Source organism: Lithobates pipiens, unplaced genomic scaffold (assembly GCF_037356315.1).
Source record: "Lithobates pipiens isolate NorthernLeopardFrog02 unplaced genomic scaffold, aLitPip1_a1.2 Scaffold_27, whole genome shotgun sequence".
NCBI lineage: Eukaryota > Metazoa > Chordata > Amphibia > Anura > Ranidae > Lithobates > Lithobates pipiens.
Genome location: NW_027507788.1, coordinates 133,943,583 through 134,015,671, shown reverse-complemented (window position 1 = coordinate 134,015,671; position 72,089 = coordinate 133,943,583). Strand labels below are relative to the sequence as shown.

General features: G+C 44.5%; 1 protein-coding gene across 1 annotated transcript; it reads right to left on the bottom strand.

Moving 5' to 3' along the window:
* Positions 1-13,365: 13,365 nt before the first annotated feature.
* Positions 13,366-62,463, bottom strand: LOC143934137 (lysoplasmalogenase TMEM86A-like). Its single transcript, XM_077457497.1, has 3 exons — positions 62,310-62,463; positions 34,984-35,242; positions 13,366-14,007 (listed from the first exon to the last, which is right to left on the bottom strand). Exons 1-3 carry the CDS (start codon positions 62,358-62,360, stop codon positions 13,586-13,588), a joined length of 732 nt encoding a protein of 243 aa, XP_077313623.1. The 5' UTR covers positions 62,361-62,463; the 3' UTR covers positions 13,366-13,585.
* Positions 62,464-72,089: the final 9,626 nt, after the last annotated feature.

Here is a 72,089-nt window from a genome sequence, read left to right as displayed (position 1 = left end):
TATCCAGGTGGCCCATATACTAGGACATTTTTCATATCTTTCATTGCACTTTGCCATCCATTCCTCCGCTACCATGATATAATTAACCGGTCAAATCCAGTCAGATCTTCCAGGAACATGAGGTGACTTCCAATGTACTGGAATCAAGTGCCTTGCAGCATTTAAAAGATGGGGCAAAACCAATTTAAGGTATACACTAATGCCGCGTACACACGTAGCCGACTATCCGGCGGACTTAGTCTGGTGGACTTCCCGCCGGACTGTCCGTCCGACTTTCCGAACGGGTTACTTGCCTACACACGGTACTTTTTCAGAGGACTAATACGGCGAACTAACAGCCTACTGTTGATGAAGACAAGGGCCTCTTCCCGACATCCCTGGCCGTTGGTTGTCGGGAAGTTTTTTTTTTAAACTGACATTTTATTGGATTTCCAATTTTCATCAAAGATACAGGGAAATTAAAAGATACAATAAGTAATAAGAGGTTGTCACATGCAGAGTTACTCATCGTGGTATGTGGTACTTAACAAACTATCCGCCTATACAACAATTCACCTGCATAGACACGTAGTCCCGGCTACAGAGGCCAGTGGGTTATGTAACAGGAACGTGGAAAGAAAATCAGAAACTAAAATATTACATAACCACCTAGGCATATTTGAGGCGAGAATCAAGACCTGAGTAATACCGCTGATCCAAACATTAATTGATTATGTGACCTAGATTTACAGGGAAGGGGGGATGAGGGGAGAGTGGAAAAAGTAGGTAAGGACAACACCCGTTCGGCGAATTCCGAACATTATGGGCCGTTCACGCCAAATTCGCGTGGCGCTCACGGCCCACAATGCACTGCGTCATCGCAGTGCATTGCTGGCTCATGATTGGCCAAGCATGCACTGTGACCCTGCATGCTTGGCCAATCACAGCGCCAGCAGCGAGGAGAGCCATGATTGGCCATAGGCAGGATTGCCTGTGGCCAATCATAGCTCAGGCTGTGTAGTACACGCCCCACACTATATAAGGCCGCCAGCGCGGCGGCCTTGTGTAGTGTGTTGGCGTCTGAAGCAGTTAGTGGGTGTTCTGTGTACCTTCAACACAGTATACACCGATCGTTATCGGCCGATTTTCGATCTTGCTCTTCTGTAGTGGTTGTTGTCTGTGTGCTCTGACCGCAGTATACACCGCTATATTCACCTCACCTATATAGCTAGTGATCTATCTTTGCTATCTTTTATAATAGAGCTTGCAGTCAGTAGTGTTAGGAGCTTGTGCGTGCTGTCTGCATGCTCTGTACCCTGTACACACCGCTATATCCACCTACATAGCTCTTCTCTATTTGAGCCCACTTGCCATCTGCAGGAGTTATTGGAAGTTGTGTGTGCCTCCAGCACAGCACAGTATACATCTGTATATACCCCTTTATCTCTGGTGTTCTATAAAAAAAGGCATCTGCAGGAGTTATTGGGTGTTTTGTGCCTCCAGCACAATATACACCTGTAACTACCCTTTATTGCTGTTCTCTAATAGAGCCATCTGCAGGGCTTAGTGGGTGTTGTGTGACTCCATTACAGTATACCCCTTTATCTCTGGTGTTCTATAATAAAGGCATCTGCAGGAGTTAGTGGGTGTTGTGTGCCTCCAGCACAATATACACTACCCAACTGCTGTTTTACCCAACTCCCTTCAGGCCATTACCATGTCTGGAAGGCCAGCAAGGAGAGGCAGACAGGCGCGAGCCGATAAAAGAGGGCAAGCAGGCTCTGTGTCTAGAGACAACAATGCTGGTCGTGGACGCGGTGCATTGTCATCAGCACGTGGCCATGGGACACGCTTGTCCTTCTTTTCGGCAGCTGGACATGTTGAACCGCAACATGCCAATGACTTGGTAGAGTGGATGACCAAGCCCTCTTCATCCTCCTCATCCTCTCTCACCCAGTCTCAGGGTACTAGCAAAGCAGCTGCCAACGCATCGCCTTCCCTCGTCTCAATGTCATCATCAGTGACTCCTTCCCTAGACCCACCACGTCCTCCTGAGGAGTCTCCTGAACTCTTTGAGCACAGTGTTGGGTACATTCTCCAGGAGGATGGCCAGTGTTTTATAGCCTCCGATGATGACACTCAGCTAGAGGAAGGCAGTAGCGTGAATGCAGAGAGAGGGGATGCTCAAGAAGGACAGCAATCTGGCAGTCATGTTCCACAAGCTGCAGCATATTGCCAGGTTGCTACAGCGATGAAGAGGGAGGGGATGATGAGGGCACTGACTCCACGTGGGTGCCTGGTAGGAGAGAGGAGGAGGAGGAGGAGGAAGCACATGTCCAACGAGGCCGGATGCCCTCCGGGGGCCAGCTCAGGGGCAGCACACCGACTGAATCACACCGCAGAGCTCCGCCTGTGCAGGGTGCTGCCTCTGCGCGTTATTCTAAAAGTTCTTTGGTGTGGGCCTTTTTTGAGACGAGTGCATCAGATCGCACTGCTGCTATTTGCAACATATGTCTCAAGCGTATCTCGCGTGGCCAAAACATCAGCCGCTTGGGCACCACATGCTTGACCAGACATATGTTGACCTGCCATGCAGCTCGTTGGCAAGCGTACCTCAAAGACCCACACCAAAGAACAAAGCGGACCTCTCCTTGCTCCTCATCAGCTGGCATCTCCAACCCCACTAGACCTTCAGTCCTCTCTGAAACCTGCTCTGAGAGGAATGAAGGTGTAGAATTAGGTGTGTCACAGCCAAGTGCTTCCGGGCACTCTGCTAGCAGTACACCCACGTCCGATTATAGCAGGCAAATGTCCCCGCCCCAGCTGCTGGACTGGCGAAAGAAGTTCACTCCCAGCTACGTAGGCGTTCCAGGGACTACGCAAGTACACAGGCAAAACGATGCCATGCCGTGCTTGCACTGGTTTGTTTGGGGGACAGGAGCCACACTGGGGCGGATGTTTTGTCAGCTCTGCAGGGGCAGGCCGAGAGGTGGTTGACGCCACGTCAGCTTAAGCCAGGAATGGTGGTTTGCGACAATGGCACCAACCTCCTCTCCGCCCTCCGACAGGGACAACTGACCCATGTGCCCTGTGTAGCTCACGTCCTTAACCTGGTGGTGCAGCAGTTCTTGGGCAGGTACCCCGGCTTACAGGATGTCCTGAAGCAGGCCAGGAAAGTCTGTGTGCATTTCCGCCGATCATTTAATGCCTGTGCTCGGCTGGCTGAGCTCCAAAAGGAGTTGAACCTGCCCAAGAATCGCCTTATATGTGACATTCCCACCAGGTGGAACTCAACGTTGGCCATGCTGCAGCGGCTGCACACGCAGCAGAGGGCCATCAATGAGTACCTGTGCAACTAAGGCACCAGGACAGGGTCAGGGGAGCTTGGTTTTTTCTCACCACGCCAGTGGGGCATGATCAGGGATGCATGCAATGTCCTGTCACCATTTGAGGAGGCCACTAGGATGGTGAGCAGTGACAGTGCATGCATCAGTGACACTGTACCTCTTGTCCACCTCTTGGAGCATACGCTGCGTGGAATAATGGACAGGGCACTTAAGGCAGAACAGAGGCAGGAAGAGGAGGACTTCCTTGCCTCTCAAGGCCCCCTTTATCCAGACAGTGTTCCTGCTGTGCCACCCATCACACAGGAAGAGGATGAGGAGGAGGAAGAGGAGGAGGAGGATGATTGTGTCAGCATGGATGTGGAGGCTGGCACTCAGCATCAGCAGCAGCAGTCTTGTAGGGATGATTTACAGTCCCAAGAAACACGTGGACTTGTACGTGGCTGGGAGGAGGTAGCTGCGGATCATGTTGCCCTTAGTGACCCAGAGGACTCCGGACCGAATGCCTCAGCTAACCTACGCTGCATGGCCTCCCTGATCCTGCAAAGCCTGCGGAAGGATCCTCGTATTCTTCGGATCAAGGAGCGGGACCATTACTGGCTGGCCACTCTCCTTGATCCACGGTACAAGGGTAAGGTTGCCGACCTTATCTTGCCATCACAGAGGGAGCAGAGGATGAGACATCTCCGGGAGGCCTTGCAGAAAGGTCTGTGCAACGCGTTCCCAGAGACTGGGAGGTTACAAACTCCTGGTCCTGGACAACGTGTTGCTGAGGCATCGGTCAGAAGGAGCGGTGGAGAAGGTGGCCGTCTGACTGATGCTTTCAGACAATTTTTTAGTCCGCAGCCCCAAGGTATGATCGGTTCCAGCAACCATCGCCAGCGTCTGATTTACATGGTGCCGGAATACCTAGGGGCAAGGTCAGACTTGGACACCTTTCCCACCGGAAATCCTCTGGCTTACTGGGTCTTGAGGATGGATCACTGGCCAGAGCTTGCACAGTATGCAATTGAGCTACTGGCCTGTCCTGCATCCAGCGTTCTTTCGGAACGCACCTTCAGTGCTGCTGGTGGCTTTGTTACCGATCACAGGGTGCGCCTGTCCACCGAATGAGTTGATCGACTGACCTTCATCAAGATGAATCAGTCTTGGATCACCCACAGCTACCAAGCACCTGAAGCTGATGTAACCGAATAATTTTTTTTGAAATATCACATCCCTTCAAGACTGCCTATGCTGATGCTGAGTGACTGTCCTGTTATGTTGATTGTCTATCCTCTTCCTCCTCCGCTGATATGTTGGAAGAACATTTCTGGCTCTGGGTGATGCCATCAGCCCAATTTTTCTGCCCCTGTTTAACAGGGGCGTTTAATTAAAATTTTTGATGCAATGCTTTGCAGCAGGGCTAATTCCTGCAATAAAACTAGAGTATATGGGAGAGGTTGCAGTTTGGTGGCACCAGCACCAGTGCCTAAGGCCCAATTTTTTCTGCCCTGTTTAACAGGGGCGTTTAATTACAATTTTTGATGCAATGCTTTGCAGCAGGGCTAATTCCTGCAATAAAACTAGAGTATATGGGAGAGGTTGCAGTGTGGTGGCACCAGCACCAGTGCCTAAGGCCCAATTTTTCTGCCCCTGTTCAACAGGGACGTTTAATTACAATTTTTGATGCAATGCTTTGCAGCAGGGCTAATTCCTGCAATAAAACAAGAGTATATGGGAGAGGTTGCAGTGTCGTGGCACCAGCACCAGTGCCTAAGGCCCAATTTTTCTGCCCCTGTTTAACAGAGACATGTAATTACAATTCTTGATATAATATTTCACAGGAGGGCCCGTTCCTGTGCCCACCCAGAGTAACTGTGAAGACTTATAGTGTTGTGGCACCAGCACCACAACCACCAAAGGTCAATTTTTCTACCACTTTTCAACATGGCATGTAATTACAATTCTTGATATAATCGTTCACAGCAGGGCGCTCCAGTGCCCACCAAGAGTCACTTTGAGGGCTTACAATGTTGTGGCAAAACCAACACCTTGTTCTGCCATTTCTGCAGAGCATATAGGGCAGGCCCCTACTTTCAAACATCCAACTTACAAACATCTCCTACTTGCAAACGGAAGGAGACAACAGCAAGTGAGATGAAAAAAGATGGACGACAAAACAAATTATACAGGGGTGATAACCCTTCCCTATGTTTTCCAAAAATCTTAAAAATTGTTTTTTTGACTGGAGCTACACTTTAAAAATGTACCAGTTGAAAATTACAAACAGATTCAACTTAACACAACAAACCTACACAGTCCCTGTCTTGTTTGCACCGCCTGTATACTGCTGTTCTGAGTATATAGGGCCTGGGGGCTACACGCATTTCCTTTTTTTAATATGGGTACTGGGTTCTCCTTAATATGCGTACAAGACCCAAAGGGGCTGGTAATAGGCAGGGAGGGCTACCCATGCCATTTTTCTCAATGATTTTCAACCATATTGCAGGAACCAGATATAACATTAAAACCGCAAGCAGTTTTAAATGGTGTTATTTCCGTTTAATGTCATTTTGTGCAGGGACTGTTCTAAACACGGGAAACACGTGGCACTTCACAGGCATACTACAGACACCCCCCAGGCACCATATTTAAAGGAATATTTCACTTTTTTTTTTCACTTTAATCGTCATTAAAATCAGTGCTCCCGCCAAAACGGCCATTTTTTAAAACATTTTAGGCATTGACCCATGTCCCCTGGGGCAGGAGCCAGGTCCCCAAACCCTTTTTAGGACAGTATCTTGCATATTAGCCGTTAAAATTAGCACTTTTAATTTCGAACGTTCGAGTCCCATAGACTTCAATGGGGTTCTAAAGTTCGTACGAATTTGGGGTCCGTTCGAAAGTTCTGGTGCGAACCGAACCGGGGGGTGTTCGGCTCATCCCTACACCTGAGTTTGGGAGCCTCCATCCTGTCCCATAATTCCCATATTCTGTTATGTTTGTCAAAAGTATTATTTAGGGAGGCTGTCATATCCATTTGATGTCCCTAATTCTGGTATGCAGTTCGACCAGTGAGGGGGGGTTCCCTTTTTTTCCATTTTAGAGCTATTAAGCATCGCCCGGCCGTCAGCACTTGGGCTAGGAGTTTTTTGGAGAATCTTGAGAATGAGGTAGAATGAGGTAGGAGGGAGGCCCAATAGGAACATTTTAGGATCCAATGGTATGTGTACCTCAAAAACGGCTTGTAATAAGGATTGAACTGTTTCCCAATAAGGGATGATCTGTGGGCAAGTCCAGTAGATATGATACACGCCAGCAGTGAGAGTCGGCTGATGGCTATATAGAGTGAAGCAGTTCCGGGGTTTGATACCAGTGAAGCATTACCTTGTATTGGTTTTCTTTGTATAGGGTACATATGGAGCTCTTAGATGCCCGTGACCAAATAAGCTGCCATGTCTTCAAAGGTATGACCTCCCCCAGATCCCGCTCCCATTTATCCATATAAGTATGCCACGGTTCCACCGGTGACATGTCCGCTATCAAAATTTGGTAGGTGCACAATTTCATACCCTTAGGGGACGAGCCCTCCAAGCAAATTTTTTCGAATTCAGTTAAAGGGGAGAATTGTAGGTTTGGCGTGAAAGACTGTGCAAAGTGGTAGATTTGTAGGTAGCTAAAGAAAGCTTGTCTAGGCAGATCAAAAGTACCTATCAGTTCTTGGAATGACCTTAGCGTTCTGGTCCTAATGTCTACCAACTGGCCGTATCGGAACAAGGCCCTATTGATCCAGTGTTGGGACATCTGTAACGTTAGGCTGTCTGGGACGTTGTGGGTAAACAAAAGGGAGGTGGCCAGGGATGATGTGGAAGTAAGCGGGTATACTGTTTTGGCACGTTGCCACAATGTACGTATGAGCACCATTGGTCTAAGCAGTTGGGACCCACCGAGACTAACATCCGTAATTTGAGTCCATCAGATATAGGCATGGAGTGTGCACCAGGTTGCTATTGGACGTAATTGGGCTGCCAAATAATATTTGGCTATGTTGGGGAAGGCGAGTCCCCCTTGGTTCTGGGGGGGGGGGGGGCGTATAGTATTTGTCTGGCGATCCGATGCCTCTTGTTCCAAGAACTTTATTAGATCCCCCTGAAGTGTCCTGAGGTGGGTTGTTGGGATTGGGATGGGGAGTGTCTCATAGAGATAAAGGAGTCTGGGGAGGATCGCCACTTGATTCTTTTTTTATTTGCATTAACATTTTCAGGGCAAGCTTCTAAGGTCCAAGCAGTACAGTTGAATATTTTCAAGTAAACAAAAGATAAAATCCATTCACTCTTTTCCTTGTCTAGCCATTAATCCTTTGCCATTGGGTGCACCTTAGATCATTTCAAATAAGAGACTCCATGCTGTCATCCAGAGGCTGATAATTACCATAAGGCACTACCAAGCCTCAATATTAAAGGCTAATACCTTTTTTCTTATATTAAGCAAAAAGAGGGGTTTGGGACTTTAAATGAGGTGTGTGGGATCACACATCTCCATCCCTATCTATATGCAAGAAAAAGAGGGTTTGGGACTTTAAATGAGGTAGGTCTAGCATGGCTAAAAGATGAGTCAGCGTAAGAAGACATGTTTTATTCAATACGTTTTTAACAATATTTTATACCTTCATGTGTTCATTCTACCTGATTTACTCACTTTTACAGTACTGGAGCCCAAATGGTTTTCTTTTTGATCACTTGTTCTCTGGAGATCATGATGTGCATCTGGCTTTCCTGTGGGCCCCTTCCTCAGCTCCCGGGATGAACATTTTAAGCAGCCACTAGTTTTCATGTTCACATGGTTTAGCCTTAATTGACATATCAGTACTTAATGGGATGAGTTATTTACGAAAGGCAAATCCACTTTGCACTGCAAGTGCACTTGTTGGTGCAATCGCTATAAATCTAAGGGGTAGATCTGAAATGAGTGGAAACTCTGCTGATTTTATCATCCAATCATGTGCAAGCGAAAATGCTGTTTTTTTTTCCTTGCATGTCCCCTTCGGATCTACAGCAACTTTAATTCCAAGTTTACTTTGAGTGCACTTTCAAGTGCACTTGCACTGCAAAGTGGATTTTCCTTTAGTAAATAACTCCCATAGTCTCCAACATGTTTGGGTGTAACATTGGATGTGGTAGGAAACCATTAAACGCACATTGGGCCAATTTTGATGCACCATTTTCTTTTTAAATGGGTTTATTTCATCCACTCCTAAGTTGCCCCACCATGTTGCTTTTCAAGCAATTCCTAATGAGGGACAACTGTCTTATACCTCAATATGTCATCTCTAAGTTGCTATGATTGTTTTTATGAATATCTGGTTAATAATATGTGATTAATATCCTTGTTTACCATGCATGTACTTATTTTGCTATGTCATGTTTTTTAATGTATTGAATAAAACATGTCTTCTTACTTTGACTCATCTTTAACTGTACTAGACCTACCCCATTTAAAGTCCCAACCCTTCTTTTTCTTGCATTTGTTCTTATACTGTTTCTCTGGCAACCATCATCATTGACCATTTATGGTTGGAGGCAGCAAGAGTATTGTAGGGGAAGGAGGAACAGTTGATATTGAGAGAAAGAGGGAAAAACTCACTAGAGATAAGTTGCTGATAAATATGCTTATACTTGGCCTCAGATTAATGGCCCCCGAACAGGACGTAAACTAAACAATTTTTTGCAACCCAAGACAAAATAAGACAAAGGATAAAGGTAATGAATCTGATTCATATAATGCCTCTTACCTTTCACAGAATTCACGTACCTCTGACTGTAGATGGTTCAGAACACACACAACTAGAAAGACAGCAAACTGGCGATGGGTATCAAACTGGCACTGGTAAGAAATGGTTAATAGATGACAGAAACTCTTCACCGGTAAACACCCCTGACGCACAAGGTACAGTAGTTCCCGAATAGTTATGACTAACACTGGGACTGGTGGTGGTAACCAAACGGAAAATACATCTACATCACTTTCTCTACTGACCACTACTCCAAGCACTACTAAAGCCTTAGATCAGGGGTGGCCAACCCGCGGCTCTCGAGCCGCATGCGGCTCTTTGATCGGTTTCCTGCGGCTCTTGCGTTCGGGCTGGTTCGGGCTGTTTCATTGCGGTGACAGGCAGCCCGAGTCTCTGCACTCCTCCGCTCCTCCCACACATCAACAGCCAATCAGCATGTAGTGTCCCCAGCCCGCCACATTTGAATACATAGGCGCTGGAGTGAGGCTGAAGGGGGGCAGAGGAAGGAGAAACACGCTGTATCTGAAGCCGATGAGATACAAAAAGGTATGGCCACAAGTGTGCAGGTTACTGATCTGTCCTCCCTTCTCCCTCTGTCTTGCTCTGTACTTTTTTTTTTTTTTTTTAATAACAGTTTCACCTGAACACTGATAAGATCTGCTCAGCACATTCTCTGTCTGTTGATAGTGTGACACACTGCTGGCTGTTAACCATTTCAGCTTCTTTTCACTTATTTATCCAGAGCTCTGTGTGTGCTGCATGCTTTCTGTGATGTTTTTTGGAAAAATTTACTGCTAGTTCAGGCTAGAAGACCCATTAACTGTTTATTGTTATCCTGACCAGTTCACTGTTTGTAAGACAATTTGTATTTTGGAAATTAGATGAGCTGCTGTCTTCTGTCACATGGATGTACTTTCAAAGGAAGATTACTGACCTGTGGTCTCTGTAGTGTTAAAACAGTGTGTGACATTTACAATAAATCCAGCTGAGCAAAAGTATGTGTGTATGAGGAAGGGATGGGGTGATGTTCATGTGTGCCCATGCGTATGATGTGGCTCTTTGTGGTAACTCGGTAAAAAATGTGGCTCTTGGTCTTCGTCTGGTTGGCCACCCCTGCCTTAGATGTACACTCCCAATCATCAGTTTTGCACAAATTATTGCTACTACTCCTCGTCCACAAAGCACATCAGCCGCAAGTGCAATCACAAAAAGCAAGGAATAAGAAACAGTGACTTATCCATGATTTTTTAAATAAAAATAGAGAAGGTATTGGAAATAACCAATATACCCCTTGACCCCTCTAACTCTCTAACTCAACCAGCACAACCCAAGCAAAATTTGAAGTTATCAACTTGTCCTCCAATTTAATGACACTATTTTTCAAGCCCACGCAGATGGCATATTAACAAAGACATCTATGAGGGCATTCAGGTATCAAACCTTAGAATTGCTACGTTTTATGCCCTACCAAAAACACATAAAAATATAACTAACCTTCCTGGTAGGCCTATTATATCAGGGATTGGATCTCAAATCGAATGGGCAAGTGAATTTGTAGACTAATACCTACACACCCATGTAAATACACTACCCTCCTCCACATGGTTGCCTCATTGTTTCTATTGACATTGAGGCCCTTTATTCATCCATTCCCCACAAGTTAGGTGTGGAAACCATTCAAAGATTTCTTACTTAGAGAACATATCCACTAAACCAGTTTTGAAGCTTTTAACACACATTTTGACACCTAATGTCTTCTCCTTTGATGGGTCCCACTTCCTCCAGGTACAGGGGGTTTCTATGGACACTCCCAATAGCCAGTACCTGCAACTCAGGAGAAACTGTTCTGATGACCAAACGTTTCAATATGAGGTGGATCTCCTGCGTGGCAGATTACTGGATAGTAGGGATGGGTGAACGGTTTGGCCTGAGCGTAAGTTGGGGCCGAACGTTCACTGTTCGGACATTCGACGAACAGCCCCCCTGAACCGACCACAATGCATTGCGATGCTGAACAATACATTGCAAGCCCTAATTGGCTGAAGCAGGGAAAGATTCAGCCAATCAGGGCACAAAGCACTGTCAGAGTTATGAATGGACACTGTCATCATGACTTTATGCAATCATGGCAAACAATAGGATGCCATTAAGTTAACACGGCTGTACTATGGGTAGGTTACCCATGACATATCCTGGACTTCAGGTACAGAACATTGCATAGTGACTGGGAACTAAAGAGCATGTTGGCTTATATTCATGTGATGAGAAGAATATCCCTGAACATGTGAACAGTAATACACACTTCCTACTAGCTGTTCAATACAACAAATGAAAGAATGCAGAGGATAGATGAAAAGCACTACCCCCCCCCCCCCCCCCCGCTGCAGAGCCACGCACACACACACTACTAAAGTCTGTGCCCCCCACTCCCCCCTTACCAGTGACATTTCCTGAGTCCCGATGCATCCTGACCTCAGGTTGTTGCGTTGTTGTCACTGAAGGGCGAAAGCTGGGAGGCGAGGCACTTGGATGTGGAGCAGGGAGTAAAAAGCTACCTCCTCCTCCTCTGCCTGGGATGGTCCTGGCAAATACTTTTCTCGGACAAAGGGCAGTGGTGGACTGGAGCAGGCAGGTCTTGTTTAAAAACACTGGGGTTAATCCAGCCCCAATGCTACCTCTATAGCTGTGGCTATAGCATCCCTGACAGCAGGCGGCGGAGTGATATTCAGCTGTCAGGGATGCAGTAGATGGAATTTTAGAAGTATCATCGGAAAATGCGGCCTATTGCCTGCTCACTCCGCGTTCAGTGTCTGCACTCACAGGAGTTATACAGCCAAATACAAAACAAATACAAAACAGTCCCATTCACATAGTCGCAGCATTCCCATTGTCCATCCGCAGAGGTGCCAGAATGGAGATCCTGCCAGCAAAAATGCCCTGAGCTGTGCCTGGGCATTAGGGACACCCCGTGCGCACGCCTATGAACCAATGTAATAGTTGATAAAGGGTATGAGATTTGAGCTGGTTAACAATGTAAAGACCTATTTGGCTTTCTTTTTGTAGTGTGCACTTAGTAGTTCCATGTACTAATTTTCTGCATCAACCATTTACACTCGTGTTCTTCTTCCTAAGAGGATACTAAAGACAACCAAAGTACCCCAGCATTTTGTAATACAATTTTCCAAGGGTCTTCTGGCAGTCAGGTGATATCATTGATCCTTCCTTTCATCCTGCACCTGTGGACAGGTCTTAGATCTGCATGAATGATACTCATGGTGTATGATCCATGTTCAGCTACACCATTAAACCAAATTGTATCTGCTGTAGGAGTGGACCTTCTGTAGGTAATTATTGCAATGAAACTTTATGATCTTTCTCACTTTTCCCTAAAGCTAGAGTTTTGTATTAAAGCTACAGTTTGGTAAAAATATGTAAATGCCCATAGCCTGGTCACAAGGAAAAATAACTAGCGTTGCAGTGGATTTTACTGCCCTGCAAGTTTGCTCTTCATTTCTCAGCTAGAGTTGATTTCAGAGCTGTAGCTCCCCAAAAATGGCACCACACAATTTGATTATACCAGTCTGTGAAAAAACAAGATGCTTCCCAGTGTAGCTCTGCAGGTTAGGAAGCAAACAAGCAAGCTAACCTCTTTCTTCAGTACAAATGTTTTGGAAGGAGAACGCCCATCAATTTTTTTAAAGCAGCCATTACTTTTTTAAGCTCCCTGCACACTAGTGTTTTTTTTTATGCTAAAAAAGACTGGAAAAAATGCTGGATAAAAAAACTCAAGTAATAGCTTTTTGTAGTAGCGTTTAGGAGAGTCAGCATTTTATTAGCATTTTTGCAGTTAAAGGGAAAAAAAGCTAAAATAATTTCTATTAGTAGCGTTTAAGAGCACTTTGCAGCATTTCTGCTGGAAAAATGCTACAAGAAACTCAACAAAAACATTTTTTTTTCTGTTCCTAGATGCTGAAGCTCAAAAAATGCAAATAGCCTAAAGTAGTGTGCATGGGCACATCGGATAACACTATTTAGCTTCTAGGAGCAGAATACAAAATAAAAAATAACAGCTTCCAGGAGCTTAAAAAAAAACACTAGTGTGGATGGAGCTTTACATCCCTAATGATAAAATGCATTTTTTATTGTCTTCCACTACAACATCACATGGACCTTTTAGCAAAGTAAGCTACATCTTACATTTTATTTTTGTACAATAATAGTTTTATTAATTTTATTATAGTACATTGTCAAATGGAGCAAATACAAAGATAAATATGGATATATTTATTAAAGCAATTCATTTTCAATGTGCAATAATCCAACCAAATTTCCATTTTGAACAGAAAAAAACATAACTTTTTGGTTACTGTCAGTTGTTGCAAGTTGCATTTTCTCCTTTACTTTTATACACCTAATAGTATAGTTATCTCTTTCAGCAAATACTGAAAAATGTATTTCAAGTGTTTTTACAAACCCCTGAGTGTTTATATTATCTGGACTTCCACAGATAATCATCTTGAGTTGGTCTAATTACTGATAGGGAGATTAGCATTTGGGCTTCGTAGTATGTTGACATAACAATAGCTCTCGCATTGGAAAATGGGAAACAGAATTTGTCAACTGCAAGGACACAGTCAGAGATCATGAATGATATGGCACCTAATGCAGCAGACATATTTGCCCAGGAAAAATCATGGGATACCAGCTTGGACAGCGCCCGCCATGCCATAGTACTGATCAACATCGAGTAGCCGGCCACCATATAAATAAAAGGTCCACTTAAATAGGAGACAGTCAAAGAGTAAAAGGTGGCACAAAAGACAGCGAAGATGATGAAGATACGAATATTTAAAGGATGGAAGCCAAAGGCAATTGTGTACAAGATATGGGCCAATCCAAACATCACCATTCCTGAAAAAGAACAAAGCGTGTTATAAATAAAAAAGGCTTTCAGATTCTTGCTTCTGTAATCACATTGGAACTATGCTGAAAGGCCGAAACAAGAAATACAGGGACAATCATGTCTGTCATATATTTGTAACATAACCAGTTTATGTACCTTTATAGGAATAAAAAAAAATGCAAATCCCTAATTTAGCTATGACCTTTTCTTGCAATAGAGTGCAACGGTTTACACCTCAAATAATTGCTCATAAACCAGTGGCAGTGCCCCATCCTCCTATTGTCTGCATTTTAGATACATAAATAACAAGCATACTTGTCATACAGCTATCCTTTTAAATATCAGAGACTCTCTGCCAGTACCCTTTCCAATCCTTACAGTTATCTGACCCAAATCTGCTTCCTGCTCAGTGGCACACAGCCTTTTTAAAACTATCCCAACATGGATCTATTTGGATCTGTTCAACCTGCTCATGCACACCACAGTCTCCTGTTTTTAAATTGTGACAGCAGGTGCGGGGAGAGGATCCCCTGCTGTACCAATATGGGGGGGGGGGGTCGAGGGGAGAGGTGGCAGCAGCTAGAACATGTTACATGTTCACCCTAACTACTGGTGAACATGTAACATGTTGCAAAAGGTAAACGTATCCTTTCAGCCCAACTTCAGCAACATATTTTTATTTGTGAATAGAATGGGAAAGGGTTAGAACGTCTAAAAAGTGGAGTTATTACACGTCCTGAAATCAGTTATGGGAATACCAGGGGTTACATAGTTGATAAGGTTAAATAAAGACAACGGTTGATCCAGTTCAACTAGTGAGAGAGAGAGAGAGAGAGAGAACAAGAGAGAGGGAAAACAAGAGAGCGAGAGAACAAGAGAGAGGGAAAACAAGAGAGAGGGAAAACAAGAGAGAGGGAGAACAAGAGAGAAAACGAGAGAGAGAAAACAAGAGAGAGAACTAGAGAGAGAGAGAGAGAGAGCGCATGATAGAGAGAACTAGAGAGAACGAGAGAAAGAGAGAACAAGTGAGAGAGAATGAGAGAACGAGAGAGAGAAAGTCATAACAGTGTCCTAAAGAACTATTTTAGGGACTTGGGAGATAAAGTGAGGAAAAGGACCTTCAAGGTAGTATGCTCAGGAATACTACTGGTACATCGAACCCCACTAGAAAGGCAGAGGGAGATAGGGAAGTAAAAAAGTGCCTGAATAGCTGGTGTAGTAAGGAGGGGTTTGGGTTCCTGGAGGACTGGGCCGACTTCTCAGTCGATAACCAGTACTATAGAAGGGATGGAATGAGGAGAGTGCAGATCAGCTGGGAAGAAAGATGGCCAAAAAGTTAGAGGGGTTTTTAAACTAGGCGATGGGAGGAGAGGGTCCAGAGGTAGAAATAGTGAGCGCAGAATATATTCCAGAGGGTAATATTGGGGGCATTAGTGGTAGGTGGTAGGATGACCAAAGCACATAAACCCAAGGTAAGTATAGTAGTAAGACCTAGTTGCAATCTCGCAACACCCAATAAGAGGACAATTTGCAACCGGTCTAAACTATGTAGCATGTTCACCAATGCCAGGAGCCTGGTTGTCAGGAAAGGGTCCGTCAGCTGGTAAGATCCATAATTTGGCATGCAGTACTGAGGTCTACCAGCAGGTGAGACTTTCCCTGCTGGTGTTATGTCACCATTGGGCCGCAGTACTAGTGTCCACCAGCGGATGGATCCTGGCAGTAGGGAACAGGCAACACTTCCTGCACTCAGGTGTTACTTGAGGACAATTAATGCAGTCTTATAAATACCCGGCAAGCCCACACATGCTTGCCTTGGTATCTTTCTCCCTGGATCCCGACCTTGAGCATGCTATCCTGACCCCGAGCCTGCTATCCTGACCTTGAGCCTGTATCTGACCCCATCCTGGACCTGTCCCTCCTGTTTGCCTTGGATCTCTGCTCTACAGCCCATCCATCCATCTGTCCTCGCCTTGTCCTGTTGGTTTCCCATCCTTACCCATCTGCTGACCCCCTGTGTATGACCTCGACCTGGCTTTTGTTACAATTCTGGTATTCCCCAATATTTGTATATATCATTGTTGTTTGGGCCATGATGATTTTTCTCCCCCTTTCAGTATTAATCAGGTCACATCACTGGTATGGCTTCTGGAAGATGATTCCCCTTACTTTTTTGAGCATTACACAGCCTGTTCCCGACAGATGATAGTAGAATGTGTTGATTCTGTACAATCCCTTGTCAGACAGGCAGTATGTAACCCGCAGTTTGTACAACCACTACTTTTAGCATGGTCTGGTATTTTGCAATCAGCCACAGCCAGCCCACAACAATCCATCTCTGCTACCAAATACCTACCTGCCCAAGAGTCTCTTCCTCCATCACCTATGGCAACCTCAGTTTCAGCCCAATACACTCTACTCCCCACCAAATATCAATACCCTGTTTATTCCTGCCCCACATATCCTGCCTTTAATCCAACTGCCTCTTTCCCGTTGCCTACTATCCCTCAAGAACTTTCCCCAGCCACTGTTACCTCTTCCCTGCGATATTCCAACCCTTCTCTCCAGTCTGCTTCATCCCCTACCTATAGATCTGCAGCTACCTACAGGACTTCAGTAGCTAAATCTAAAAAGAAATGGAAGTTCTTTCCTATCCATTTGATCCTGCCAGTAACGCAACCTGCCTCCACACCAACCAACCTGCTCCAGTCTGCCTGCATGCCAGCTGAACCTGATCACCCACCTGATTCTGCCAAATATCTGCCTGCTATCCAGCCAGTGTCTCCGCCTGAAGTTCCTGTGCCCCAGTCGGATGTGCCTGATGTCCCAGTGCCTGCTGTCCAGCCTGACGTCCCAGTGCCTGCTGTCCAGCCTGACGTCCCAGTGCCTGCTGTCCAGCCTGATCTTCCAGCCTTCCAGTCTGATGTCCCGCTGCTGTCCCTCCAGTCTGATGTCCCAGCCTTCCAGTCTGATGCCTTCCAGTCTGATGTCCTGGCCTTCCAGTCTAATGCCTTCCAGTCTGATGTCCCGGCCTTCTAGTCTGATGCCTTCCAGTCTGATGTCCCGGCCTTCCAGTCTGATGCCTTCCAGTCTGATGTCCCGGCCTTCCAGTTCGATGCCTTCCAGTCTGATGCCTTGGCCTTCCAGTCCGATGCCTTCCAGCCTGATGTGCTGCTGCCTGCCTTCCAGCCTGATGAGCTGCTGCCTGCCTTCCGGTCCGATGCGCCAGCTTCCCGGTCCGATGTTTTCCTGTCTGCTGTCCAGCCTGAGGTGCCTGTGCCCGCTGTCCAGCCTGAAGCTCCTGTGCCCGTGGTCCAGCTTGAAGCTCCTGTGCCGGCTGCCCAGCCTGAAGTGCCTGTTGCCCAGTTCAAGGTGACTGCTGCCCAGTCCGACAACCCAGACCCTGCCGATGACCTGGAGCCCTCTGCTTTGATGCCCTGCCTGAAGAGCCTGTTGCACAGCTTGATATACCCCCATCCAGTGTTCTGTTTGATGCCATAGACTATGGACAATTTCAGCCAATTGGAGCGTCCGGAGGCCGCTCCTTTGAGGGGGGGTACTGTCAGGAAAGGCTCCGTCCGCTGGTAAGATCCATCATTTGGCATCGTTTGTAACTGTCAGGAGAGACTTTCCCTGCTGATGTTATGTCACCATTGGGCCGCAGTACTAGCGTCCACTAGCGGGTGGATCCTGGCAGTAGGGAGCAGACAACACTTCCTGCACTCAGGTGTTACTTGAGGACAATTAATGCAGCCCACACATGCTTGCCTTGGTATCTTTCTCCCTGGATCCTGACCTTGAGCCTATATCTGACCCCATCCTGGACCTGTCCCTCCTGTTTGCCTTGGATCCCTGCTCTACAGCCCATCCATCTGTCCTCGCCCTGTCCTGTTGGTTCCCCATCCTTACCCATCTGCTGACCCCCTTCCTGTGTATGACCTCGGCCTGGCTTTTGTTACGATTCTGGTATTCCCCAATATTTGTATATATCATTGTTGTTTGTGGTTTTGGGTTGGTTGTGCATTATTATATTCACTTACTTTTCACCTATGTAAATAAACACCATTATTTTTCACTTACATGTGTTTCTGGTTTCCTCTGTGCAGTCCACACAGTTCTGGTCTTATCTGATACGTGACACTGGTGGACAAAATGGGTGAACTATAGATACTGTTGTACGAGGAGGATTTGGATTTTGTGGGAATTTCAGAGACCTGGTTCAACAGCTCTCATGATTGGCTGGCAAACATTCAAGGGTATACCCTTTATCTCAAGGATAAAGAGGGTCACATCTCCTATCACAATTTGGATTAGCAGCAAGTGTTATAATGGGGGAATTTAATTATCCAGACATAGACTGGGCAGATGGAACCACACATTCATCTAAGGCTCGCCAGTTCCTAAATGTCTTGCAGGACAATTTTATGGGTCAGATGGCAGATGCACCAACTAGAAATAAAGCATTACTGGATCAACTGATTACCAACAATACAGACCTGATAACGGATGTGGAAATACCGGGGAATTTAGTTAACAGCGGTTACAGATGAATTGGCTTCAGTATAAATCACACAAATAGGAAACATAAGGGGAATACAAAGACACTGAATTTCAAAATTCAAAGCCAACTTCCCTAAACTACAATTCTTCCTAGAAGGCATACATTATGGATAAAATCTTAGGAACAAAAAACACGGAGGAGAGATGGGTTTGCTTTAAGAGCATACTAAATAAGATAGAACATGAAAGACACATTGTGGAGGAGAGCAAAAAAAAAATCCCAAGAAATTCTTTAAGTACGTAAACAGTAAAAAAGGGAGGACAAACAATATTGGCAACCCATAAAGAGGGAGGAAGGACATCTGGTTACAAAGGATGGGGAGATGGCAAAGGTATTGAATTTATTCTTCTCCTCAGTCTTCATGAGGGAATCGGGGGGCTTCAGTAACCAAAACTGCAGTGTTTGTCCTCATGACACATCAAGGAAGGATGTACTGGAAATGGAGCGAGTACAAAGAAGGGCAACAAAGCTCATAAAGGGTCTGGAGGACCTTAGTTATGAGGAAAGGTTGCAAGCACTGAACTTGTTCTCTTTGGAGAAGAGACGCTTGAGAGGGGATATGATTTCAATATACAAATACCGTACTGGTGACCCCACAATAGGGATAAAACTTTTTTGCAGAAGGGAGTTTAACAAGATTCGTGGCCACTCATTAAAATTAGAAGAAAAGAGGTTTAACCTTAAACTACGTAGAGGGTTCTTAACTGTAAGAGCGGCAAGGATGTGGAATTCCCTTCCACAGGCAGTGGACTCAGCAGGGGGCATCGATAGTTTAAAAAAAAAATTAGATAAGCACCTGAAACTGCAACATACAGGGATATACAATGTAATACTGACATATAATCACACACATAGGTTGGACTTGATGGACTTATGTCTTTTATCAAGCTCACATACTATGTAACTATAACAGAAAAATAAATAAAAATAAAAAAAGAGCATAACATGGAATTTATGCATAAATGGAGTACCCAAGAGTAAACATGAGCAGAACCATGAACTCCAGAATAAAAGTTGGATGGCCACAGGTAAACAACAGGAAAGGCACTCACCACCATGAAAAAAAACATACAGTATGTTCATTCATAGTAATGTGTGACATCCCATTTGAAGTTTAAACCATTAGGCATTCTCGTTTGAAGTTTAAATCAAGAAAACATCTCTTTTGGCCCAGGTTCACACTGACAGTGGGATTGAAATCGTGCGAGTTCAGCTGATTTCATTCTGACATGTCTATCCGACTTCGGGGCGATTTCAGACACATCTGTGTGGGTTGCTGCACAGATGTCTACACAAATCGCACCCCGAAGTTGCCAAAATTAGTACAGATTCAGCCAGTGCCATTGCCAGAAATTGCCGCCATTTTCATTTATTCATACTTACAATCTTGTTTAAATACATTTTTCTTGTGACTGGTCTTTTCTTACCATGCCTTCACCTATGCACTTGCATTTAGGGATGCATATTTCCACGCATTTATGTTTCTCCTCCTGCTTGTTGCATTCGTGTTTGGCTGGTTTGTTTGAAATTTTTTTAGATTATAATATATATATATATATCTATATATATATATTATATATCTAGATATATATACACTTACACACACACAGCGGGTAAAATAAGTATTTTTCTAGGTAAATATAAGGTGCTATTGACATGGCATTTTTACCACATGCCATTCAATTCATACACACAAAGAAACCAAAACAAATAAGTTCAGAAATTAAGTTATGTGTAATAAAATGGAATGACACAGGGAAAGGGTATTGAAACGCTAACAAAAATGTATTTAATACTTGGTGCAAAATCCTTTGTTGGTAATGACAGCTTCAAGACCCCTCCCTGTATGGAGAAACTAGTCGCATGCGATGCTCAGGTGTAATTTTGGCCCATTCTTCCACACAACTTCCACAGTCTTCAAATCTTAAAGGTTCTGTGGGCCTCTTCTATGAACTCTGATCTTTAAAGAGGAAGTAAACCCTGATGAGTTTACTTCCTCTTTCATTCCCTGCAAAGGCAAAGCATAATGGACTACTATGCATCGCATAGTAGTCCATTATGTGTCACTTACCTGACACAGGAGCCAGCGAAGTCGCCGCTGTCCCCTGTAGTCCGCCGCATCCATCTTCTCGGTGGGTCTCGCAGCTCCGCCGCTGTCATTCGGCGAAGCCGCGATGACGTCACTCCCGCGCATGCGCACAGGAGCCGACACGCGCGGCAGCTCCATCATTGAGAATGCCGCGCTCAGTGCGCCTGCACGCCGCTGTCTACGGCGCATGTGCCGTAGACAGCGGTGCCTGTTTTCGGGCAAATATCTCCTAAACCATATAGGTTTAGGAGATATTTCTTGGACCTACAGGTAAGCCTTAACCACTTGCAGACCGGACCAATTTGCTGGTCAAAGACCAGACCCCTTTTTGCGATTCGGCACTGCGTCGCTTTAACTGACAATTGCGCGGTTGTGCGACGTGGCTCCCAAACAAAATTGACGTCCTTTTTTTCCCACAAATAGAGCTTTCTTTTGGTGGTATTTGATCACCCCTGCGGTTTTTATTTTTTGCGCTATAACCAAAAATAGAGCGACAATTTTGAAAAAAACGCATTATTTTTTACTTTTTGTTATAATAAATATCCCCCAAAAATATATAAAAAAACATTTTTTTCCCTCAGTTTAGGCCGATACGTATTCTTCTACATATTTGTGGTAAAAAAAATCGCAATAAGCGATTATTGATTGGTTTGCACAAAAGTTATAGCTTTTACAAAATAGGGATAGTTTTATAGCATTTTTATTAATAATTTTTTATAATTTTTTTTTTACTAGTAATGGCGGCGATCAGCGATTTTTATTGTGACTGCAACATTGTGGGGGACCCATCGGACATTTTTGACACATTTTTGGGACCATTGTCATTTATACAGTAATCACTGCTATATAAATGCAGTGATTCCTGTGTAAATGACACTGGCAGTGAAAGGGTTAACCAGTGGGTGGCAGTGTAGGGGTTAAGTGTTCCTAGGGGTGTGTTACTAACTGTGGGGGGGTTGGGCTTTCATTTAGTGAACACTGATCTCTGCTCCAATCACATGGAGCAGAGATCAGCGTCACTAGTTGCTAGGCAGAATGGAGAAATGTTGTTTACACAGCATTTCCTCCATTCGGCCGCTCCGTGAGACGATCGCGGGGTCCCGCGACCAGACTCACGGGGGTCCCGACCAGCGCGGGAGCGCGCCGCCGGCGGCACGCTCCCGATGGCAGGGCGGCATTGAATATTGGACGTACCTGTACGCCAATATGCCTGCCCGTGCCATTCTGTCGACGTGCATCGTCGTGCGTTGGTCGGGAAGTGGTTAATCTAGGCTTACCTGTAGGTCAAAGTGGTTTGTAAGGGTTTACAACCACTTTAAGTTCTTTCCATAGATCTTCTATTGGATTCACGTCAGATGATTGGCTGGGCCATTCTAGCAGCTTTATTTTCCTTTCTTTGAAACCAATTGAGAGTTTTCTTGGCTTTGTGTTTGGGATCATTGTCTTGCTGAAATATTCACCCTCATTTCATCTTCATTATCCTAGATGATAGTAGATGATGATGATGATAGATGGCAGCAAATTTTTATCAAGAATGTCTTGGTACATCTTTCCATTCATCCTTTCTTCAATGACATGAAATTTGCCAGTACCGTATGCTGAAAAACAGCCCCACACCATGATGTTCCCACTTCACTGTTGGTATGGTGATGTGGCATTGTTGATGTGCAGTTCCATTTGACCTCCAGACATGGTGTGTAATTTGGCATCCAAAGAGTAAAATTTTGGTCTCATCTAACCAGATTCTCCCAGTATCTCACAGGCATGTTGTGCAGCAACATTTTTAGGGCACTTTCACACTGAGGCGTGGGGGTGTCGGCGGTAAAGCAACGCTATTTTTAGCAACAATTTACTGTCCTTTCAGCGACACTTTTTATCTGCTAGTGGGGCGCTTTTAACCCCTGCTAGCGTCTGGTTAATAGCGCCCATATACACCACTCCTAAAGCGTCCCAAAGATGCTGTTTGCAGGACTTTTTTTATTTTTTTAACGTCCCACAAGCACACTGCTCCAGTATGAAAGCACTCGGCCCTTCACACTGGTGTGACAGGAGAAGCTCTTTGCAGGCGCCATTTTTAGCGCAAAAATGCACTTTAAAGTGTCTCGGTGTGAAAGTAGCCTATTTGATGCTTCAACGTGCTTTTTCTTCAGCAATAGAGTCTTGCATGGTGAGTGTGCATACAGGCCATCGTGGCTGAGTGCACTACTTTCATTCCTGTCAGAAATCTTGTAAGGAGCACTTGGTCATGGCTAGTTTATGGTGAGATGATGTTCTTTCCACTTCTGCATTATGGCCCCAACAGCGCTCACTGGAACAATCAGAAATTTAGAAATCCTTTTGTAACGACATCAGTATGTTTTGTAACAATAATGCGAAGGTCTTGAGAGAGCTCTTTGCTTTTACCCATCATGAGATGTTTGTGTGACGCCTTGGTAATGAGACACCTTTTTATAGACCATCAGTTGAGACTGATCCAGCTAATATTAGTTTGCACTGACAAGGGGCAGGATTGCTTTCTAATTACTGATAGATTTCAGCTGGTGCCTTGGCTTTCCATGCCCTTTTGTACCTCCCTTTCTTCATTTGTTCAAAACTTTTTCCCTATGTCATTCCATTTTATTACATATTTTAATTTCTGAACTTTTTTGTTTTGTTTTTTTTGTATAAGGGGTCGACCAATATATATTTTTCAGGGCTTTCGGCCACCTTTCAGGCTGAGAGACAATATCAGGTGCTGATATTCTGTACATTTAAAGTTTTGAAAAATCAACACAATTTTCTTACAAAATCTGGAATAAAATATGTTAATGTTTATTAAAATTTTACATTTTCTTCACACTACCTGCATGAAAACTGATGGGAAAACTGCACAGATTTTTCTGATATAAAATTACATTTACATCACTACCACAGTGAAAAAAGCTAGACACTACACTTTCTTAAATTCTCCCAGTTAAGTAGAACAATGTTATAGTGCAGAAAGCATAACATTTCAGCATGTTCACCTGTTAAACGGCTTCTGTTTTTTTCTTTTCATTTATTGCTGCCACTTCACTAAAAATATGCAGGCTTGGTACAGAGCAGTTCGTTTTGACGTCAAATTTCGATTTATAGTCTTGACTAAAACGCCATTTTAGTTTTATTCGTATTTTAGTCATCTGAATAGTTTTAGTTATATTTTAGTCGACTAAAATCTCCAGTACATTTTAGTGCACTAAAGTCTAATGGATTTAGTTACATTTAATTATTTAAGCATTTCTTTAGAATTGCCAAACTCATTATAGACTCCTGGAGTAAAAAAATGAATAACGTTATTATTTATGATATTAACGTTTGAACATGCACTACAGACACAGATTTAGCCGTTGTGATATACAGTATAACCTCTTCATAAATAAAACCAAGTTTTGTGAACAAACAAAAATGTTGCTTTTTGACAAACAGAAGTACAACTTCTGTAATGCCATTGCACATATTACCTGAATATATTACCAACATTAAATATTAAGAAAAAAAAATAAGAAAAGTCTCTTACTTTTTCTTTTACATACATTTGTATGTGGTAGTGCAGTGTTAATTTTGATGTCAAATTTCAATTTCGTTTTAATCATAATCTATGGACTAAAATGGCATTTTAGTTTTAGTCTAATTTTAGTCTTTTGACTAAAATCGCATTTTAGTTTTAGTTGTTTTTTTTGTCATCTCAATTGTTTTCATTTTAGTCGTATTTTAGTCAACTGAAATAGTATTAATTTAGTCAATGAAAATATTTTAGTTGCCGAAATTAACACTGGTATTGAGGAAGGAGGAGAATAGAGGTATCTTCTAGCATCAGAGGCAAGTCTTTTGTAGCATGCCTCATTTTCTTTCCCCCACTGTACAGGATCACCACACTTCTTCCGTCAATTACTTGTTCCTTCAAATAGAGATGACGTTCATCATCCAGGCTGATTATAGATGCAGATTCAGAGGAATGCTCCGTATAAGGCCCCAGTAAAACGCTGAACATGGCATCTATTCGTCCACAATGAAGATTCTCTTCTGCCCCTGGTCTTTTTTGATGTTTGTCTGTTTTTGCAGAATCCTGCTCTTCCAGATTAGTTACATGCTCTTCCTGACTTGACCTTTCTGCAGGAACTTCCTGCACATCCTGTTGAATATCTTCTGTCAGCCATTGTTTTGCCTTGGCCAATACATCATCAGAAGAGCAAGACATTCCAGCACAACATTTTTATTCTCTTCATGCTTCTCAAAGCGTTTTGCAAGTCTGTCCCTCATGACCTGATTAAATGTTTTAGTGTCACGTGTGTTGGGTCCTTCTCTTTAATAAGCATCTTCAGCACTCTCACACATGGGATGACACTTCTAGTGTCACTTCTTCTATGATGAGGAGGGTCTCAATGACATGGGCTACAATGGCCCATTGATCAACAGTAGGAGGACAATATCCTCCATGCTCACCTGAATAGATGCTAAGAGCTCGCTTCTGTTATAGCATTCTTTGCAGCATGTAAAGTGTTGAGTTCCATCGTGTTGAAACAGCCTGAATCAAGTTGTTTTTGAGTAGGTCAAGGTCTTCCTGAATGCACCTCAGTTGCTGCTTGGCAAGGATTGAATGGTGGAAATGGCCTGCACACCCCTTCAGCATGCCAACTAAATCAATCAAAGCTCTCTGGCTTCACAGATCATCATTTACCCCAAGTTGGAGGGTGTGTACCATGCAACTGAGGTCTGACACTTAAGCAAGCCTCATTCCTTTCACTGTTTGCTCCGTGGTCTCAAAGCACAAGTCACTTGGTCTTTGTTTATTCCCCAATCTTCAAGGATGCCTAGAAAAATGTATTTAATGTACTCCCCAGTGTGGGATACTTTTGTGTTCAATACCATTTGCCTTTTTTGTCCATCCGCTGTCAATAAAGTGGCATGTGAGACTTATTAATGACTCTGTTGACTCTAACTAGCAGTCAGTCATGAATGAGAGTGCGTTGCCAGCATTCTTTGGTTGCAGCATAGTCTTTACTTCCTCAACTACCTTTTGGTGAATCTTTACATGCATTTTCGGTTCGGTAATATTTTTCACTCTTCAGTGTGTACCTTGGCTCAGCTATGGACATCAACCGCTTAAATCTTGAGTCAGACATCATTGTAAATGTCTGATTATCAGTAACCATCATCCCTGTGATTGCTTTGTCCAGCAGTTGGGATCTTTCATCCAAATTTAGCCACTTATCTTTATTCTGAAACATATCTTTTGTTGTTGTTTGGGATAGTGGTATTTCACTTTGTGATTCAGTTTGTTCACTTTTCCTGGGGATGCTTGAGATGAGAAATAGTCCCAGACCACACTAAATGTTTCTCTCTGCATTCATCTGCATTGAAATTTGGAAGAGTTTACAGATGAGGTAAAACTGGCTGGCACAGTGCACCCTGCTGTGAATGGGTGGCTGGCTGGCATGGCACACCCTGTGGTTGGATGGCTGGCTGGAACCCTGCTGTGGGTGGCTGGCATGGTGCACCCTGCTGTGGGTGGGTGGCTGGCTGGCAGGGTGCACCCTGATGCGGCTAGGTGGCTGGCACCCTGCTGTGAGTGGCTGGCACCCTGCTGTGAGTGGCTGGCAGGCACACCCTGCTGTGGGACTGTGGGTGGGTGGCCTCACCTGGCTCTCTGCTGTGGGTGGGTGGCTGCTGGCAGGCACCCTGGCTCTGCTGTGGCTGGCTGGCTGGCTTGTGCACTCTGATCCAGTTCCATTGTTCCATGATGTGCACTGTCGGAGGTGAGGGGGGTGGTGGCCTTTGCCCTATCCGGTTAGAAGCCAGGACTCAGTCAGACTCAGAAGGTTTGCAGGCCCAGTGCCCAGACGTGCGTCATGCAACATACGTAATTACATTGCGTGTGTGTCCTGCGTGCCTCTGTGCACTGGGCCAGCAGTCAGTGCACTGCAAACCTCCTGGCTTCCTCTACCCAGGCCGATTACATAGTGGGCCCCCAAAAAATGGTCGCTACGCCAGGGGGAGAATATCGTAATATTGGTAAGTTTGACCGATACTGATTCTTTGAAAATTCCCGAATATCTGCCATAATAATTGGCTACTCTGATAACCGGTCGACCCCTACTTTTTATGTATGGATTGCATGGGTTGTTACCAACATGTGGTAAAAATGTCATGTCAATAGCACCTTTAGAAATATATTTACCTAGAAAAACAGTGATCAATACTTATTTTACCTGCTGTATATGTATACATACATGCAATTATGTTTTGGTTCTATTGCATCTTTTTTACTATCTTTTTGTTGTTGCTTTTATGTCATTTATATATGTGTTCAATGAATGTCTACAGATAAATTAGGCACCTATTACATTCAGCTGTACCTTTTTGTATTTAAGGGTTAACTTAAGGTGCATCTTGGGTTATAACAAAGCAACATTTTTTTAGTTTAAATGTGTTAACTATGCTGCAGTCTCTCTGTATCTTGGGTTTGAAATGCCTTTTGTGAATTTTTTTTTTACATTAAAGCTCATTTTCTCTGAAGTCGGGAGTGCGGTCAATCTTCCTTCCGTATCTTCTACTACGCCCAGGTCATGGACTGGACCGGCACCCTGCCAATCATAAAGGGGATTGTTTCACGTGAAGTTGTGTTGCTCTTTGATAGTCATCTTTTTAAGAAACCCAAGATTAAAACGTTTCCTCCCAAAGCTAGCGTTACCATTCAAGGATTCGTATATGTCAATCATATCCCCTCTTAAGCATCTCTTCTCCAGGAAGGTTAAGGTGGAAGTAAACCCATGGATTTAAACAGTTAAAAAAAAAAAGCATGCTGGGAATGCTAACTGCACATTGGCTGTGCTCTCAGCCAAACTATCAAACCATCCAATGGCTGGTGTCATAACGAATCACATGTGCAGCACCATAGCAGTTGAAGAATAAACAGAGGCAAAGATGGCAGCTTCCTTGGCTGAAAACGATAGGGGAGTTTACTTCCACTTTAACCACTTAATAACCGGCCTATAGCCGATTAACGGCTACAGGTCGGTTTGCTATCTCTGAGAGGCCGTTAATTAACGGCCTCCCGATGAATCGTTCCTGCGCGCCCCCTGGGGCGCGCACGCCGGAACATCCGTGCTCGCCGAGTTCACGGGACCCGGCGCAACACGGATCGCGGTAAAGGACCAATGGCAGCGGCCCTTTACCACGTGATCGCTCCGTCCAATGACGGAGCGATCACAAATGTAAACAATTCGGCTTGCCGGGTCATTGGAAGGTCATCAGTCTCCTCTCCTCACACCAATGCAGCGTGAGAGGAGAGGAGAACAATCGAGTGATAATATAAAAAACTGTGAGTGCCCAGCAGTGCCTAGCAGTGCCCAGCAGTGCCCAAATAGTGCCCAGCAGTGCCCAAATAGTGCCACAACAGTGCCACAACAGTGCCACAATAGTGCCATCTATCACCTATGCCACCTCTGTGCCAGCAGAGCCACACCAGTGCCACTACAGTGCATACCAGTGCCACTACAGTGCATCACCAGTGCCACACCAGTGCCATACCAGTGCCACACCAGTGCCACCTGTGCCCATCAGTGCCACCTGTGCCCATCAGTGCCACCTGTGCCCATCAGTGCTCATCTGCGCCACTGCAGTGCCACATCAGTGCCGCCTGTGCCCACCAGTGCCGCCTGTGCCCACCAGTGCTGCCTGTGCCCACCAGTGCCGCCTGTGCCCACCAGTGCCGCCTGTGCCCACCAGTGCCATCTGTGTGCCCACCAGTGCCATCTGCGTGCTAATCAGTGCCACCAGAGCCACACCAGTGCCACCAAAGTCACTATAGTGCCCATCAGTGTCACCTGTGCCCATCAGTGCCACCTGTGCCCATCAGTGCCACCTGCGCCACTGCAGTGCCCCATCAGTGCCGTCTGTGTCCATCAGTGCCGCCTGTGTCCATCAGTGGCGCCTGTGTCCATCAGTGGCTCCTGTGTCCATCAGTGCCCACCTGTGCTGCCTGTGCCGCCTGTGTCCATCAGTGCCCACCTGTGCCGCCTGTGCCACCACAGTGCTCTGCAGTGCAGCCTCACCAGCCACCAGTATGGCAAAAAAATATTTTACTAGTGAGGAAGCCTACAAGCTTCTAAGTATGACCAGCGAGAGCAGCGGGGAGCTCTTTGAGTCTCAGTCTGATACGGATTCGGCCTATGAACCCGTTACAAGCAGCGGGTCTGATACAGAATCAGAAGAGGAATGTGTGCCCGTGAAAAGAAGGCGTTCTGGTGTGGAGCCGCAGCCTACTACCGTGGATGGCAGAGCAGAGCCATCCACCTCGAGAGCAGAGCCGTCCACCTCGAGAGCAGAGCCGTCAACCTCGAGAGCAGAGCCGTCAACTTCAAGAGCAGTGCCGTCAACCTCGAGAGCAGTGCCGTCAACCTCGAGGGCAGTGCCGTCAACCTCGAGGGCAGTGCCGTCCACCCCGAGAGCAGTGCCGTCCACCCCGAGAGCAGTGCCGTCCACCTCGAATAGGGGCCATGCCAGCCTTCCCTATGCCCTTCAACACCCCCTGTGGCTGCAATCTAATTCCGGAGAAGCAAATATCCCCCCCTTCACCGCCCAGCCAGGTGTCCAGGTGAACACCGATGATTTTTCAATGCTAGATTCTTTTCATTTGGCTTTCACCGAAGACTTACTATCATCCATTGTGGCCCAGTGCAACCTCTACGCACAGCAGCACATAGTAAGCAACCCTGGCTCTAGTTATGCCCGTCCCTTTCAGTGGAGAGAACTAACCGTAGAGGAATTCAAAATTTTCTTAGGCCTAACTTTTTCAATGGGACTTTCAAAAAAAAAAACAATTGTACTCCTATTGGTCTACCAAACCTGTCCACCACATGCCACTCTTCTCATCCCTTATGCCAAGATCACGATACCTAATGATTATGCGGTTCCTCCACTACAATGACAACACCCAGTGCCTTCCCCGAAATGACCCAGCTTTTGACAAATTATTTAAAATTCGGCCACTTCTAAATTATTTCTCTGAAAAATTTCCCCAATTATATACCCCCGAACAGAACATTTCCGTGGATGAGTCCCTTGTAAAATTCTCAGGCAGGCTTGGCATCAAACAGTTTATCCCCAGCAAAAGGGCCCGATATGGGGTTAAAATGTACAAACTTTGCGAACGAGCCACGGGGTATATCTACTCCTTCCTGGTGTACGAAGGAAAGGACTCCCAACTGCACCCCCCTGAATGCCCAGACTACATTGGAGCCAGCGGAAGAGTGGTCTGGCAGCTTGTCTATCCACTCTTTGGAAAGGGATACCATCTTTATGTGGATAATTTTTATACGAGCTTGCCCCTCTTCCGCAATCTTCACCGGAGAGACACCCCAGCATGTGGTACAGTGAGAGCCAATAGAAAGGGCTTCCCGCAAAAACTCATCAATGAAAGGCTACAACGAGGGGAGACAGCATCTTTGCGGAACCAGGAGCTATTGGCTGTCAAGTGGAGGGACAAACGAAACGTCCACATGCTGACGACAATCCATAATGACACCTACATAGAAGTCTCCAGAAGAAAAGGCCCAATCCAGAAACCAGCCTGCATCTATGATTACAATTTGTTTATGGGGGGAGTGGACTTTAACGATCAGATGATTGAACCATACCTTCCCACAAGAAAATCCTGCCACTGGTATAAAAAAGTGTCCATTTATCTTTTCGGTTTGGCCATGTATAACACTTATGTCCTTTACCAAAAATCTACAGAAAACCCCGTATCCTATCTGTACTACCAAGAAGAAGTTATTTCCGCCCTTTTGTACCCTGAAGGCCCACCAGAAACTATTCGCTCTGATTGTGTGAGCAGACTCCACGAGCGCCACTTTCCTGACAAAATCCCCCTCCCCGAAACAGGCTACAGGCGTCAGAAGAAATGTGCTCCAGAGGAGGAATTAGAAGAGACACCACATTTTATTGTCCCGATTGTCCTTCCCAACCAGGCCTCTGTATAGGTGAATGCTTCCGCCGTTACCATACTTCTCTACATTATTAGGGAAGTATGGTAAACCTAATTTCCTGTCATTTTCCTCCACACCCCTTATGCCACTGCACTGAACTGTACATACCTCTGCCTTCTCCGGAACCGACCCTGGCCTGTTATACGACCAAGCTCCTGCCTAACGCTAAACGTACCTCTGCCTTCTCCGGAACCGACCCTGGCCTGTTATACAACCAAGCTTCTGCCTAACGCTAAACATACTTCTGCCTTCTCCGGAACTGACCCTGGCCTGTTATACGACCACGCTTCTGCCTAACGCTAAACTGTACCTACCTCTGCCTGCTCTGGAACTGACCATGGACTGTTTGACCACGTTTTTTGCCTGCCTCTTGGATTGATCTTTTACCCTGCTAGGCTAGTGGGAACAAAGGGGTCTCACATATGTGAGGGGCTCCAGAATTGTTTTCTGGATGAAGAAAACTAATTTTTTAGTTCTCATTCCCGGATTAGGGTCTGGAGACTCGGAGGCTTCAAAGAGATTTGGACGGGAGAAGCCTCTACCCCTGTCCCCATTATTTCATAGCCTGCTACTCGGACCATGTCCCTGCTTACTCCCAGGATGGACAATATTCCTGGCTGCTACCTGGACAATTCCATTCACTGTCGCTGACCATGTCCCTGCCTGCTGCCTGGATCAGGGCTCTCCTCCTGTGGACAATTGGACTACTAAAACCACAGGTAATTTTTTTTGTTTACCCCTTACTCAGAAGAATGTAATTTAGGGTGTAATTATTGGTATGTACGTGCTATGTTAGAAATATGAAGGGCCTTCAAAAATGTGATAGATTGTAAGGAAATTAGCTGCACAATTTATGCTCCTAGAACGCCTGAAGTTGCTACTTCAATGTTGGACTTGTGTATGTGGCCAGGCTGTGTAAAAGTCTAACACATGTGGTATCGCCATACTCAGGAGGAGTAGCAGAATATATTTTGGGGTGTCATTTTTGCTATGTACATGCTATGTGTTGGAAATATCTTATAAATGGACAACTTTTAGTAAAAAAAAATGCATTTTCATTTTTTTCCACAATTTCCAAAAACTTTGTGAAAAAAATGAACCGTTCCAAAGACTCATTATGCCTCATAGATTATACGTCGGGGTGTTAGCTTTCCAAAATGGGGTCACTTTGTGGGCGTTTCCATTGTCCTGGTGCTCCAGGGCCTTCAAAAGTGTAATAGGTGCTTGAGATATTAGACGTGTAATTTATACTCCTAGAACGCCTGAAGTTGCTACTTCAATGTTGGACTTGTGTATGTGGCCAGGCTGTGTAAAAGTCTAACACATGTGGTATCGCCATACTCAGGAGGAGTAGCAGAATATATTTTGGGGTGTAATTTTTGCTATGTACATGCTATGTGTTGGAAATATCTTATAAATGGACAACTTTTTGTAAAAAAAAATGCATTTTCATTTTTTTCCACAATTTCCAAAAACTTTATGAAAAAAATGAACCGTTCCAAAGACTCATTATGCCTCATAGATTATACGTTGGGGTGTCAGCTTTCCAAAATGGGGTCACTTTGTGGGCGTTTCCATTGTCCTGGTGCTCCAGAGCCTTCAAAAGTGTAATAGGTGGTTGAGATATTAGATGTGTAATTTATGCTCCTAGAACGCCTGAAGTTGCTACTTCAATGTTGGACCTGTGTATGTGGCCAGACTGTGTAAAAGTCTCACACATGTGGTATCGCCGTACTCAGGAGGAGCAGCAGAATGTAGTTTGGGGTTTCATTTGTGGAATGTATATGCCGTGTGAGAGAAATAGCCTGGTAAAATGACAATTTGGTGTGAAAAAAAATTAAAATAAAAAAAATCTTTATTTTGCAAAGAATTGTGGGAAAAAATGACAACTTCAAAAAACTAACCGTGCCACGTACTAAATACCTTGGAATGTCTACTTTCCAAAAAGGGGTCATTTGGGGGGTATTTGTACATTACTGGCTTGTTAGGGTCTCCAGAAATGAGATAGACTGTCAGTACATCAGCTGTGATCAAATTGATACATTTTCAGTGATTGGCACCATAGCTTGTAGACCCTATAACTTTCACGCAGAATAAATAATATCCACTAATTTGGGTTATTTTTACTAAAGACATTTAGCAGTATACATTTTTGGCCAAATTTATGAAGAAAAATTACTTATTTGCAAAAATTTTTAATAGAAATGAAGAAAAATGCTTTTTTATACAACATTTTCGGTATTTTTTCATTAATAGCACAAAAAATAAAAAACGCAGAGGTGATCAAATACCACCAAAAGAAAGCTCTATTTGTGGGAAAAAAAGGACGAAAATTTCAGATGGGTACAGTGTTGCATGACCGAGTAATTGTCATTCAAATTGTGAGAGCACTGAAAGCTGAAAATTGGTCTGGTTATTAAGGGTGTTTAAGTGCCCAGTGGTCAAGTGGTTAAAGTGATTGTAAAGTCTTGTTTATTTTCAGTTAAAAATAACAAACATGTTATACTTACCTCCTCTGTGCAGTGGATTTGCACAGAGCAGGCCAGATCCTCCTCTTCTCAGGTCTCTCTCCGGCTCTCCTGGCCCCTCCCCCCTGTTGAGTGCCCAAGCTGGGTCACAGCTCTCTGTGTCAATTCAGACATGGAGCCATGGCCCGGCCCTACCCCTCTTTCTCTTCTCATTGGCTGACTTGACTAATTGACAGTCGTAGGAGCCAATGGCGCCACACTACTGTATCAGCCAATGAGGGGGGAGTCCCGAGCAGCTGAGACTTTCCTCCAACAAGTACACCCCTTCTGAGGATTGGTGACCAGAACCTGACAGCATACTTAAAGTGGGGTACCCCTTAAAAAAAAAAAAAAATTAAAAGTCAGCAGCTACAAATACTGCAGCTGCTGGCTTTTAATAATCGGACACTTACCTGCCCCAGGGTCCAGCGATGCGGGGGAACGAAGCCCCCCCCTCGTTCCCCGCTCTGCTTGCGGCGCCGTCATGCATACTGTGGGCACTCGGCTGTGGCTTCACAGCCGGGCACCCACTGCGCATGCGCGAGCGGCGCAGGGCGCCGTGATACGCCGTACAGTCACCTGGGACATGTGACAGGTCCCAGGTGAATGTGCGGCACAAGGGGAAGTGATGTCACCAGCCCGGGCAATGAAGAAGGCAGACTACGAGGGACCCCCTAGCAATCGGTATTTAGAGGTGAGTAAAAAAATTTTTTTTTGCCAATTATTTTTTTATTTTATTTTTTATGAATTTTAAGCAGCTTTTCATTTTTTGGTGGCAACACCACTTTAAGATGTGGCTGAACCAAGGTTTTGTAAAGTAGTAGAATTATAGTTTTCTCTCTTCAATAAATATTTTTTTTAATGCAAGCTAATAGTCGGCTGGCCTTGCTTGCTGCAATTTGGCATCACATGCTATTGCTGACTCTGTCATTTACCAGGACCCCCATATACTTTTCAATCCTCGATTTTCCCAATGGTTCTTACCTTGGTGTGTAATTTTGCATGCATCACTTTACATTTCTTCATATTGACTCTTACCTGCCATATAGTTGCCCACCCTCTATTTTCACTGGGTCTGCTTGTAAAGTTGCTGTATCCTGCTGTGAAGTTAGACCCCTTTCACACTGCCAATGGGCCACGTTAGCGGTAAAGCACCAATAGTTTTACACTGCTCCTCCACCGCCCCAAAGACACTGCTTGCAGGACTTTTTCTAACGTCCTGCAAGTGCACCGCTCCAGCGTGAAAGCACTCGGGTTCTCACACTGAAGCTTCAGGGGAGACTTTTTAAGGTGCTTTACAGGTGCTATTTTTAGCCCAAAAGCATCTGACAAACACCCCAGTGTGTAAGGGGTCTTATTACCCTAGTTTGTTGTGTCAGCAAACACTGAGATCAAACGATTTATTCCAACCTCTATATAATTTATGAACAAGTTAAAACCTGTTGGTTCCAGGACAGAGCCCTGCACGCTGCTTGCAACTCCAGACCATAACATTTTCCATTAATCACCACTTCCTGGACGTGTGCCTGCAACCAGTTTTCTATCCAGGTACATACCATATAATCAATACCACAAGGACTTAATTTGTAAATAAATCATTTGTGGGGTACTATATCAAACGTTGTAGCAAAATTTAGATACACAGGCCTCCCTCTATCCAAATTGTAGCTTACCTCCTCATGGAATATTGGATAGAATCTAGGGAAGGTTACAAAACCGATGAAAATCCCTATACACTTGAGAACTGAAATATTTTTTAATATTTCATAAACTAACATGGCTTTGCCAATTTCAGAATAACTATGCTTGGCAGATCTTACCAAGATGAAAATATTCTGGCCAAACAAGGCAAACATCTCCAGCTGCTGAGAAGGCTAATCCCAGAAGGATCTTCTTTGCATATGAGCTGAACTTTCTGGAGCCAATGGAGTGGACAACAATGAAAAACTCCAGACAGATGATTGGTAGGCACTTAATAAGTGCACTGTACCAGCTTGGCTCCGAGAGGGGAATCCACAGCACAAAATAATTGCATACAGCCATTAGGAAGGGAAGTAGTTTTGGAACAGTACTTCTTACCTATTTGAGAAAGAAACATAATTAAACAAAAATGATCTTCACATAACCCACATTAGGACAAAATTACACCAAAACTAATCTAAGGTATAAGCTGTAAGCACATGGTTTAATGACTACCACTGTTGCTTAGCTGGCACTCAGGGTTCAGTCCTAAATATGAAACTATTTGCATGGAGTTTGTAGTCTCTCCATGTGTGCTTTAATTTTACCCAACAATCCTAAAACATGTTGTAATGCTACTGATATTACATGTCAAATTGTATAACGTCACTTTATGATGCGAAATAAAAAGTTCTTCAAATAAAGTCCAAAATTGTGCGAAATCCCTTCCAATGTTTCTGTGCAAAATATACAAAGTAACGATCTTGTCCACTACTGAGGCTTATCAGACAGAGAGACCTCTAATCATCGTGAGGTCATACAAGCTTGCCCTTCATCATAGGGTAAAGGATGGCGTACAATATGTGTCACAGCAGTACCTTCTTCTCCAATAGCTCCGGGAACTCAACTGGATTTATACCCATTGGAGGAAAGTGGACAGATCGTACATATTATAATACCGTAATTAAATTAAGATCATATACAGTAAAACCTTGGTTTGAGAGCGTTTTGCAAGACAAGCAAAATGTTTTACTAAATTTTGATTTGATATACAAGCAATGTCTTGATATAGAAGTAGGGTCATGTCACAACTGAGTATAAAAGAGAAGAGAGGTGCCTCTAAGTTAAGCAATGCAGTTACATTTAATGAAGGTACAACATTTAGCAAGTCACATGATTGATGATTAAAACAGGCACATCTAAGTATGCAGGCATCCTGGGTAAAGCTGTCCACATAGACCATCCTCCGCTCTGCCATCGACATCATCCCTTCCATGCTGCGCTCCATAAGCGCTTAAAGCCTCGCTTTCAGATTGTTCTACCGATAGGTAGTCTTTCCGGTCACGATTGCAGACTGACAAGTGTGAGAGACGGTGGTGCAGGGGATGGTCTATGTGGACAGCTTTACCCGGATGCCTGCATACTTAGATGTGCCTCTTTTAATCATCAACCATGTGATTTGCTAAATGTTGTACCTTCATTAAATGTAACCATATTGCTACACTTAGAGGCGCCTCTCTTCTCTTTTATACTCCGTTGCTCCTGCTGAATTTTACTTCTGATCCCCTTGTAGAGGTTTATGGGGCAGGGGGTGAATGTCTGCTCTAATCACCTATGCGATCAGGACAGAAGTGGGAGCAGTTATTTGTCACTAGGTACCCACCTCCAGAAAGAAAAACAAGTTTCCAAAAGCGTTAGAGAAGGGGTAAAGTTCTGCTTTAAAAAAGGTATGAGATGCATAACCTAGACCACTCCGAAATGAAAAAGCACTGTGGGATTTACTCTAGATTTGCAGGTAATAGGCTTCAATGGAACCACACCAGAAATGCAAGGAGGAGGTGGAATCCTTATGGGTAGAGCTCCAAAGGGATGAACTTAAGGGGATAATATTACAGGAAGTATGCTATAGGTCCCCTAGCCTGAGGGAGGAGGGGGAGATGGATCTCCTATCACAAGTTGATGGGTTTGCTTTAAGAGCATACTAATAAAGGGCATTAGCCAATGCATCCCATGTGGTAATACATTTAAAAGAGCAAACAAAAGTCCTGAATGGCTTAACACCCATGTAAAAATGCATATAAAAGCAAAGGAGAAGGCCTTCAAAAAATACAAGGCTGAGTGATCGTCATCAGCATTCAGACTTTATAAAGAATGCAACAAGAAATGTAAGGGGTGCAATTAGGGTGGCTAAGAAAGAACAAGAAAGACACAGCAGAGGAGAGCGGAAAAAAATTCCAAGAAATTCTTTAAGTATGTAAACAGTAAAAAAGGCAGGCCAGATCATATTGGCATTGGCCCCATAAAGAATGAGGAAGGACATCTAGTTACAAAGGATGGGGAGATGAAGAAAGTATTGAATTTATTCCTCTCCTCAGTCTTCAAGAGGGAATCGGGGGCTTCAGTAACAAAAACTGCAGTGTTTATCCTTATGACACATCACAGGAAGCACTTCATGGTTAACAGAGGACAGAATTCAAATTAGACTTGGGAAACTTAACATTAATAAATCACCAGGTCCAGATGGCTTGCATCTGAGGGTACTAAGGGAACTCAGTCGAGTAATTCCCAGACCATTGTTCTTAATTTTTACTGACAGTCTGCCATGGTACTAGGTGATTGGAGAAAAGCCAATGTAGCACCAATATTTAAAAAGGGCCCAAAATACATCCCTGGAAATTACAGACCAGTTAGCCTAACATCAATAGTATGCAAGCTCTTTGAGGTGATAAGGGACTATATACAAGATTGCAAGCAGGCAAGCAGGCCAGCTATGAATGTGCGGAAGCCTAAGTTTGAAAGAGGATGCAATTGGGGAAGCCCTGTTAAGGCTCTGAAGCAAGAGCGCTGTTTGCGGTGCAGAGAGTGGGGTCATGTTGTCTCCATGTGCCCATTGTCTCTGTCTCCAATACAAAGTGACATGGCCAGACAAAAGTCTACAACAATGTTTGGGAAGCCTGATTTGTGTTCCAGGAGTGATCAACATGTTGAACGGAAGTTGGAGAGGTATGCGGTTGCCCGTAGCAACAGTGGTAATTTCAAGGCTGCAGACCACCACATGAGAAAAGTATTGCCTGCAGAGGGTTGTGGCAAGGTGAAAACAACAATGCTGCAAGGAGTGCAAAATCGCTGTATTTGGGAGAGTCAAAGTACGGCTGGAAGAGTGCCATCTCCCTTGGCAACAAGAGATGGGGTGTTAACTGGAAGGAGGAGCTACAGTGGAGATGTGGAGCAGCGTCCCACTAAAGATATGTGCAGAAATGTACCATGCCTGGAATGTGGTCAAATGGGGCATGGAATTTTTTCTTGTCCCAGGTTATGGAACATGCCTGGAGATGTGGTTACTGGGCAGAAGTCTTTGTCCGCAGGCCCAGATTTTTGTGCAAACATCTTTTCAGTCACCTCTGGCAACAGTGAAGAAGTACCTGTTGTGCTTGCAGGGGGTGCTAAGGAGTCAGAAGTGGCTGCTGGAGTTTCGTTCCATGGCCACCAGTGAGAGTTGGCCAATAAAAGTGTGACGAAGGAGAGACAACGTACTCAAATGAACCCAGAGTTACCTGCTACAGATTATGGCAAGACTGTTGCAGTTTGTGGGACTGATTCCAGTGAAGTGGAAGTATATCCAGCTGGGAGATCGGCAGAAGGTGTCAAAATGGACTTGCTGCAGTGTGCTACCCTGAGTAGATCAACCTGCAGCAAGGTTAAGAACTCAAAAAGACTGGACTCTGTGTGTGCCTGGTGTAATCCACCAGAGTGCTGGAAGTGGTAACCTGGGGTGACCAATACAGTTTGTGTGCCAGGTTCCCTAGTGACTGGTGCAACAGAGATGCCCAGGGAAACCTACCAAGAGCCTGCAGTGGTGAGGCACGTGGTTTCCCAGGACAACTGTGAAGCTGCCCTAATAGCCAAAATAATGCCGTTGGAGAGGAAGGGTGGTGTGCTGAGCGGTACACGGGGTGCTGAGTGTACTGACCAAAAGCAGCCTGTTAAAGCTTATAACACTGCTATGTCTATGAATGCTGATGGTAAAGGTATTGCCGATGATAAATGTACTTATTCTGATTTGTTCAAAAGTATTGAGGAAAGGGGGATGTCTCCCTTGGCAACCAGACGCAGAGTCACAGGGTTGTCCATGGAAGTCTCAGGGGCTCGCCATGCGTTTGAGCCAGAGATTTTCCAGGACAGCACTGAATTTGCTCTGGGTTTACTGGGTCTACACCATGCAGTGATAGTTTGTGTGAGCAGTCTGTTTACCATATGTGTAACCCAGTTGGTAAGGGGTTAAGTCCACTGGCCAAAGCTGAAGGTACACAGCTGAGTGTGCTTGCGCCCCAGAAGCAAGGTGGTGATGGTGTATTGCAGCCTGCCTTGTTTGAAGCATTAGCAAAGAGTAAAAGCATGTCGTCAAAATGTGATTTATATAGAACTGACAAAGGTACTGATTGTGCTGCAGAATCCCTGGTGCCTCCTAAAGCAGATGAGGTACTGCTGAGCCCTCATTATGGAAGCACAATGGATTGGGACAGTTGGGCCAAACAATTACTAGCCAGGTTAGACAAGGCTATGTTGAGTGACAGGGGTGTGAATACAACAACTGCTATGCCAGACAGGGAGATTGCAGAGCGACCGATGGTTGAGGATGCGGTGGTCACTGCAAGGGATGTTTCCCTCCAGTCGGAAGGACCAGATCAGGGCGCATGCATGGCAGATGTGGTGCTCACAACCCAGCCGCTAAATGTCAAGTGTCAAGGTGACACGGTAATGAATTTTGACTTGCAGGGGCTTATTGGTGAGTTAGAGGGGATGAGTGGGAGACATACATCTAACAGTGCTCCAGAGGAGCATCAGGTTGTGATGGATACCTCCAGTGAGGTGGAGGCCCCCTTAAATGTCGTGGCCCCTCACGCTAAAGTGAATGAGCCCCTCTATGTCTCTGATAAGGGAAAGGTCCCCAAAAATGTTTTGCATATTGATGTGGAGTGTGTAGAATTTACAGATATACTAATGGAACTGCTTGAACTGATGAAAGCACATTCCTTGTATACCTGGGTGCCTCTGTTACAGTCAGATGTGGTAATGCTGCATGGTACCAAAGGGTGGAGCCAGGTAATGCAAGCTGTGCTGGGTAACATTAATCACCAGTGGAACTGGGTGGTATGGTGCTTAATAGTCTGGAAAGTGATCTCACAGTTCCCTATGAGAGTGCTTCTGGATACAGTTCAGTACGGAAGGCGCTCTAGGGGGCTGCTGGAAACATCGGAGGTCTCTCCGCCTGATGCAGTGATAGACATGCCTGCTAGTGCAGTCCGAGGTGCGGCTGAGCAGGGTATAGTAAATGGTGTGGATACTGCCTCACCCGCTAGACCTCGTACGAAAGATGGGCCAGATATGGACATGGCAAAAGCAGAGATTCTGTCTGTCACCTGCAAAGAGGTACAAGTTTGGGTACCCGGAGACGCTCTCAAATATAGTATGGAGAGGAACAAAAATTGTTACATGGAAAAGGGTGAGCTGCCAAAGATTGGTACTGCTGGAAATAGGTCATGCGTTGTTCAATGTCCATTGTTAGGACAATTGCCCACAGAGATTTGGACAACAGGTGAAGTGAAGATCCCATAGGGGATAGCTGCTCACCTGTGTGTTATCCTTCCTTGGGCCTGGCCCTAACAAATCCCGAACAAGAAAGAACTGACGGTATTGGTAATTGGAGAAATGGTGGTGTATTACTGAATGTTAGTGTAAATAATGGCCTTGATATGAACATGAATAATTTCTTGGAAAATGGGCGTGATACACAGACGTTGAGCTCTGGGGAGTTGGTGGTCAAGGGTAAAGGCAAAGGAGTTGGTAAACCCAAGAGACCTGTTGTGATGGGGAAAACAGGTACCAGTGAGGGAAAAGGTAGTTCCTCATCAGGTGTAGTATCTGAAGCAGGTTCCCTACGGAATCTGGAAACTGAGTTGAAAGGAAATAGCAGGAAAGGCGGTGGGCCACCAGAAAATAAATGTGAGCTCAGGAACCCCAAGGACAGAGGGAGTAGGCTGAGGATACAGAACTGTAGGACCCCGTTGCGATCCAGGGTAGGGCGTGCCTGAAAGCGCACCCGAAAAAAGGGCCATCAGCCACGTAGGCCCAACCAGCACAGAGGTGTCCCAACTGCTATGGTGGGTGCAGGTGTTTCTCCCTCTGGGTCGAAACAAGGGGGGGATATGTGGAAGTGTGGTACCCCACCAGTGTATGGACCCAGTATTTTCAACCAGGCGGGTTGAGGGGCTCCAGGGAGCTTGCAACATTGGGAGGAAACTGACTTTTCAGTTTCCTAATTATTTACTAAATTCTGTTTTGGGATCTGGAGCCCCGGGATTTCGTAGTGATCTGGATGGGATGAAATCCCCAGTCCTGGGTCCAGATTTTTGGATTCACCAGCACACTGACTGGTCGGGTGTGTGTTGGTCTATTTCTAGACACCTGACCATGGTTCTGGGCTCCACCCTCCCAAGGAGTCCAGGCAAGCAAGGGAGAAGCATGCATGTCTGCATGGTGTAGGCAGAGGGCCCAAAGCTGTGGGATGAGCAGTGAGGAAGAGTAAGAGGTATAGTCCGTGATCTCTGTTAAATGGCCAAGACAGCTGAAGGGTAAAGCCCAAACGGCAGTACTGCTGACCATAAAGCCAGGTGGCTTGGTATTTTTTGTTTACTACTGCTTTGAAATTGAAACCCCTGCTTGGGAATTATTGATGGACATTTTTCTTTTCCTTTTTAATATAAAGTAAAAGTGGGTCAAAAAGCCCTGAAATTGAGTTTCTGGTGTGGATTGGTCTTGCCAGCGGGTGCTACACTTGTGTTAAACAACCCCCAATATTACAATATATATATATATATATATATATATATATATATATATATATATATATATATATATATATATATATATATATATATGTATATATATATATATTTTACACATACACACATATACTTCTTTCCGACATTCAAATTTCGTATAGAATGAATTTGAATAGAAAAGATTAGAATGGCAATAGAGAATAGACTTGAAAAACAATAGAACAGAATAGAATATATTATATTTTATTCTATTCTTTTCTATTGTTTTTCTACTCTATTTTTTATATTCTATTAAAATCTTTTCTATTAAAATCAAAATCATTATATACTAAATGTGAATGTTGGAAGATATATATATATATATTATTATTATTTTCTGACATTTGAATTTCGCATAGAATGAATTCGAATTTGAATAGAAAAGATTAGAGTGGAAATAGAGAATAGACTAGAACAATAGAACAGAATAGAATAGAATATAGATACTATCTATTACATTTTTTATTTTTTTGCAGATTACCATTTGTTTCCATAATATCTCCTGCAGACTATTAGCATCTATTTCATTTTTTTGCAGATCTCCTGCAGACTATTAGTATCTATTTAGTTTTCCCACCAGATCTCCTGCAGACTATTAGCATCTATTTTTTTTTTGCAGATCTCCTGCAGACTATTAGTATCTATTTAGTTTTCTCACCAGATCTTCTGCAGACTATTAGCATCTATTTCTTTTTTTTGCAGATCTCCTGCAGACTATTAGCATCTATTTAGTTTTTTCACCAGGTCTACTGCAGACTATTAGTATCTATTTTGTTTTCTCACCAGATCTCCTGCCATTTCCTTTAGTTCAGCAGATCTCCTGCAGACTATTAGCATCTATTTCATTTTTTTTTTGCAGATTACTATTTATTTCCATCAGATCTCCTGCAGACTATAAGCACCTATTTATTTATTTTTTGCTGGTCTCCGGCAAACTATTAGCAGCCATTTCCCTGTGTATAGAGATATAAGCGGTGATGTCTCTCTTGTTGTCTCTTCCTCAAACCGTTCCTCCATTCATAAATTAAATAGATGCTAATAGTCTGCAGGAGATCTGCTGAAATAAAGGAAATGGCTGCTCTAATGCAAAAAAAGAAAAAGAAATTAAATAGATGTTAATATACTGCAGGCGATCTGATGTAAATAAATAGTAATCTGCAAAAAAAAAAAAAATGAAATTGATTCTAACAGTCTGCAGGAGATCTGCAAAAAAAGAAATAGATGCTAATAGTCTGCAGGAGATCTGGTGAGAAAACAAAATACTAATATATATATATATATATATATATATATATATATATATATATATATATATATATATATATATATATATATATATATATATATATATATATATATATATATATATATATATATATAAAACCATGTTCCGAAATACACATTTAGTATATAATGATTTTGACTTTTAAAAAGATTTTAATAGAATAGACTAGAAAAACAATAGAACAGAATAGAATAAAATATGATATATTCCATTCTGTTCTATTGTTTTTCTAGTCTATTCTCTATTTCTATTCTAATCTTTTCTATTCAAATTCCAATTCATTCTATATGAAATTCGAATGTCGGAAAGAAATATATTATATTATATATATATATATATATATATATATATATATATATATATATATATATATATAAAACCATCTTCCGAAATTCGAATTTAGTATATAATGATTTTGATTTTAATAGAATATAAAAGAACAGACTAGAAAAACAATAGAACAGAATCAAATATAATATATTCTATTCTGTTCTGTTGTTTTTCTAGTCTATTTTCTATTTTATTATAATCTTTTCTATCCAAATTTAAAATGAATGAAAAAATTTGAATTCATACTATTCGAAATTCAAATTTATTCTATTCGAAATTCGAATTTCAGAAGATGGTTGTATATTCTATTTTATTCTATTAAATTATATTTTCTCTATTCTGTTCTAATCTTTTCTATTTGAATTTGGGGCCCCCGTACCTCGGGGGCCCTTGGTGCTAGAATCTTTGGAGATGTTGTAGTGCTAGTTCTACTGTGTTTGCATACCAAATTTTGTGTTTCTAGCTATAAGTGGCCCCAAGATACATGGCCCCAAAGTCGGGTCACAAAATGTCATTCCCTGCTGCAGAAAAGTACTTGGCATATTGCCCATATCTCAGGGTCAGTGCTAGGAACCCCACAACTTGTGGCAGGTGACGTGGCACTCGTGACCGGTCACATGGCACTCCTGGCAGGTGTCGTGGCAAGTGGACAATACACAACTTGTGGCAAGTGGACAATACACAACTTATGGCAGGTGACGTGGCACTCGTGGCCGGTCACATGGCACTCGTGGCAGGTGTCGTGGCAAGTGGACAATACACAACTTGTGGCAAGTGGACAATACACAACTTATGGCAGGTGACGTGGCAAGTGAACAATACACAACTTGTGGCAGGTGACGTGGCAAGTGGACAATACAAAACTTGTGGCAGGTGATGTGGCAAGTGGACAATACACAACTTGTGGCAGGTGACGTGGCAAGTGGACAATCCACAACTTGGTCATGTGACAGGTTACGTGGCACTTGTGGCCAGTCACGTGGCACTCGTGGCAGGTGTCGTGGCAAGTGGACAATACACAACTTGTGACAGGTGATGTGGCAAGTGGACAATGCACCCCTTGTGGCAGGTGATATGGCAAGTGGACAATCCACAACTTGGGGCTTGGGTTAGGCTTATGGTTAGGGTTGGGGTTTCCCCTTGGAAGAATAAGGCTTGGACTCAGTGATTGGAATAGAATAAAATAATATTTTATACTATTCTGTTCAATTGTTTTTCTAGTCTATTCTCTTCTATTCAAATCTATTCTATTCTAATTCATTCTAAAGGAAATTTGAATTTCGGAAGATGGTTATTTATATATATATATATATATATATATATATATATATATAAAACCATCTTCTGAAATTCTAATTTAGTATAAAAATTTTGATCAAATTCGAATAGAAAATATTAGAATAGAAAATAATAGAAAAGAATAGACTAAGAATAGACTATAATAAAATATAACTATATATATTTTAGTTTCCATTGGTTTGAGTTATTTTCAATTCTATTCTCGAATTCGAATTTATACTATTATAATTTCAGAAGAAGGTCATATTCTTCTATTGTATTTTATTACATTCTATTAAATTCTATTCTGTTCTTTACTATTCTTTTATTTTCATTCTATTGTGTTATTATTTTATTCTATTCTATTTTACTGTATTCTTTTTTAGAAATCGATTTATATTTTTTCGATTTTTATTCGAATTGAATTGTTTTCAAATTCGATTCGACTAGAATTGTTTTCACATTTGATTCGAATTGTTTTCAAATTCAATTTTTTTTTCGAATTCTATTCAAATTTCGTCCGAATTGAACTCCTTAGCATTGTAATTCGGATGCATCCGAATGATGAAAATTCGTCCGAATTTCTAAATTTGTAATGAAACGAAATGCACATGTCTAGCATGCAATGCCAAGCTGCTGCTAACAAAGCAAACAGAATATTGGCATGCATTAAAAAGGGGATCAACTCCAGAGATAAAATGATAATTCTCCCGTCTCTACAAGACTCTGGTCTGGCCGCACTTAGATTATGCTGTCCAATTCTGGGCACTAGTCCTCAGGAAGGATGTACTGGAAATGGAGCGAGTACAAAGAAGGGCAACAAAGCTAATAAAGGGTCTGGAGGATATTTGCTATGAGGAAAGGTTGCGAGCACTGAACTTATTCTCTATGGAGAAGAGTTGCTTGAGAGGGGATATGGTTTAAATTTATAAATACCGTACTGGTGACCCCACAATAGGGATAAAACTTTTTTGCAGAAGGGAGTTTAACAAGACACGTGGCCACTCATTAAAATTAGAAGAAAAGAGGTTTAACCCTAAACTACGTAGAGGGTTCTTTACTGTAAGAGTGGCAAAGATGTGGAATTCCCTTCCACAGGCGGTGGTCTCAGCGGGGAGCATCGATGGTTTAAAAAAAATTAGATAAGCACCTGAACAACCGCAACATACAGGATTATACAATGTAATACTGACATATAATCACACACATAGGTTGGACTTGTGTCTTTTTTCATTCTCACCTGCTATGTACCTACGTTCGATACGGCATTTCTGGATGCTATTTAATTGCAGGTGTTTATATATTTTTACCTCCCACTGTGGAGAGTTTTGTTTATATATATTTTTTGTATATTTATAATAAAACTAATTAACTATCTTCACATTGTATGTTGGGACACTCATTTGGTTTTTCTGGTTCCTGCCTGTCTTGACAGGAACATGCCAGTCCCTTTTTTTTGTTAGATATGCTATATAATCAACCAGAATGCCCCTGCCCCCATTGGGCTAGCGATGTTTAGAACAGATTTCCAAGGTTAACTAATGCCCTATTTTTATGTGTTTTCTTTGGTATATGTACCTACTATGTAACTATGTAACTAAGTGTTGTGTTAGTGATGCGATTTTTTAGGTATTTAGCATTTTTTATTTTAACACTGTATATAGCTGGTTGCTGAGCAAGGGTCAGAAAGCCGGTGTGGTAAAATTTCATGCGACCCGTGAATTTCGCTCACCCCGACACTTCCGGTGAGGCTCCGTCACTCTAACAGCTAACGGCGGGCCTTTACTGCGCATGCGCCAAGTCCGTGATCTGAACGGCGCATGCGCAAGATCGTAAGTTCAGCGGTGGTTAAAAATTATAGACACAGAAATGCTGGTGGGCGGGCGGAGCTGAACAGATGCTCAGGACGTCAGCAGCAGCCCCGCCCACCCTAATAACATGCCTCTGAATCTTAAGTGGTGGTGAAAAATCATACTCAAGTGGGCGGAGACTTGCGGGTGGGCGGGCGGAGCTAATGATGGCTTTATTATATCATCGGCAGCACCAATATGTATATTATTTATTAAAGCTGAACAATAAGCAGTGTATTTATTAAAGCTGAACAATAAGCAGTGTATTTATTAAAGCTGAACAATAAGCAGTGTATTTATTAAAGCTGAACAATAAGCAGTGTATTTATTAAAGCTGAACAATTAGCAGTGTATTTATTAAAGCTGAACAATTAGCAGTGTATTAAAGCTGAACAATTAGCAGTGTATTTATTAAAGCTGAACAATAAGCAGTGTATTTATTAAAGCTGAACAATTAGCAGTGTATTTATTAAAGCTGAACAATAAGCAGTGTATTTATTAAAGCTGAACAATTAGCAGTGTATTTATTAGGCTGCTTTCACACTGGGGCTGTGAGGGCGTCGGCGGTAAAGCACCGCTATTTTTAGCGGCGCTTTACCGTCGTTTTAGCGGCGGTCTGCGGGCGCTAGCGGGGTGGTTTTAACCCCCGCTAGCGGCCGAAAAAAGGGTTAAAACCACCCGCAAAGCGCCGCTGCAGCGGCGCTTTGCCGGCGGTATTGCCGCGCTGTCCCATTGATTTCAATGGGTAGGAGCGGTTTAGGAGCGGTGAATACACCGCTCCTTCACCGCTCCAAAGATGTGGCTAGCAGGACTTTTTTCACTGTCCTGCCAGCGCACCGCTTCAGTGTGAAAGCCGAGTGACAGGGGCCGGTTTTTTTCAGGCGCTACACAGGCGCTATTTTTAGCGCTGTAACGCCTGAAAACCGCCCCAGTGTGAAAGGGGCCTTAAAGCTGAAGAATATGGGCACAATATTGGGGACAGTGTGTGCGTTTGGGGACAGTGGCTGCATTTGGGCACAGTGGCTGCGTTTGGGGCACAATGTCTGCGTTTGGGGACAGTGTGTGCGACAGTGTCTGTATTTGGGCACAGTGGCTGCATTTGGAATGATCACAGTCAATTGCGTGGTAAACGGCCAATGGCTGTTTACCAGCATCAGTGGCGAGCAGTGTTCCCGGGAACACGCCGCCACCAACGTGCCCGCGCAGAGCGCGCCCGCGATTGCCGTGGAGATGTGGGGCGGCCACCAACGTACACGCGCAGAGCGCGCCCGCGATCACCATGGAGAGGTGGGGCGGCCACCAACGTACATGCGCAGAGCGCGCCCGCGGTCGCCGTGGAGGGGTGGGGCGGAACCATCTGTGATCACGCGGTAAACAGCCTCATGGCTGCAATGGGGCCTAGTCCTCATGTGATGGGGACCAAGGCCTGATGTGATGGGGGGGGGGTCCTGTGATGTGATGGGGGGTCTTCTGATGTGATGGGAGTGTCCTGTGATGTAATGGGGGGCCTAGGCCTGATGTGATGGTAACCAAGGCCTGATGTGATGGGGGGTCCTGTGATGTGATGGGGGGTCTTCTGATGTGATGGGAGTGTCCTGTGATGTAATGGGGCCTAGTCCTCATGTGATGGGGACCAAGGCCTGATGTGATGGGGGGATCCTGTGATGTGATGGGGGTCTTCTGATGTGATGGGGGTGTCCTGTGATGTAATGGGGGCCTAGGCCTGATGTGATGGTAACCAAGGCCTGATGTGATGGGGGGTCTTCTGATGTGATGGGGGTCCTGTGATGTAATGGGGGCCTAGTCCTCATGTGATGGGGACCAAGGCCTGATGTGATGGGGGGGGTCCTGTGATGTGATGGGGGTCTTCTGATGTGATGGGGGTGTCCTGTGATGTAATGGGGGCCTAGGCCTGATGTGATGGTAACCAAGGCCTGATGTGATGGGGGGTCTTCTGATGCGATGGGGGGTCTTCTGATGTGATGGGGGTGTCCTGTGATGTAATGGGGGCCTAGTCCTCATGTGATGGGGACCAAGGCCTGATGTGATGGGGGGGTCTTCTAATGTGATGGGAGTGTCCTGTGATGTAATGGGGCCTAGTCCTCATGTGATGGGGACCAAGGCCTGATGTGATGGGGGGGTCTTGTGATGTGATGGGGGTCTTCTGATGTGATGGGGGTGTCCTGTGATGTAATGGGGGCCTAGGCCTGATGTGATGGTAACCAAGGCCTGATGTGATGGGGGGTCTTCTGATGCGATGGGGGGTCTTCTGATGTGATGGGGGTGTCCTGTGATGTAATGGGGGCCTAGTCCTCATGTGATGGGGACCAAGGCCTGATGTGATGGGGGGGTCCTGTGATGTGATGGGGGTCTTCTGATGTGATGGGGCCTAGTCCTCATGTGATGGGGCCCAAGGCCTGATGTGATGGGGGGGGGGGGGTCCTGTGATGTGATGGGGGTCTTCTGATGTGATTGGGGTGTCCTGTGATGTAATGTGGGGCCTAGGCCTGATGTGATGGTAACCAAGGCCTGATGTGATGGGGGAGTCTTCTGATGTGATGGGAGTGTCCTGTGATGTAATGGGGCCTAGTCCTCATGTGATGGGGACCAAGGCCTGATGTGATGGGGGGGTCCTGTGATGTGATGGGGGTCTTCTGATGTGATGGGGGTGTCCTGTGATGTAATGGGGGCCTAGGCCTGATGTGATGGTAACCAAGGCCTGATGTGATGGGGGGTCTTCTGATGTAATGGGGGCCTAGTCCTCATGTGATGCGGCCCAAGGCCTGATGTGATGGGGGGTCCTGTGATGTGATGGGGGGTCTTCTGATGTGATGGGGGTCCTGTGATGTAATGGGGGCCTAGGCCTGATGTGATGGTAACCAAGGCCTGATGTGATGGGGGGTCTTCTGATGCGATGGGGGGTCTTCTGATGTGATGGGGGTCCTGTGAAGTTATGGGGGTCTTCTGATGTGATGGGAGTGTCCTGTGATGTAATGGGGCCTAGTCCTCATGTGATGGGGACCAAGGCCTGATGTGATGGGGGGTCTTCTGATGTGATGAGGGTCCTGTGATGTAATGGGGGCCTAGGCCTGATGTGATGGTAACCAAGGCCTGATGTGATGGGGGGTCTTCTGATGCGATGGGGGTCTTCTGATGTGATGGGGGTCCTGTGATGTGATGGGGGTCTTCTGATGTGATGGGAGTGTCCTGTGATGTAATGGGGCCTAGTCCTCATGTGATGGGGACCAAGGCCTGATGTGATGGGGGGGGGGTCCTGTGATGTGATGGGGGGTCTTCTGATGTGATGGGAGTGTCCTGTGATGTAATGGGGGGCCTAGGCCTGATGTGATGGTAACCAAGGCCTGATGTGATGGGGGGTCCTGTGATGTGATGGGGGGTCTTCTGATGTGATGGGAGTGTCCTGTGATGTAATGGGGCCTAGTCCTCATGTGATGGGGACCAAGGCCTGATGTGATGGGGGGATCCTGTGATGTGATGGGGGTCTTCTGATGTGATGGGGGTGTCCTGTGATGTAATGGGGGCCTAGGCCTGATGTGATGGTAACCAAGGCCTGATGTGATGGGGGGTCTTCTGATGTGATGGGGGTCCTGTGATGTAATGGGGGCCTAGTCCTCATGTGATGGGGACCAAGGCCTGATGTGATGGGGGGGTCCAGTGATGTGATGGGGGTCTTCTGATGTGATGGGGGTGTCCTGTGATGTAATGGGGGCCTAGGCCTGATGTGATGGTAACCAAGGCCTGATGTGATGGGGGGTCTTCTGATGCGATGGGGGGTCTTCTGATGTGATGGGGGTGTCCTGTGATGTAATGGGGGCCTAGTCCTCATGTGATGGGGGGGTCTTCTGATGTGATGGGAGTGTCCTGTGATGTAATGGGGCCTAGTCCTCATGTGATGGGGACCAAGGCCTGATGTGATGGGGGGGTCTTGTGATGTGATGGGGGTCTTCTGATGTGATGGGGGTGTCCTGTGATGTAATGGGGGCCTAGGCCTGATGTGATGGTAACCAAGGCCTGATGTGATGGGGGGTCTTCTGATGCGATGGGGGGTCTTCTGATGTGATGGGGGTGTCCTGTGATGTAATGGGGGCCTAGTCCTCATGTGATGGGGACCAAGGCCTGATGTGATGGGGGGGTCCTGTGATGTGATGGGGGTCTTCTGATGTGATGGGGCCTAGTCCTCATGTGATGGGGCCCAAGGCCTGATGTGATGGGGGGGGGGTCCTGTGATGTGATGGGGGTCTTCTGATGTGATTGGGGTGTCCTGTGATGTAATGTGGGGCCTAGGCCTGATGTGATGGTAACCAAGGCCTGATGTGATGGGGGAGTCTTCTGATGTGATGGGAGTGTCCTGTGATGTAATGGGGCCTAGTCCTCATGTGATGGGGACCAAGGCCTGATGTGATGGGGGGGTCCTGTGATGTGATGGGGGTCTTCTGATGTGATGGGGGTGTCCTGTGATGTAATGGGGGCCTAGGCCTGATGTGATGGTAACCAAGGCCTGATGTGATGGGGGGTCTTCTGATGTAATGGGGGCCTAGTCCTCATGTGATGCGGCCCAAGGCCTGATGTGATGGGGGGGTCCTGTGATGTGATGGGGGGTCTTCTGATGTGATGGGGGTCCTGTGATGTAATGGGGGCCTAGGCCTGATGTGATGGTAACCAAGGCCTGATGTGATGGGGGGTCTTCTGATGCGATGGGGGGTCTTCTGATGTGATGGGGGGTCTTCTGATGTGATGGGGGTCCTGTGAAGTTATGGGGGTCTTCTGATGTGATGGGAGTGTCCTGTGATGTAATGGGGCCTAGTCCTCATGTGATGGGGACCAAGGCCTGATGTGATGGGGGGTCTTCTGATGTGATGAGGGTCCTGTGATGTAATGGGGGCCTAGGCCTGATGTGATGGTAACCAAGGCCTGATGTGATGGGGGGTCTTCTGATGCGATGGGGGTCTTCTGATGTGATGGGGGTCCTGTGATGTGATGGGGGTCTTCTGATGTGATGGGAGTGTCCTGTGATGTAATGGGGCCTAGTCCTCATGTGATGGGGACCAAGGCCTGATGTGATGGGGGGGGGGGGTCCTGTGATGTGATGGGGGGTCTTCTGATGTGATGGGAGTGTCCTGTGATGTAATGGGGGGCCTAGGCCTGATGTGATGGTAACCAAGGCCTGATGTGATGGGGGGTCCTGTGATGTGATGGGGGGTCTTCTGATGTGATGGGAGTGTCCTGTGATGTAATGGGGCCTAGTCCTCATGTGATGGGGACCAAGGCCTGATGTGATGGGGGGATCCTGTGATGTGATGGGGGTCTTCTGATGTGATGGGGGTGTCCTGTGATGTAATGGGGGCCTAGGCCTGATGTGATGGTAACCAAGGCCTGATGTGATGGGGGGTCTTCTGATGTGATGGGGGTCCTGTGATGTAATGGGGGCCTAGTCCTCATGTGATGGGGACCAAGGCCTGATGTGATGGGGGGGTCCTGTGATGTGATGGGGGTCTTCTGATGTGATGGGGGTGTCCTGTGATGTAATGGGGGCCTAGGCCTGATGTGATGGTAACCAAGGCCTGATGTGATGGGGGGTCTTCTGATGCGATGGGGGGTCTTCTGATGTGATGGGGGTGTCCTGTGATGTAATGGGGGCCTAGTCCTCATGTGATGGGGACCAAGGCCTGATGTGATGGGGGGGTCTTCTGATGTGATGGGAGTGTCCTGTGATGTAATGGGGCCTAGTCCTCATGTGATGGGGACCAAGGCCTGATGTGATGGGGGGGTCTTGTGATGTGATGGGGGTCTTCTGATGTGATGGGGGTGTCCTGTGATGTAATGGGGGCCTAGGCCTGATGTGATGGTAACCAAGGCCTGATGTGATGGGGGGTCTTCTGATGCGATGGGGGGTCTTCTGATGTGATGGGGGTGTCCTGTGATGTAATGGGGGCCTAGTCCTCATGTGATGGGGACCAAGGCCTGATGTGATGGGGGGGTCCTGTGATGTGATGGGGGTCTTCTGATGTGATGGGGCCTAGTCCTCATGTGATGGGGCCCAAGGCCTGATGTGATGGGGGGGGGGGTCCTGTGATGTGATGGGGGTCTTCTGATGTGATTGGGGTGTCCTGTGATGTAATGTGGGGCCTAGGCCTGATGTGATGGTAACCAAGGCCTGATGTGATGGGGGAGTCTTCTGATGTGATGGGAGTGTCCTGTGATGTAATGGGGCCTAGTCCTCATGTGATGGGGACCAAGGCCTGATGTGATGGGGGTCTTCTGATGTGATGGGGGTGTCCTGTGATGTAATGGGGGCCTAGGCCTGATGTGATGGTAACCAAGGCCTGATGTGATGGGGGGTCTTCTGATGTAATGGGGGCCTAGTCCTCATGTGATGCGGCCCAAGGCCTGATGTGATGGGGGGGTCCTGTGATGTGATGGGGGGTCTTCTGATGTGATGGGGGTCCTGTGATGTAATGGGGGCCTAGGCCTGATGTGATGGTAACCAAGGCCTGATGTGATGGGGGGTCTTCTGATGTGATGGGGGTCCTGTGAAGTTATGGGGGTCTTCTGATGTGATGGGAGTGTCCTGTGATGTAATGGGGCCTAGTCCTCATGTGATGGGGACCAAGGCCTGATGTGATGGGGGGTCTTCTGATGTGATGAGGGTCCTGTGATGTAATGGGGGCCTAGGCCTGATGTGATGGTAACCAAGGCCTGATGTGATGGGGGGTCTTCTGATGCGATGGGGGTCTTCTGATGCGATGGGGGTCTTCTGATGTGATGGGGGTCCTGTGATGTGATGGGGGTCTTCTGATGTGATGGGAGTGTCCTGTGATGTAATGGGGCCTAGTCCTCATGTGATGGGGACCAAGGCCTGATGTGATGGGGGGTCTTCTGATGTGATGAGGGTCCTGTGATGTAATGGGGGCCTAGGCCTGATGTGATGGTAACCAAGGCCTTATGCGATGGGGGGTCTTCTGATGCAATGGGGGGTCTTCTGATGTGATGGGGGTCCTGTGATGTAATGGGGGCCTAGTCCTTATGTGATGGGGACCTAGGCCTGATGTGATGGGGGAAGGGAATGCACTTGCATTGTCCAGTAGGGGTGCAATGGATCATCACCGATCCGTGATGCGAACAGGTCACCCTGTTCAGATCAGCACACGCCACGATCCGCAGAGTGCCCCGCGGCCTCGGCCTTAAGAAAGGCCGTGGCTTCGGCCTAGCTTCGTAGCGGCGGCCATCTTGGTGCACCCATTTACAATGTGATCTCTTCGTCAAATGACGGAGCGATCACTTGTAAACAAACTGGCGCCATAGTGACGCCAGTTCCTCTCTCCCCTCTGTGTACTGATCTGTACAGTGGAGGGGAGAAATCGGAAGGCAGCAGCGCTGCGGGCTGCATCTGTTGTGTCCACAGAACTGCTCTGTGACAAGTGCAGTCACAGCCATCCCTCCATACCCAGCCAATACTCTGCCGTACCCAGCCAATACTCTGCCGTACCCAGGCAATACTCTGCCATACCCAGCCAATACTCTGCCGTACCCAGCCAATACTCTGCCGTACCCAGCCAATACTCTGCCGTACCCAGCCAATACTCTGCCGTACCCAGCCAATACTCTGCCGTACCCAGCCAATACTCTGCCGTACCCTGTAATATCCATCCATACTCGGCGGTAGCCAGCCGTACCCAGCCATGCTCAGCCAATATTACAGTAGAGGAGATATATATTACAGTGGGGAGATTGTGGATATTACAGTGGGGACTATTTTGTGGTGGAATTTTAACAGGTTTTTGCAAATTCAATTATTATTGGCTGATCCGAAAACTGATCCAATCCGTGACTCAGATCCGAGGAACGATCCGGTCCGTGAGTTTTTTGTATCCGTTGCACCCCTATTGTCCAGTGATAGGAGACTTGTAACAGCGAAGCAAGGGCGTACTGTTCTGGGGGCCAGATGGTCAAAAATCATGATTGTTTTTCGATCAATGCAACTAGCTGGTGTATCAAGAACCCATTACATCACAGTGTGGCTGATGCTGCTGTTAGGAAGTTTTTAGTGTTTAGGAGTGTGTGCACTGTGCCACACTCCAAAGATTCCTCACCTACTTGTGGTACTTGTACTAATACCTGGGTTTCTGTGTAGCGCTCTTTCCTCTTGTAGTAGAGTCCTGGGCTCTTGGAGGCATATTGGCGACTTTAAGAGTTAGGGACAGCTGACATCCTTCTGTGTAGAGTGGGTTAAAAGGCAAGTTGGGTGCAGTGCAAAAAGAATTGATGGGCACTAGACACTTTTTTAATGCACAGAGATTTATTGTCTCTTAACCACTTTGCCGCCTGGCCTATAGCAAAATGACGGCGGCAAAGTGGTTTCAAAATCCTGAACGGGCGCCATATGAGGTCCTCATGATTTTGATCCACTTTGCACCCCCGGGGGGCGTGCATCGCGGCGATCGTTGTTGCGGTGTGTCAGTCTGACACCCCGCAACTATGATCTCGGTAAAGAGCCTCTGACGGAGACTCTTTACCACATGATCAGCCGTGTCCTATCATGGCTGATCACAGTGTAAATAAGAAGAGACGTTGATCGGCTTTTCCTCACTTGCGTCTGTCAGACGCGAGTAGAGCCGATTGGCTGCTCCTCTGACAGGGGGTCTGTGCTGATCGATTATCATTGCAGCCTCCCCCGAGTATGCCCACACTGGACCACCAGGGACACCACCAGGGATGCCCAGCACCAGGTATGCACCCCCTAGACCACCAGGGATGCCAGTCAGTGCCCACAATGGATGCCAATCAGTGCCCACAATGGGCATCACTGATTGGTATGCATTATTGTTTGGCACTGATTGGCATCCATCAGTACTATATAATACAATACAGTGCCGCTTATCAGTGACCATCCATGCCCATCTGTGCCGCCTATCCATGCCCGTCCATGCCGCCTATCCATGCCAATCCTTGCCAGCTATCAGTGCCAATTTGCGCCACCTATCATTGCCCATCCGTGTCGCCCATCAGTGCCACCTCATCAGTGCCCATCAGTGTAGCCTTATCGGTACCCGTCACTGCAGCCCCATCAGTGAAGGAGAAAACTTTTATGTCTTTTTTTTATTTGTTTAGTAAAAAATAAAAACCGCAGAGGTGATCAAATACCACCAAAAGAAAGCTCTGTTTGTGGGAAAAAAATGATAAAAATTTAATTTGGATACAGTGTAGCATCTCCAACCTTCTCAGGTGACCAGCACTCAAAGGAGCTCTCAAAGCGTCTCCTCAGATAGGTCCCTGGCTTGGCACTAACTCAAGTTTTCCCACTTCAGCATCTCTGGTTAGTTAGAAGACTGCTTGGGTAATGGCTTTAGTTACTCACAATGGTCTCTGGTACCACGGTGTTGGGTCCCTTTGTGGCGACAGCTGTTCCTTTTTACCTCCCGACCGCAGCTTGTTTTCCCAGACAGGAGCACTGTTGCTTCTGGTTGGACTACAAGCTGTAAGTCCCAACCCAACGCTGCTCTCCCACAATGTCCCTCAGGCAGCCTAGCAGCCAGATGTCCCTGGGATAGAAGCTAGCCATGTGACCTAGCAACTCAGGGCAACACATCACACGTCCACATGAGGACTAGGCCCCATTACATCACAGGACACTCCCATCACATCAGAAGACCCCCCATCACATCACAGGACCCCCCATCACATCAGGCCTTGGTTACCATCACATCAGGCCTAGGCCCCCCATTACATCACAGGACACTCCCATCACATCAGAAGACCCCCCCCCCCCATCACATCAGGCCTTGGTCCCCATCACATGAGGACTAGGCCCCATCACATCACAGGACCCCCATCACATCAGAAGACCCCCATCACATCAGGCCTTGGTCCCCATCACATGAGGACTAGGCCCCATTGCAGCCATGAGGCTGTTTACCACGTGATCACAGATGGTTCCGCCCCACCCCTCCACGGCGACCGCGGGCGCGCTCTGCGCATGTACGTTGGTGGCCGCCCCACCTCTCCATGGTGATCGCGGGCGTGCTCTGCGCGTGTACGTTGGTGGCCGCCCCACATCTCCACGGCAATCGCGGGCGCGCTCTGCGCGGGCACGTTGGTGGCGGCGTGTTCCCGGGAACACTGCTCGCCACTGATGCTGGTAAACAGCCATTGGCCGTTTACCACGCAATTGACTGTGATCATTCCAAATGCAGCCACTGTGCCCAAATACAGACACTGTCGCACACACTGTCCCCAAACGCAGACATTGTGCCCCAAACGCAGCTACTGTCCCCAAATGCACACACTGTCCCCAATATTGTGCCCATATTCTTCAGCTTTAAGGCCCCTTTCACACTGGGGCGGTTTTCAGGCGTTACAGCGCTAAAAATAGCGCCTGTGTAGCGCCTGAAAAAAAAACAGCCCCTGTCACTCGGCTTTCACACTGAAGCGGTGCGCTGGCAGGACAGTGAAAAAAGTCCTGCTAGCCACATCTTTGGAGCGGTGAAGGAGCGGTGTATTCACCGCTCCTAAACCGCTCCTACCCATTGAAATCAATGGGACAGCGCGGCAATACCGCCGGCAAAGCACCGCTTTGCGGCGCTTTGCGGGTGGTTTTAACCCTTTTTTCGGCCGCTAGCGGGGGTTAAAACCACCCCGCTAGCGCCCGCAGACCGCCGCTAAAACTACGGTAAAGCGCCGCTAAAAATAGCGGTGCTTTACCGCCGACGCCCTCACAGCCCCAGTGTGAAAGCAGCCTAATAAATACACTGCTAATTGTTCAGCTTTAATAAATACACTGCTAATTGTTCAGCTTTAATAAATACACTGCTTATTGTTCAGCTTTAATAAATAATATACATATTGGTGCTGCCGATGATATAATAAAGCCATCATTAGCTCCGCCCACCCACCCGCAAGTCTCCGCCCACTTGAGTATGATTTTCACCACCACTTAAGATTCAGAGGCATGTTATTAGGGTGGGCGGGGCTGCTGCTGACGTCCTGAGCATCTGTTCAGCTCCGCCCGCCCACCAGCATTTCTGTGTCTATAATTTTTAACCACCGCTGAACTTACGATCTTGCGCATGCGCCGTTCAGATCACGGACTTGGCGCATGCGCAGTAAAGGCCCGCCATCAGCTGTTAGAGTGACGGAGCCTCACCGGAAGTGACGGGGTGAGCGAAATTCACGGGTCGCATGAAATTTTACCACACCGGCCGCCGCATTCTTAACAACCGATGAGTCATCAGCTGCCAGCAGGCTTCCCCGCTTAAAGCTGAATGTAAATAAAAAAATACTGATAAGCCCCCTGCCCGCAGACCCCGACAACCACCGGCCAGGGTTGTCAGGAAGAGGCCCTTGTCCTCAACATGGGGCAAGGTGCTTTGTGGTGGGGGTGCAAAGCCCCCCCTGCCCCAAAGCACCCCCCATGTTGAGGGCATGCCGCCTGGCACCCTCGTCCCCTCCCTTTCCTGACCTATGGGGTGGCATGCTCGGATAAGGGTACAGATTTTGGGGGTACCCCAGGCAATTTAAAAAAAATGCAATTTTTTATTTTTGCTGGAAATTTTTTTTTTTAAGCTGATGACTTATTGGTTGTCAGGGATGCAGCGGCTGGCTTCCCGGCCCCCTGATTAGCAACCAGCTATATACAGTGTGTTTACAGTGCGTTTAAAGAAAAAACAAAAACATAAAACGTATGTCAAAACGCGGGTTTAAAAGCACACTGCAAAACGTGCTTGAAAAAAGCATCAATCGCAGCCGCACAGATGTGAACCTAGACTTAATGTGAATATACAGAGGACAAGGCTCAGAGACTCAAAAGGTTCAGGTGGTTTAATGCAAGTAATCAATCCAAATTGCATAGCTTGTATAAAAGACTAGCGCATGCAAGTTTAACATAACTTTGTCATGCAAAGTTTGCATTTGATTTAGTTCACACTACTGCGATGTGACTATGATTTTATGGGGCCAGGTTGCACTGTAAATGACACCAAAGTAGCACAGGAACCTTTTCCTAAGTCACACTGTTCTAAGCCACATTGATTAGAATGTGCACCATTGAAAACTCAAGTTGCATCAAAAGTTGCACCAGTGTGAACCAGACCTTAACCACATAATGCACATTCAGAGAGGCAGCAAATCATGTACAGTTTATGGGGTCCCCAGTATTCTAACAGTAATTTGGATGTGTAATTTTATCTGTGAGTGACCATGCATCATCCTCAGCATTTTATAGCTAAACAGGTCTTTGAAAACCCTTTTATTTTTCAAAATCCCAGCTCCCTTATGTACCAATATAGTATTAATGTACTTCTTCTGCAGAAATAAGAAAGCTTTCAACTTATTCTACATACGCACCTTACTATCCTCATAGCCAATTAAAAATAATCTCAATTACTTCTGCCTTACTTCCTGGACAGGCTATAGGTCATGACACAGGAAGGATTTGACCAGGTGACCTCATTAGCACACACCCTGCACCATCTACCCTTCTACTTACCACTTCCAGGTGCATGTTTTTTTAATTAAATGCAATAAGTTATCACTGTTCTCAAATATGCAGGCATCAATTTTTTTTCTACCTTAACTTTTGGGTAGGTATGAGGGTAGAGGGTAGAGGATGCAGAGTGTATGCTTAAATGATCAGCTGGTCAACTCCTATCTGTGTCATGTCTGTCCAGGAAGTAAGGCAGAAGTAATGAAGACGTTTTTTTTTAATCAGCTATGAGGACAGTGAGGTGAGTGTGTAGAATAAATGGAATGCTTTGTTATTTCTAAGTACATTAATGCTATATTGGTACATAAGGGAGCTGAAATTTAGAAGAAGAAAAAAGTGAACAAAGGTGAAATTAGCCTTTAAATCAGAGCTGAGAAAGCTCTGGTACCAAAAACCAACTGGAGCATTTATTCTGTAAATGATTTATCAAAATAATTTTCATAGCTGGGAACGCTCAAACTTTGACCTTGATATCTAGAAGTTACACTGCCATATATCTGGATTATTGGTTTACTGGAGAAGTGACATCATCGTGATTACTCTCAGGGCCGGCTCACACGGGGATCACACTGAAATGCATGGGTTTGAAAATCGCACCACTACACGGAAAAAGTAAGCATGTGCTAATTTTAAAAACATGCTGCATAAAATTGAACGGTACTGCAGTACCATGTGATTTGGTGCCTGAAAACGCACTGCTTTTGTGATTTGCATTTGGGGTGATGTTAATATTAGATTAGTATCCGCATGCAATGCATTTGAGCGTGGCGTGTGAAACGTGCATTGGACATGCCCTTCTCACACTGCATTCTGGTGTGAAGCAGCCCCTAATTAAAGCAAGTCTAGGGAGAAGCACATGGGCAGGCCTGGTGGAAGTGGGCTGTGCATTCATCTTTGCTTGCCTTCTGGCCACAAAAAAGACATGTGCGGTCAGAGCCTTCCTTTGTATACCTCACAGCCTGTGTATCAGGTGCTTGTGTATTGCTAATTTTTTGCTATGCTCAATGAGCAACCACCATGCACATCTGTGTCATGAATTCTCAAAAGTTCTCAGGTATGATATCATATTGGTGGTGCACACATGAGCTGCATGACCACTTTTGACTACAAGTGGGGGACAAGTAATAATTCTGAGTTTATATCACTGATTTGCACATTGGCACCCCTTCTAATCTTGAGACTTATGGCTCGTACACATGATCACAAAATCGTACAAAAAAATTTTTGTTTTTTTGTACAAAAATACTGCTTTCGAAGCGATCATACAATAATCTAATCGTTAGTACACAGCCAATCATGACAGTTTATTCAATATTATCCAGACAAAAACAAAAGGAAAGAAAGCCAACAGGGTGCTGCAGCTCTCTAGTATTCCACTGGGTGGCAGGAATATATCTGGACAAAAAACAAAAAGGAAAGATATTTTATGATGGGACAAGCACGAAAAATTTTCTGTTTAATCAGTACAGTTGTCATTTGAAAATACAATACAATGATTTTTTATTGTCGTATGAGAATTTTCCTAACTTTAGTAAACTTTTTATTTTAAGAAACAAACAATCATTCATCCTATCTCATCATCATGTGTACCAGGCATTAGTCTTAAGCCGAAATTCTTAATCGGTTTTAGACAGAAAGATGTAAACAATTGTCATTAGAATTATAAGCCACATGCACACTATATTCTCTCCTACTGGAGTTCAGTAGCAGGAAAACGTGGTAAAAAGCCGCATTTTTGCATGCAAGTTCATGCACCAGGCATTAATGCATTTTATTGGCCAGAATGTTCATTTATTCTGGCCATTGGTATATAGTAATGCACATAAACGCACCTAGCATTAGGACCCATTTATGCACTTTTGAGAGGTTGTTTATGCTAAAAAGCTTTTCTTTTGATTGTGATTTTGGTGGGGTTTTTTTCTGCCTCTAAACGCTGATAATGTGAATGGACACACTAACATGGAGGGGAGTTTAGAGGCACAGAAATAAAAAAGGAGGTCCTTGAGGCTGCCCTGTGGGAGGGTGAAATGTGTAGACATAAATTCCGGTTCCTTGTTCTTCTGACACCACTTCTGGTTATTGGTGGAGCGCACGCCTTGAACGGCATTTTGTACTCACAGCTTTTTTGCCAACGGTACTTCACTATAGTCCCTTCCTTTCATTTTGGGTACCTCTATTTTGTATTCATAACAAGGGAGTTTTACCTGATGATCTGATGTTAAAGCCGCCATCCCAGGTCACCATTAATAAGCCTGAAGCGACCCCTAGACTGAAAAGCTAGGGGTCCATTCCATCCAGTGAGTGGGGACACAGGAGGGGGTGTTTTGGCACACCTTGAACACTCTGAGGCACTTTGCACTTTTCTTGGATTGGAGCGCATCAGTTACTTTATATGGACATTCACTTTTTATTATTTTTCATTATGTTCATTAATGTTGTGTTTCCTAGCGCTGTAGTATATATCTTATTGTAGAGAGAAAAAAAAAAAAAGCCCCGTAAAAGCAATGTTTTTGAGCTTGTGTGCATGAGCCCTTCAAACTTCCAGAAAAACATTATGCAAAATTTCTAAGAAATGAGTCATTGAACAAACATTCTGATTCTGCTGAACACATCTTGCACATTACTGTTGATAATTTAATTGAAGGACAGGTAGCCTGTGTGAGATAACTGTTGACAAGTTCTGTACATGTGGAAACACGACATGTGCTGACTATACAATGATGTCACTAACAGGTCTTTCATATTAATGTAAGTTGGCTAGACCTTTAAATATCACAGAACAATGTTCCAGAGGTTGTATAGGTAAATTGCATATTTTGATGCTTAGAACGTAAATGCAATATAATTGTAACCGGTAAAAGCAATCTCTGCTTTGTTCTAAAATGCTGTACAACAAAAACTTAGCTTGACGTGTAATGGATTTGTTCCTATTTATGGTCTATATTATCTTGTCATTGGCTATTGAATACCAAATGCAGTCTACCACTATGAAATAACTCCAGATAGATTCAATATTTTGCCTGTGTGAGAATTCCCTGTCTAACTGCAGAAAGATTAGCCATAGCTCCCATATTGTATATAACAAAATATAACAATTTCCCTTTAAATGTGGCAGATATTCCAAAAACATTTAGAGACATAAAAGTACAAATAACCAATAAATTATATTTACACAAACTGATAATATTGCAATACAGGTGGAGAAAATCAACGCTATCAAACTACAAAAAAAAAAAAATGTAACTACATTAAAAGATTAAAAAATCAACAGGTGATTCAGTGATTCTGTCACACTTTTGAGCAGCACCCTTTTCATTTCAGCTTTCACCATTTCCAAACTTACATTAGCCAGATAGCTTTTCTTATATCTTGAGTTTGTCTCTAGGATATCCATGTCTTTTAGACTTTATAATGCAAATCACATAAAAACTTGATTGACGACGTGTCTTCTCTGGGATTGAAGATGAATTAATTCAGTATGCAATACACATTGTGCATTTGTTACACTTTAACCTGTAATCAGTTGGCCTGGACTTTTAACTTAGACAAAGTGTATCCTTACTGATAACGGGGTGTCTATGCATCATTCATCTAAGCAAAGGTCAACAGTGATGGGGAAATTGTTTTGCAAGCAAGATGTGTATGTTGAATTGCACCAAGATATATAATAAAAACTACTACCTATTACCTGCTAATGGCAGTCAAGGATACTGTATAATAATTATATTTCTATCACTCCAAATGCAGAGAAAGATATACAATAAATCTGAGATTTACAAATCTCAGGGTAATTGATGAAAGTGTCTCTTTTGATGCTCTGGGCGGACTGGCTTTTGAATTCTATGCTAGTTGGTCCACCTGGGGAAAGCACAGTAATGCCACGTACACACGATCTGAATTTTGGTCGGAAAAAGCTCTGCTGGTTTTCCTGACAGAATTCCGATGGGATTTAGCTCAAGCTGTCTTGCATACACATGGTCACACCAAATTTCGACCATCAAGAACGTGGTGACGTACAACGGGACTAGAAAAAGGAAGTTCAATACCCAGTAGCCAATAGCTTCCATCTCGTAGTTGAATCTGAGCACGCGTGAGTTTTTGCGCGTCGGAATTGCATACACAAACACATCGGAATTTCCGATAGAAAGTTTTTCTGGTGGGAATTCAGCCAGCTAAAATCCGACGGAGCATACACATGGTCGCATTTTCTGATGAAAAGCTCTCATTGGTCTTTTGCTGGCCGAAATTCCGATTGTGTGTACGCGGCATTAGAGAGACTGATAAATAGGCTACAACTCCCAACATGCTCTCTGGACATATGTTAGTATTTCAGAACACTAAAAAACTCTAGGCAGATATATAAGAAAATGATTAACCACTTGCCTACTGGGCCAATTCTGACACTTCTCTCATCAGTGTTTTATTTTTTTGCTAAAAAATTACTTAGAACCCCTTAAACATTATATATATTTTTAGCAGAGGCAATAGAGAATAAGATGTCAGTCTTTGCAATGGTTTATGTCACAGTATTTGCTCAGCAATTTTTCAAACAAAATTTTTTTTGTAAAAAATACATTTTATTGAACAAACAAAACTCAAGATATAATAACAATAAACCTGTGCTTATGCACAAAACAATCCACAAGCAGCTGGCACAATATACTTGCTGGTAGCAAAAAAACACAAAAGGGAGCAGCGCTAAAATGTTATCCAGAAGTGTTTAAAAAAGAAAAGTTCATAATAAGAGGAGTCTGGAAAATGTGAGTTTCAAATGATGAAAACTAAATCTTGTGAGGAGTCCCCCACCAACAGATATACACACACTGCCTCTTACCGTTAACTGTGGACCACCAAATATAGCAGTCACTTGCACTTACAAATCCGATCACTAATATGTCAAACAGCAGGGCTTCTTTGACATCAGATTCTGCTTTACAGAGGCTCTGCCGTGTGCAAAATGCCAACAAAGCAGAGAAACATCTCACGGTACAGTATGTCCAATAAAAGGGGTTTATTAAAAACAAAATCCAAAATACACACTCACCATGTGTGAGAAAAAAAACTGACATGTACCTCAATGATAAAAGTAGAATGTTTCCAACCCTTAAGATAGATAAAAGAGAAACTGTAAGCGCAAATAATTGTGTACATGTAAAAATATAACAGGCAGTGTGTGAGCAATAAAACACTCATCAGTCCATACAGTAACAGTTTTTGGGGTGAGATGACGGGTGGCAGCTGTCCTCAGAGAAAAGGCAGCTCTGTAAACAGATATGAGAAGGGGGAGACACAATAAGCTCCACCTGAGTGTAGTATATTATAGTATACTATCACTACCTTCAGGCAATACCTGAAAACTCATCTCTTCAGGGAAGCCTACTATGTCTCCAACTAATCTCCTACCACTTCCAACAGCTCATTCCCCACAGTTACAACCTTTTGTACCACCTGCCCCACCCTATTATATTGTAAACTCTTCTGAGCAGGGCCCTCTTAATCCTCTTGTATTGTATTGTCACTGTGTTATCTAGTTCTATATTGTAAAGCGCTGCGTAATCTGTTGACGCTATATAAATCCTATATAATAATAATAGTATATTAAATGTAATTTATTGATAAGGTAAGTAATGCACTTACAAAAAACAAATTAAAATCAGGCTCATCTGTATAGGGTGGTGTTGCAGGTGTAGATCATCATCCAAAACGAGCGTCCATGGATATGGCAGAGGTATAGGGAAGCTGAAAACCTTCCTGGGGCCATCAGGAAGTCAGCCTGGGCCACTGTGGAACGCAAGGAAATTACGTCACCGGGAGCAGAGAAACACCGAGGAATGAACGGCTGGGTGAACGAGGCAAAGTGACCTTAGAACATGGCTCCGGTCCTCCTAAACCAGAGAATTTAGCTGAGGCAATCTTTCCTTAGCTAAACTCTGTGGTCAGCCGCCACAACTGCCGGAACGGGTCCTAGGGCTACCAATCATCCAGGTAAGCCAGAGAACCACCTGAAAGTGGCATGGGGGTGAGGTCAACCCCTCCCAGCGCTTCTAAAAGTGATCCAGCGGCTAATCAGCCACTCTGATCAATTTTAGCGGTTAGAAAACACCAGTCGCCGTTAGATTCCCCATTCACACTGCAATGCAGTCCAGATGTGCCGTGTGACTACACAGCAGCACAGTGCACTGTGCTGCTCTGCAGTGACATAAATAAAGTGTTACTTTGTGCACTTCTAATAAAGTTAACAAAAAGAAACACCCAAAAAACCTGTGTGAGGTGCTGAAATGTGCATCGCGCTGCCCTCTCATTGAAGCCAAACCTGGAGGCTGCCCACGCGCTAAAAAGTAGCATTTAGCACGCGGGCAGTGTGAACGGACCCTAAATGCATTAGAAAGACGTCAGGTCTCTTGGCTTTTTGTCCTGTGTGGCAAGCCTGTTCAAATTTTAGGATTTTTTGGATAGAAATAGAAAGAAAGATAGAAAGTACTGTTTTTGTATTTATTTTTTTTACTTATATAGCACACATTCTTATATATATTGTACATTCACATTAGTCTCTGCCCTGAAGGAGCTTATAATCTAAGATCTCTAACTCACATTCATACATAAACATACTAGGGTCAATTTAGACAGGAGTCATTTAACCTACCAGCATGTCCTTGGAGTGTGGGAGGAAACCCACATAGGCACAGGGAGAATATGCAAACTCCAGGCAGGTAGTGTCATGATTGGGATTCGATCCAGCGACCCTAGTGCTGCTAGGCGGAAGTAATAACCACGTATTTCATTTGTGTATTTAGCTGCTTGTTGGGTGTTCAGGTTTAACCCAACGCATACTTGGGACTAGCGTGGATTTGATTTAAATTGCTAGTAAAAAGGCTTGATATAAATCATAATTTTTGAAGGGCAACTGTCATCTCTGTCCCGTAGCGGCTCCTCCTCTGACCCACTGTTGACTCACCGGCATTCCCATTCACTTTAATGGAATGGCTGGTGATGCGGCAGTGACACAACAAGGTGAGGGACATGGCGGTAGCAGGTGAGTGGATGCCCGCTAACAGGAGCTGCCATGAAGGATCTAAAATGACAGGTGCTCTTTAAATGTAAGGACTCATTCTTGCTGGTAGTTAGAATCTTTAATGTTTGCAAACAAAATGAAGGTTTCCTATTTAGAATAATAAGCTGTCAGGTTAGTAATACAGCGATATCAGAACCTACTCAATCATCCAGTTTGTAGTGTGCATAGGCTTGCAAAACAATAGGATAAAGGAATATTCCTGAACTTTATTTTATCACATGGTTACTGTGAAATTGTGTGAATGCATCAATGCAGTGCATGTTATCTCAGTTTACAGAGCTTGGATTTATTGAATGAGTTTACCAAAAATAAAAATATTGCAGTATATACAGCCTTATGCTACATAACTAAGCTCCAATTCATGCTAAACAATAAATTATTAATGTATCTTAAATAGAAAACTATCTTTAGATAGCTTTTTACTCCACAAGCATTTTATTAAAATGAATTTGATGAAAAAAAAAATCTGATTTAAATCAAAGAAATCTGATTTAATTCAATAGTTTAAATCAGATTTCTTTGATTTAAATCAGATTTTTAACATTTAAAATAAAAAATCATTGATTTTTACCCACCCTGCTTTGGACTAGTATCACAGATATGACCAACCAGAGATGTATCAATTTGTAATGTCTGGCTTGTCAGCACCTTTGCCTACATCAAGATATATCCGGGGATAACAGAACTTGCTTGTATAATTTTATAAAGAAAGAAATTGATAGTTACCAACATTTTAAAATCATTAGGCGGGACACTTTGAAGGGATCCAAAAGAAAATGCATGGAATATGTGGGTCAATACAGCGGTTATCAGTTATACAGTGGTTATCATTTTGGGTTGTAGTGTTCCTCCGTTTCTATATTCTATACAAAATAGGGCCTAGCAGTACATTGAACAGAAAGTGGAAAAAGCCCCATCATTGTCAGTGGATGCAATAATAACCTCAGCATTGGTGTAAGTAGGTATAAGTATAACCCTCATAATTGGCATCAGTGCAGTGATCAGCCCCATCACCAGAGTTCATGGGTGCAGCAATAACCTTCTGCATTTTATTTTTCCAACACTTACTTCTCTACTGCTCCTCTGTACTCTTCATCCACAGCTTGTCCATCATAGGTCTCTGCAATCCTTCACAATAGAAGTGGAATGTGTCACACACACTAAGGCATGCCATACATTATACAAGCGTCTTATTCCATTCTCCTTTAGATTTACCAAAACCATATAATATGAGGTCAAACCTAAACACTTTCAATGTGTATGCAGTCAGGCAGGCCCTTTCACTACATAGTTGAAGGTAAATCTAAAGAAAATTGTACAAGAAAATCGTAGTGTATGGCCAGCCTAACAAAGATACAAGATAGATAAACCTGCATTCTAATACATAAAACCTACATACAGTGCCTTGCAAAAGTATTCACCCCCTTGGTTTTTTACATATTTTGTTACAATACAGCCTTTGTTTTTTTTTTGTTTTTTTATCTGAATAATATGTGATGGATTAGAACACAATAGTTTAAGCTGGTGAAGTAAAATTAGGAAAATATATACATAAAAATATTTTTCAGAAACAAAAAACTGATAATTGGCATGTACGTATGTAGTCATTCCCTCTGTTATGAAGCCCATAAAAAGCTCTGGTGCAACCAATTACCTTCAGAAGTCACATAATTAGTGGAATGATATCCACCTGTATGCAATCAAAGTGTCACACGATCTTTCTTTACAAATACACACTTTTTTTTGAAAGGCCCCAGAGGCTGCAACACCTATTAAAGAGGCACCACTAACAAAACACTGCCATGAAGACCAAGGAACTCTCCAAACAAGTAAGGGACAATGTTGTTGAGAAGTACAAGTCAGGATTAGGTTATTAAAAAAATCCAAATCTTTGATGATCCCTAGGAGCACCATCAAATCTATCATAACCAAATGGAAAGAATATGGCACAACAGCAAACCTGCCAAGAGACGGCCGCAAACCAAAACTCACGGACCGGGCAAGGAGGGCATTAATCATCGAGGCAGCACAGAGACCTAAGGTAACCCTAGAGGAGCCGCAGAGTTCCATAGCAGAGACTGGAGTATCTGTACACAGGACGACAATAAGCCATACGCTCCATAGAGTTGGGCTCTATGGCAGAGTGGCCAGAAGAAAAACATTACTTAAAGAAAAAAACAAAATGGCACGTTTTGAATTTGCGAAAAGGCTCTGGTCTGATGAGACTTATCCAAAGCGACTTGGAGCTGTGATAGCAAAGTACAAAGTATTGACTTTAGTGGGGAGAATAGTTATGCACATTGACTTTTTCCGTTAATTTGTCCTATTTGTTGTTGCTCCCTGCTGAAGATGGCTTGCATGTGGATTTTGTGAACATAAGTGGAATTTTGAACTAAAGTGGAGCGTTAATAACCAGGAGTTGAAAACAGGAGTTAAGACAGGAGTCTTCTAACCTGTAAGTGACATCTTAATCCTTTAAGTAATTGTATTGTAACTGGGAAATCAGTGCTAGCATGGCTGAAGGTTTTGCTTAGTGCACAGCGTGCCACATGTATTCAAAATTGGTGCAACAGCTCCATGATGGATACCGCTGTGACAGATGTGAGCAGGTTGCCCTTCTGGAAGCTTGCATTAGAGATCTGGAAGAGCAAGTTGCAACACTAGGCAGAAAGGACAACCTTGAAAGGGGTCCACTGTTTGTGCTATGTTCTATATTCACTTCTGTTTATTGATTACTTTAATGCTCGAATACTTTGTATTTGATTTGAAAACTAATAAAAAATACAATTAAATAAAGACAGGGGTCCTCTGCTCGCAGAGAAGGTGGTCAGTAGGGTTGATGTGGAGGGTGGAGGGGCAAGTCGGGATTATCAGATAGGAAGATGGGTTAATGTAGTTTAATGAGTGCTTGTAGGCCTAGACAGTTGGTGGTAATAGGGGATTCTATAATCAGAAGGACTGATAGAATAATTTTTCGCCAGGATCGCCTCAACCAAATGGTTTTCTGTCTCCCTGGTGCTAGGGTTCGGCATGTGATGGACCAGGGGGATAAATTACTGGGAGGGGCTGGGCATGACCCAGCTGTCTTGGTCCACATTGGAACCAATGACAGTATACATGGAAGGTGGAGGGTCCTTAAGAATCAATTTAAAGAACTAGGCTGAAAGTTGAAGGGAAGGACCTCCAAGGTGATATTCTCTGAAATATTGCCTGTGCCATGCGCCACAGAGGAAAGGCAGGGGGGGAATAGAGAGCTGAATGCATGGCTATAGACCTAGTGTAGGGAGGAGGGATTAAGGTTTCTAGAGCACTGAGCTGACTTTTCATTGGAGTGCAACCTATATGCTAAAGACGGTTTGCACTTGAATGGAAGGCGGTCTGCTGTGCTGGGGGAGAGGTTTATGGGAAGGCTGAAGGAGTATTTAAACTAGGATTGAGGGGGAAGGGTGAACTAGAATTACATCAGGCAGGCAGGTCAGTTAGGGGTCAGACATGGAGGGTGGAATGGGGATAGATGGGGGGGTAGGTTATGGCAGGTGACAAGAAAGTTCCCATGTTGCAGACAGCCATTGGAAACTATAGTGCCATTTGTAATACTAAAAATGATATGAAAAACACCAGAGCAAAATGTAATAATGCATTAAAGTGTTTGTTCACCAATGCCAGAAGTCTGCCAAGAAAAATAGGTGAGTTGGAAGCTCTGGTGCATGAGAAGAGCTATGATGTAATCGGTATTGCTGAAACTTGGCTTCAATTCTCACATGACTGGGCTATTATTATTCCTGGCTATGCACTCTTTCAGAGAGACAGGGTAAAATGGAAAGGTGGCAGGGTCTGTCTCTATGTGAGAAGTGATCTCAAAGCAAGTGTGAAAGAGGACCTGGTTGATGGAGTGGGAGTCTGAAGCATTATGGGTGGAACTGCATATAGATGTGCGTAGTTCAAAGTTAATCACTGGAGTTTGTTATAGACCACCAAAATCTTAACGAGGAGGTGGAGACTCAGCTCCTTGCATAGATGGAAAGTGCTGCTGCGGGCTGGGATGGTGATAATAATGGGAGATTTTAACTACCCAGAAATTGACTGGAGTAATGGCACTGCTGGGACAGTTAAAGGGCAAAAATTCATAAACCTATTACAGGACAATTTTATGGTCCAGTTTATTGAGGCCCGAACTATGAATGAAGATCTGTTGGACCTGGTAATCTCAAACCATGCAGAGCTTATTATTAGTGTTCAGATAAAGGAAAACCTGGGTAGCAGCGATCATGACACTATTTCATTTGATGTTAGCTGTAAACAAGAAATACATATGGGAAAGATAAAAACACTTAACTTCAAGAGAGCAAATTTTCCAGGGATGAGGGCTGCTCTCCAGGATTTAGACTGGGAGGGAATATTGGCATCGATAAACAGAACAAAAATGGGAATTCTTCAAAAAGACTGTTTGGGACCTCACTGCAAAGTATATTCCCATGGGAAATAAGTTTAACCACTTCCCACCCAGCCAATGTACATATACGGCCGGGTGGGAGCTCTCTACTTCTGAGAGGACGTTCAGGAATGTCCTCTCAGAAGGAGGGGGATCGCGCCCGCACAGCGGCGCAATCCCGATGTGCTCGTGTCACCCGGACATGGCACATCTCGGATCGGCAGGAGGGCTCTGTGATTGGCCCTCCTGATCGCATGACGGCTGTGTCCAATCACGGCTGTCATGTGATGTAAACAAACAGCCGGTTGCTATCAGCTCCTCCTCTCCTCACACAGAAGTCATCGCTGAGGAGAGGAGAGCAGATCGCTGCAGCCGGCTGATGATCAGTGAGTATGAGCTGTTTTTACAGCTTTTTACTAACTGATCACTAGTCTAGTGTAAACACACATCACCACACAGTGTAAACACACGTCACCACAATACACGTCACCACACATGTCCCCAAAACACACATGTCCCCAAATAATAAAAAGACATGTCCCCAAATAAAAAAACACATGTCCCCCACATATGTCCCACTAAAATCACATGTTCCAATGATTATCTGCACACATATGTACGTGATCATTTCCGTACATATGTCCGTGATCACACAAACCAATTATTATACACTTAATGGAATTTTTTTTACCAAAACCATGTAGCAGAATACATTTTGGCTTAAATTTATGACAAAATTAGATTTTATTGGATTTCTTTTAAAATAGAAAAAAGAAAATAGTTTTTTTTCAAAATTTCCACTTTTTTTGCGCTTATATTGCAAAAAATAAAAAACGGAGTTGTGAATAAATACCACCAAAATAAAGCTCTATTTGTGCGAACAAAATGATAAAAATTTCATTTGGGTACAGTGTAGCATGACCGCGCAATTGTCATTGAAAGTGCGAGAGCGATGAAAGCTGAAAATTGGGCTAGGAAGGAAGGGGGCGAAAGTGCCCTGTATTGTAGTGGTTAAAAGGCTAAAAATAAAACCTACGTGGCTCACGGTCAAAGTTAAAAGAGCTATAAACAATAAGAAAAGCGCTTTAAAAAAATGAAGGAACACTGGTGTCCTTTAAATGTTACAAAGAATTTAACAGAATATGTAAAAAGGAAATCAAGGTTGCAAAAATTCAAAACGAACAACAGATTGCAAAAGATAGTAGAAAACCCCCCAAAAATTCTTCAAATATATTAATAGTAAAAAGGTGAGGTCTGAGCATGTAGGCCCTTTACAAAATAATCTAGAGTGGGTGACTGGGGACAAAGAGAAGGCTAATTTATTAAATAATTTCTTCAGCTCTGTGTATACAAAAGAGCCTGGGGAAGCTCATGTCCATAATGGGGGTGGTATTGACACAGCCCCGAATGATCCACAATGGCTCAAAAGTGATATGGTGCAGAAATATTTAGACAGAATAAAGGTGGATAAAGCACCTGGGCCTGATGGTATCCACCCATTTATCCTAAAATAATTGAGCTCTGTAATTTCAAAGCCATTATATCTGATTTTTAGGGACTCATTAATGAAGGGAATAGTACCACTGGACTGGCACAGGGCGAACGTGGTGCCCTGTGTA

Bases quoted from the DNA above. Each gene is read 5' to 3' on its own strand.
- LOC143934137 (XM_077457497.1), bottom strand. From the start codon at position 62,360: ATGGATATCCTAGAGACAAACTCAAGATATAAGAAAAGCTATCTGGCT. The intron at 35,243-62,309 runs GTAAGTTTGGAA...TTTCTCAAATAG, and splicing joins AGAAAAGCTATCTGGCTAAT to GTAAGAAGTACTGTTCCAAA. The intron at 14,008-34,983 runs GTAAGATCTGCC...GTTCTTTTTCAG, and splicing joins GCCAGAATATTTTCATCTTG to GAATGGTGATGTTTGGATTG.